Genomic DNA, 62,838 nt, shown 5'->3' on the forward strand with positions numbered 1-62,838 from the left:
ACACTATTCTTACAGCATTTCTGTAGGTTTGAAATTTTTTCAAAAAAATTAGGGGGACAAAAACCTTCTACTTCCTGAAATCATTGAACCCGTTAACTTACTAAATAACCCTTCATAACTATTTGTGCATTTTCTCCTAGACAAAGAACCTCTTGTCTTAGGACTCACAACCATTAAGTGTAAACAAGTAAAGGAAGATTAACACTGACCAGAGAACCCAGGAATCCTGACCCAAGATATGATCATCAAGTCTACCTCATTCTTTTTTTGGCACGGGAGGGAGAGGTATATTTTTTTTCCATTTTACTCTTGAATGAGTTAGATCCAGTTTAAGCTTCCTTTGCAACAAAACTTGCTTATGTCGGCTCTCCTCTTCAATGACACTGTGTGTCATAATAGGCAGCACTTGTAACTTACAAATCTAGCCATAAAAATATTTAATTAACACAGTAACATATTAAGGAAATATCAAAGTATGAATTCATATTCTTTCATTAGGGCATATATGCATACGCTCTGAGATACACATTTTTCCAGGTATTCTTTTTAGAAACTTTAAATGTGAACCACAGTAGCTAAATGTAACTTTAAATGTGAACCAAATTAACAAAAATGATTCCTTATAGAGGATGGGTGTGAATGGGGTGGAGGGATAGGGCTGAGAGTGAAATCTCTCAGTGTATCTTTTTGACCTTTAATCATAAATGTTTTGCATTAAAAAAAAATTAAATCAAAGAGAATAAATGTGTATATATATATGTAAATATATATATATGTGTGTGTATATATATGTATATATCATCATCTGACTTTTACCAAACAGGGAACCGAGCTGAGCAAGATTCCCCAGTTCCCTAGAGAGGCAAGCCATAGTGTCAGGGACACAGCCCCAGTGTGCAGAGGCCCAAGTCCAAGGTGCTCTCCAATTTGTGCCCAGTTTCCTTCCTTCTTCGAGTCCTGTGATTTGTGCAGCAGGGACTTATTCACCATAGGACTCTCTTGTCATTTGATATCTTGTGGAGAGTGTTGATTTTATGGACTATATACAGGTCTCAATTTCTTTAATTTTCCATTCCTAGGGTTATCCCAAGGTTAAGCTTGCATAATACAATCTCCCAAGGAGGAATTTGAGAGCCAAGGGAGTTAAATGACTTGCTCAGATGACCTAGGTTTCATGCCAGAATGAGGAGTCTCAGACCAAAATTAAAAGGGTAACCTCAATGAATCACTTCTCCAGTGATAGCTTTCAGAAACTACAGCCAAACATTCTTTGTCCTATATTGTCAGATAAGAACACACTGCTAAAATCCTGTTCTAGATCTACATTTTTTGTTCTTTTGGTTAATATTATACAGTTTTCTGATAGAAATTTATCTGCATCCTATTTTGTAGTGTTTCATATCTTATTTGAGCACATTACAAAAGCAGGTAAAGTATGAAAGAGAAAAAGAGAATACCAAGGTTCTTTAAAAGGAAATAAACTTGTATAAACATCAGATCAATTTTGAAAAGTTCAGACAGTTCAGGCCAAAATGATTCAGCTGTCAAAGAATTTAATTAATAGTTCCTTGGCTTAGACTGTATAACTCAATGTCACTTTACTGCTGTCAACTCTTTGAAATATAAAAGCAGAGAAATATTAGCGGTGCTACAGGCATCATGTCAACGGCTCTTATAAGATTTATTTATTCCTTTCTGTCCTCTAGGAAAGTTACAAATCTAGCCATAAAATATTTAATTAACACAGTAACATATTAAAAAAATATATCAAAGTATGAAATCATATTCTTTTATTAGGGCATATATACAGGCTCTCTGAGATGCACATTTTTCCAGGTGTTCTTTTTAGAAACTTTAAATGTGAACCAAAATGGCTATTATCATTTGATGTTCACCAAACAGGGAACTAAGGTGAGCAAGATTCCCCAGTTCCCTAGAGAGGCAAGCCACACTGTCAGGGACACAGCCCCAATGTACAGAGTCCCAAGTCTCTTTAGGAAAGGGCAGCTGTTCTATCACGAGCAGTACCCAGATCCCCACTTCACCACCAAGGAAGGTGTAATTTACTCTCACTCTGAGAAGTTCCCCACCTGGATCCTACCATTCCACCACTGAACGCTTGCTGCACTTGCCCTAGGAACCTAGCAGAACTTCACACTCCCCCCAAACGTATACCATCATATTCTTCATAGCCTACTTTGCCAACTCCATTCCCTCTTCGTCATCATTGCCATCAGCAGACTATCATGTGCTAGAATTTCTTCTCTTAGGGGGAAAATCCCTCTCTAACTACACATCTCCCATCTGTTTTCCACTCAGCCTTTCTGACACTCCTTAGATTTTTCTTTCTATACCCAACTGTGTTGTGTTAGGTTCTCCAGAGAAATAGATTTTATATATGTGTGTACGTGTATATATACTTATATGTCTAATATACACATACATATATACGGAGAGAGAGAGAAAGGGAGATTTATTACAAAGAATTGGCTTGCCTCATTATAGAGTCTGACAAGTCCCAAGATCTGTACAGTGAGTCGGCAGGTTGGAGGCCAGAGCCCCAGGAGAGCTTGACTGCAGCTACAGTCCAAAGGGCCTGCAGGCTCCAGACTCAGAGCCAAGGTTTCAATTTGAGTCCTAGCGCAGGAAAAAAACAATGTCCCATCTCAAAGATAATCAGGCAGGAGGAATTTTCTCTTCCTTGGAAGAGGTTCATCAGTTTTTTGGGTTTTTTATTCTATTCAGGCCTTCAACTAATTGGATGAGGCCCACCCATGTTAGGGACAGCAGTCTGCCTAATTTGGTCAACTGATTTAAGTGTTATTCTCAACCAAAAACACTCAGAATAATGTTTGCTGAAATATCTTGGCACCCCATGGCCCAGTCAAATTGACACATAAAGTTAACCATTACACCAACCTATACATTTCGGGGGTTTGGTGCTTCCTACTAGGATTTCTCCTCCCTCTACACTTTCTTTCTAGGTACTTCCATCAGTTTCTATGGAACTAATCTACCCAGCTCAGATATCTATTTGAGTACTTTCCAAGTGCTAACCATATATGTAAGTTTAAATTTTTTACTAAAGTTTTTTTAAGAGTGAAATTAGTCTTAATGATATATATTATGTAACCCAAAATATCCCAATATTATAATTTCAAAATGAATCAATATAATAAATCAACTGAGTGTGTCAGTTATCAATTTATTGCCTTTCAGCTCTAACTTCATGCATTACCAGCTCTGTGTTAATAAAGCTTTAAGAATTTCTTTGCAACAAACATAATGCGAAGCTTTCTTCAGTAGAGGATTATTGCAAGAGAAAGGAACTTTTTTTCCTGGTTCCAGAGTTCTGCATGTTTTTTTTTCCATTTTTATTTTTAATTTCTTTTTTTCTTTTTTTTTTTTTTTTTTTTGAGACAGAGTCCCACTCTGTCACCCTGGGTAGAGTGCCGTGGCGTCCCCCTAGCTCACAGCAACCTCAAACTCCTGGGCTCAAGCAATCCTCCTGCCTCAGCCTCCGGAGTAGCTGAGACTACAGGCTTACGCCACCATGCCCAGCTAATTTTTTGTATTTTTAGTAGACGGGGTCTCCCTCTTATTCAGGTTGGTCTCAAACTCAAGCAGTTCTCCCACCTCGGCCTACCAGAGTGCTATTACAGGTGTGAGCGACTTTGCCCCATTTTTTGTTTTCTTCTTGCTCCTGCTGGGCTGCTATCAGCAGCACATGTGCAAAAACATCGGGGGCACTCTGGTGCAGCAGCACACCCAGAGTATGCAGTCCCTTAGCAAGCCCACGACCCTGACCTCAGCCCAGTGACCACCTCATGGCCCCTTCCAAAGCAAACCACACACACTCTAGGTGTCATGCCACCCTGTTGGCAAGCAGAGGCCCAACTCCCTCTGCATGCCTGCCCACCAGCCTCAGCCTGCCTGCACCCCATAGGGTGTTTGTTTCCCACGGGCCTCCTGACATAGACACTGTGCACTCTAAGCCGTGTGTCACCCTGCCAGAGAGTCAGTTCCCAGTGCTCTGCGTCCCTCTGCACATCTGCATGCTTGCACACCAGCCCTAGCCCACCTGTCCACTGGAGCCATGTTTCCTACTTTCCTGGCCACTGTGGACCAGCTCTGGCCTGGGCAACTCCGTGAACTTCTCTGCCATCCATTGAGCTGCACCCACAACTTCTCCAATGATCTCAGCTTTGGGGAGGAGGCTGGCATCCAAGCTTGTCCTTTGTTGAAAACTTCCTTAGCCTCAGAATATTCTTTATGGTTTTCTTTTATATATTTACGCTTGCCATTATACTTAACAATTCTTCACAATAAACTTTTCCTGTTCAAATTACTGTCTGATTTCTGCCTCCTGATTGGACTTTAACTGATACAATCACATCTTTTACTTTTCTTTTCCTTATGATGTGTTCCAAATCTGGAGTGTTCTTTACTTTCATAGCACATCAGAACTCAGGCTCGCCACATGACAAGTGTTTGATGGCCACATGAAGCTAGTGGCTACTATACTGGGCAGCACAGCCCTAGATCCATGGAATTGTATCCAACTGCTTCAACCTAAGGTGTTCAAAATGCAATTATATACTTCCTCCCTGTCCCAACTTCCCTCTCCCTGTTTTCTATGTCTCATCTAATGGCACCACCATCCAGCCAGTTGCAAAAGTCAGAAACTTAATAATTATATCAATTCCTGATTTTCTCTTTTGCACCTCACCTCTAAATTTTGTATATTTTAACTCTTAAAAATCAGTTAAATTTTATAAAAAGGGGGGAACTATACTATAAACCTAAAACAAAATTTAAAATATGTTTAAAAAATCCTTATGCATTTCCTCTTAAGCAAAATTTTTCAGCTTCTAAAAAAATATTAACCATCCATGTTAATGAGGACATGACAAAATTGGTATGCTCATACACTACTAGGAGAAATGTAAAATATGTGATATTTTGGGAACAATTTGATAATTTAAATTAAGAATTGCAAATGTTCATAACTTTAAATTCTATTTTTAGATATGATTCCCAAGAAAATATTAAGAGATTCTGGCAAAGATGTGTGTACAAGAATGTTCATCAGAGGGTATTTATTACAGAAAAAAAATCTAGAAACAACAGAAATAATAATGATAAGAAATAAGAGGGTTGAAATAAGAGGGTTGAAACAACTTATATATATCAATATGATATAACTTTTGAAAGACATTAAATATCATATTTCCAAACTACTTAACATGTATGTATATTCAGATATATAGATTATAATTTTTTATCTAGAGAGAAATTCCAACTTTAATAAGCAATATATTATATATACCTAGAAAAAATACTGTAAATAAATATATCATGCCATATTGTACTGTGTTTCCCCAAAAATAAGACAGCATTTATTTTTCCTCAAGAAGACACCCTAAGGCTTATTTTCAGGGGATGGGTTATTTTTTTTAAGTATGGTACAGCAATCTACATTTATTCAAATATAGTTAAGTCATGTTCTTCTGGAACATCATCATAACTCTCCAAACCCCGAGTTCCATCCTGAATTTCTTGCTACTCTATTTCCTTTAGAACCATTGGCCCCAATCTCTCATGTCGAGCAATAGAGCTCTCATGGGGCAGATGAGAAGGGCTGCTCGTCTTCTTTACCGCTCTGCAACGAAATGCATGGGTTGCGTAGATACGCTGTGTAGCCATGCCCATCACTAGGTCTTATTTTCGGGGTAGGGTTTATATTGCGCAAATGCTTAGAAATCCTGCTAGGGCCTATTTTATGGGTAGGTCTTATTTTTGGGGAAACAAGGTAGTTGGGTCCTACTAGGAAAAAAAGAAAAATATATCAAAAAATGCTGAGTTGAGCAGAGTGAGGTAACTCAGGCCTGTAATCCTAGCACTCTGGGAGGCTGAGGCAGGTGGATCGTCTGAGCTCAGGAGTTCGAGACCAGCCTGAGCAAGAGTGAGACACCATCTCTACTAAAAAAATAAAAAGAAATTAGCTGGACAACTAAAAATATACAGAAAATATTAGCTGGGCATGGTGGCGTGTGCTTGTTGTCCCGGCTACTTGGTAGGCTGAGGCAGAAGGATTGCTTGAGCCCAGGAGTTTGAGGTTGCTGTGAGCTAGGCTGACGCCATGGCACTCTAGCCTGGGCAACAAAGTGAGACTCTGTCTCCAAGAAAAACAAATGCTGAGTGGTGGAACTTACTCATTCTAATGATTCTAATTAAATTATTTATTGAGCACCTGTTACATGGCAAGCACTGTTGAAAATGGCAGCTGCACTAGCCAGCCTCCAAGACAGTTAATGATAGTTAAGGATCCCCACCTCCTGGTATTCAACTCCTTGTGTAGTCTCCTACCTTACCGAATCAGGACTCACATGTATGATTAGTAAAACACAGTGAAAGTGATGGTGTGGGACTTCTGAGGCTAAGTTATAAAAAGCATTGATTTTCCCCTTGCCCTCTTGGATCACTCAGCCTGAGGGAAGCCAGCTGCCATGTCATGAGCCAGCTGTGTGAAGAGGTCCCCTTGGAGAGGACTTGGGGCATCATGGCCACAGCCAGCACCAGCTCGTAGCCACTTGAGTGGACCACTTTGGAAGCAGACCCCCACCCCCAGTCAAGCCTTTAGCTAACCACAGCCTCAGCTAACATCTGACTGGAAACTCAGGAAAGCCCTTGAGCCAGAACCATCCAGCCAGGCCCTCCCAAACTCCAGACCCACTGCAATCACGAGATAGTAAATGATGATTGTTGTCTTGAGCTACTAAATTTTGGGGTGATTTGTTACATGGCATTAGAAAACTAATACAGCAGCAGATGAAACCAGATAAAAAGACCTACTTTATGGAGTTTACATTCTAGCAGAAGGAAATAGATTAAAAAACAACAACAGGCCGGGCAGGCGCAGTGGCTCACGCCTGTAATCCTAGCACTCTGGAAGGCCAAGGCGGGCGGATTGCTCAAGGTCAGGAGTTCAAAACCAGCCTGAGCAAGAGCGAGACCCCCATATCTACTAAAAATAGAAACAAATTAATCGGCCAACTAAAATATATAGAAAAAATTAACCAGGCATGGTGGCGCATGCCTGTAGTCCCAGCTACTTGGGAGGCTGAGGCAGGAGGATCATTTGAGCCCAGGAGTTTGAGGTTGCTGTGAGCTAGGATGACACCACGACACTCTAGCCTGGGCAACAGAGTGAGACTCTGTCTCAAAAAAAAACACTACCAAGGCCGGGCGCGGTGGCTCACGCCTGTAATCCTAGCTCTTGGGAGGCCGAGGCGGGCGGATTGCTCAAGGTCAGGAGTTCAAAACCAGCCTGAGCAAGAGCGAGACCCCGTCTCTACTATAAATAGAAAGAAATTAATTGGCCAACTGATATATATATAAAAAAAAAAATTAGCCGGGCATGGTGGCGCATGCCTGTTGTCCCAGCTACTCGGGAGGCTGAGGCAGAAGGATTGCTGGAGCCCAGGAGTTTGAGGTTGCTGTGAGCTAGGCTGACACCATGGCACTCACTCTAGCCTGGGCAACAAAGCGAGACTCTGTCTCAAAAAAAAAAAAAAAAACACTACCAAAACTCTATATAATATGCTATAGGGTGACAATGGAGACATCAGAGAAGGGGGCAGGGATGTTGAAGGACCTGCAATTTTATGGAGGTAGTTAGGGAAGTCCTCACAGAAAAGATAACATTTGAGAGAATACCTGAAAGAGGTGAGAGAGTGAGCCTTGCACACATACCTAGTGGGAAATTGCTCCAGGCAGAAGGATTGAGAGCAGGAGTGCACCTGGCATTACCTGGTGTGAGGAATGAACAGTAAGAAAGCCACAGGGGTGAAGGAAATCACGCTGAGCTCCATAGGCCATTATAAGTACTTTGCTTTTATTCTGAGTGATGAGAGAACATTGGAGGGCTCTGAGCTAAAGAATGACATGATTTGATTAATATTTTAGCAAGAGCCCTCTGGCAGCGAGGTTAGGTAGAGATTAAAGCAGGGGACTAGTTACAAAGCAATTAAAATAACCCAAGTGAGAGAACGATGATGGTGAGTGAGATCAGAACGCAATCATTGCTGGTTATTCAGTTTCTTCTTTATGCTTTTCTGAGTTTTCCAAATTTCTACAGTGACTTGTCTAATCCAAAAGGGGGAAAAAAAGTTTTTAAGGAGCCAAATGTTTGTGAAATACCTATGGTCCTCAATATTTTTGTTGTACTTATCATAATATAGATTCCTATGCAATTCTTAGTAGGATCTCAGCACAGCAGAGTTACTATAAAATAACACAGAAAAGAGGAGCAAAAAAGCAGCAGAAAACTGTCTGCTTTAGTCTGTGTAGACTCTGAATATAACACTTTTATCTGAAAAAAAATTATTGTTGAGTTTTTGATAGCTGAGAGTTCACATTATCACATAAGCCTAATAATTACAAAGCAGTGCATTCTTTCATTTTTTGCTCTTAAATGTTGCTAAAATTCAGTGTCAAATTGCAATTTAATAGCACGCTGCCTCCTTTGCCTTTGCCAACTTTCTGAGTTCTAAACATGTACCTGCTAAATATTTCATGATTCCTGTAATTTTTAACCATTACTTGTATTTTAACCAAGCATCATAAAAACTGTGGAAGCACTTCATGTACCCTTTGGGTATTTTTATTGCTTTTGCGATATGTATTTGACCGTTCTTAACCTTCAAATATTTCATATGCAAGCCCTCCTTTATGACTGTGATTAGTTCAGGGTCTAGATCTCTAGGTGTTTGGCCAGGAGTTCACTCTCGATTAGATGTGCTAAATTAAATTAATAACATATTTGTGGAGCACCTATTGCTTTCAAAGAATGGTGCTGCAAGAAGACAAAAAGTGTTTTTCTAGATATATTTTAGTCATGCTAAAAGTGATAATGCTTTACAATCATTTTTAATGTGTTGGCTACAAACCCTTGCCTACTGTTTACATTTCAGTAAGTTTTATTTCATTCAGCAAATGCTTATGTCACCCGTCCCATGTGATGGAAATCCAAAGGTGATTGTTTTCCTGGGCTCTAAAGAGTGCATGAGAGACAAACATACATTAAAGTAATATGATATTTGAATATAGCAAATGTATAGTAAGAAGTTAAAACCTGGGACCTAACTCCTGCAGCTTCATAATAATCTGCTGAAATAAGTCACTTTTCTTTCACTACAAAAGGTTAACCATCTCTTTTCCTTGACTGATTCTTACTCTCAGATATTTCTAGGAATTTGGCCTAGATAGAAAAGTGGTGGATACTGTTTATTTTGTTCTATTTTCTTATATGGACTATGTTGTAAATGTTCAGTCATAGTCTAGAAACGAATGCTCTGTAACTGAGGGGTTACAAAAAAAGACTCCCCATTTTCACAATCAATCATGAAAACTTTTATAATCTAACTGGCTCCTCACGAGAATTAAAGATTTCATTGGCCGGGCGCGGTGGCTCACGCCTGTAATCCTAGCTCTCTGGGAGGCCGAGGCGGGCGGATTGCTCGAGGTCGGGAGTTCAAAACCAGCCTGAGCAAGAGCGAGACCCCGTCTCTACTATAAATAGAAAGAAACTAATTGGCCAACTAATATATATAGAAAAAATTAGCCGGGCATGGTGGCGCATGCCTGTAGTCCCAGCTACTTGGGAGGCTGAGACATAAGGATCGCTTGAGCCCAGGAGTCTGAGGTTGCTGTGAGCTAGGCTGACGCCACGGCACTCACTCTAGACTAGGCAACAAAGTGAGACTCTGTCTCAAAAAAAAAAAAAAAAAAAAAGATTTCATTGGAGGGGAGCTGTTAGCATTTATTTGTCCACAAAGAAACTTCATGGAAATGCAAACTGCATATAATTTTTATTGACTGTTCTTCATGAATTGGATACTCAGAAGAGTCATAGTAAGTGCACAGTCATCCAAGGATCTGCATCTCCTCATTAGGCCTCTTCACTTATTTCCTGAACAGCTGCCTCCCAAAATTATTTTCTATAAGTGATCTCGTGTGTGTACGTGTATGTCAGGGAAAGGGGGGGGGAGGGAAGAAGTCCTTCGTTGCCTATAGAATAAAATCTCAAACTCTGCTATCAGTTTCACTTCTTTCCTTCCTTCACTTCTCCCTCCTTCCCTTCCTTCCTTCCTTCCTTTCCTCCTAACTTAGTCTAAAGGACATTAGGTCATAAAAGGAGGAGGGCAGATGGCAACAGCCCAGGGATAGTCAGAGCCTGAGCAGAGTTAGGAAACCATCTATGCAGGTGGCAGCAGCCCAGGTGGATGTCAGAAGCCCAGAGGGATGACGAGGAAACCTCCATGGGGTGGGGGTGAGGGAGGTCAGTAACAACAGTGAAGCAAGATTATTTATATACAGAAAGATAAACCACATGAGTACATATATTTAGAATAAGGGACCAGGTTTCTCACTGATCAAGAAAAAAAATTACATTAATGAAAAGATAGAAAAATAAAATAAAACCTATAGTATTTAATTGGAATTGGAGATATCAACATGAACTCATGGTTTGTACACATAGAAATAAATATCATTGGTGAGGTGTGTGAATATTTATAGATAAGTAGATAGATAGACAAATAATATGTACATCCATGCACATACTGCCTAGCTCTGCCCACTAAGAAGACCTGGAAGCATCAGCATACCTTGGTTTTTAAATATCATTCTTTACTAAAAGGAACCAGGGCTCCATGAACAAATGACTGATTCTAGGACTGGTGAAACATAGGCCCAAGATGAACTTGGAATGCTTCATTGTGCCAGAAAGTAAGGAAGTAGTCAAAGAAGGGTGAGGACAGGTGAGACCTTGAAGGAACAGAGTATTTACTGGACAAATCTGGGCAATATGAACATCAAGGTAAATTGTGATAATAAAAGACTATAATTTATTTAATATGATAGCAACTCATGAGCTCATACCAACATAAATAAATAAATAGGTACAAGAGAAAGCTTTTACTTGCAATGGACTGTCAACAGATGGCTGCAGAAGTAGTGATGGAAATAAAAAAATTATAATTTGGCAATCGTCATAGTAATAATTAATTCAGCCAAGATATATCAATGTGTACCAAAACTAGTATGTGAAAGTTTGATGATTAATGGGATATTTACATAGTTTCAAATATTCCTTACAAAAGACTTATTGATTAAAAGGGAGGAAGGAATAACTTTATGGTGGAGAATCCTGGTGGTATCATCTTAATCAAGTGATCAAAGTTAATGTCACATGTAAAGGAACCAATACAATCATGTGCCACCTGATAGGATTCAATGAGAGATCACAGCATCACTTCTGTGGTATTTCTGTCCCTCCTTTCTCCCTACCCCCCAACACAGCATACCTAAATATAACAAAGAAGAAATAGAAAAATCACAGTTAAAAGACGTTCTAAAAAGTGATTCAATTGTCATTTTCAAAAGTGTCAAACTAGAAAAGTTAAGGAAAGATGGAGGCATTCCAGATAAGAGTTGACTAAAGAGACATGGCAACTAAATGCAACATTATATCCTGAATAAGATTTTTATTATTTTTTTTAAATATTTTAAAAAATTTATTACATTTAAAAAAATTTGTGTTCTATTTTTTCTTTTTTACATTGAAGCGATTGCATTAGAGCTGAATAAGATTCTTTTGCTATAAAAGACATTATCAGGACAATTGACAGAATCTGATTGATGATTGTGGATTAGATGGTAGTAATGTGTCCGTGTTCATTTCTTGCGTTTTGATGGCTGCATTGTAGTTGCAAAGGAGAATCTCCTTATGTGTAGGAAATACTAAAGTATTTGCAGATGAGTGAGCATCTTACCAGTAACTTACTCTCAAAAGGTTTAGGAAAAGAAGCTTGTATTATTATTGTAATTTTTCTGTTGGTTTGAAAATATTTCAAAGTAATAGTAAAATAAATTCTTTGTGGTTGATGAGGTCATTCACTAGCTCACCTTACCAGCCTATCTTCAATGACATCACCCCAGCCCCACTCCTGCAAGCATATATGTCCAGCTCTGGGTTTGCTCATGTTATGTTCTACCCCTAGAAGTCCTTATATTAATAGCTCCATTGTTGCCAGTTAAAATGCTGGAGTTTAAGAAACATTTAATTTTTTAAATCAAATGAAATCTGACTCCAACTTTAGCTCCTTAATTTGGCATCAATATTCAATCTCAGTCTTAAGTATATATTTAATAGGAAGTGGCTTACCCAGTGCCCCCAAAATGGGAAATTTTCTCTAGTTTTCAGTTCATCACAGTGGCTGCTGAGATGCTCAATGCCAAGACCAGATTACGTTTGAAGGTAGAAAGCTCCATTCCTTCTGTGATACTTACTGGTGTAGGGATCTTATGCAACAGTTCCTAAGGCTGTGATGGTGTGTGCCACAGAGATATGGTCTAAAGCACTTGCAGAATGCCCTTAGCCACCAGCCCCACAGTCATTCTCCCGGGCTCATCTTCTCCCCTAGAATTGAGCCATTTCCCTTTTCTACTCCCTAAGGAAGATCCAGGGAACTTCCATTTTCAGCTCATAAGCATGAAAATCATTAATAACCATTAGAGGTAAGGTGATTCAAACTCATGTCATAATGGTTTATCTAACTTCTTGCAAGGCTGGGAGGCAAAAAATGCCTTGCATTCCTTTAAGCTGTCTATATCTTTGAGTATAAAGCAGCAATACTTCAAACAACAATACCGCCAATGCTGCTCATCCTCTAAGACAGGGGTTGGTAAAGTTTTTAAAAATTTTAAAGTTGGTAAAGGGTCAGGCTTTACAGGCTTCGTGATTCCTGTCCCAACTGCTCTGCTTTACTATGGTAACATGAACGCAGCCATAGATAATATGCAACCAAGTGAGTATACCTGTGTTCCAGTGAAACTTTATTTATGGACATTGAGATACAAACTTAATAGGACATGAGTGTGCCACAACATATTGTCCTTATTTTGACTTTTTCACCACTTTGAAATGTGAAATCATTCTTAGCTATACAAAGAATGGGCTATACAAAAATAGTAGTGGGCTAGATCTGGCCTTTGGGCTGTAATCTATTTCTTTCTTCTCTAAGACAATCAGATGAGAGCTTCAACATAAATGTCTCCATAATTCAGAAGTACCTCTTTCCATAAATGAGATATATTTGTGCATTTATCATAGTTTTTACCTCTTTCTGTCAAGAATCTTTGTTCCCTGTGCATTCACAATCCAGACGATTGTGCCTTCTTTAAGAGAAAGAAATGAGTCATGAACTTCCTTTGAGCTCTCGCAGAACTTAGATGTTCAAACTATAATATTTTGATTGAGTGGTGGAGAGAAGTGGTGGAAATTGAACAGACGAAATAAGTTTCTTGGCAGAGTAATATCTGTACAAGGCTGGCTTTGTTCTGGTAGAGGGTTGTGAGTTTCGTTAGAGATCGTTTGTGATTATTTACATGTGCTCTCAATTTCTTCTTCCTAATTATCTTTGTTTACTTATTGAATCACCTCCAAAACAGTTCTCTGAAGACCAGTCCTGTGTGAACAACTCTGTATTCTCGAGTCTCAGCAGGAAAACTAAGGTTTCTGAAAGATGTGTTTATTAATTTTTTATTTCATCCATCTTGAAGATTGTTAGAAAAGCTAGAAATATGATTTTTGCATGTATTTTTAAAGACTAAAAAGCTTGAATCTATTTTCTTTTCTTTCTATATGTATAGTTCATTTGATTCATAGGTAAATATGAGTCTTAGAAAATTAGCATGAGACTGTCTTCGGCCTTAGGCGTTCATGTTTTGTATGTCATTAACTCTGCACAATAATCCTATGAAGCAGGTAGGACAGGAGTAGAGTCAAGACTCTCAGGGGCCAGGTGCGGTGGCTCATGCCTGGAATCCTAGCATTCGGGGAGGCCCAGGCTGGAGGAATGCTTGAGCTCAGGAGTTGGAGACCAGCCTGAGCAAGAGCAAGACCCCGCCTCTACTAAAACTAGAAAAAATTAGCTGAGTATGGTGGCGCAAGCCTGTAGTCCCAGCTAGTTGGGAGGCTGAGGCAAGAGGATTATTTGAGCCCAGGAGTTTGACGTTGCTGTGAGCTAGGCTTATGTTACAGCACTCTAGCCTGGCTGACACAGCAAGACTCTGTGTCTAAAAAAAAAGAAAAAGAGGCTGGGGGCAGTGGCTCATGCTTCTAATCCTAGCACTCTGGGAGGCCGAGGCTGGAGGATTGCTTGAGCTCAGGAGACCAGCCAAGACCCTGTCTCCACTAAAAACAGAAAAAAAAAAAAAAAAAAAAAATCCGGGCAACTAAAATAGAAACAAAAAATTAGCTAGGCATGGTGGCACACGCCTATAGTCCCAGCTACTTGGGAGGCTGAGGCAGGAGGATCACTTGAGCCAAATAGTTTGAGGTTACTGTGAGCTAGGCTGATGCCACGGCACTCTATTCTGGGTGACAGAGTAAGACTAGAGAAAGATTTAAAAACTCTTTTAGGTACAAGAGATTGAGCAAAAAAATAGCCCAAGGTAGTTTAAGAGCATGAGGGATGGGTCTTTCTTTCACCTCAGTGCAAGGACTCAAATGAGATCGTCAGATCCTCTTGTTCTGTTCAGCTGTTTTCTTTTGTGTGTTGCTTGCATTTTCTCCCACTATAGACAGGCTTCCTCCAATTTGCTGGAGGAGACAACCACTAGTAGCCTCAATTTTACATTATTCCAGCACAAAGACACCAAATGCAAGAGACAGCATTCTTCACTAACGTAGTCCGAAAATCCTCAGAGGAGAACTGTAATTATCAGCCCAGCCAGGATTATTTAATGGGAGAAACGTGGTTACCCAGAAAGGGGTGAGCAAATAATGAGTGTTCTCTGAAATGGGTATAATGGCCATGCATATACCCATGAGAAAGGCACAGAAAAAGGAAGTAACTTTTCTACGGTCACTCTGGTTTATTGGTGGGAGAGGTAAAACAGAATTTCATGCCTCCTCGCTTGTACCTTATACAATGCCTCTGCTCTTGCCAGTATAACCATGTTATTTCCTTAGTGTATCTCTAGCTTACCATTTCAAAAGAAAAGCTAGGCCCACAAGTTTTCATAAACACTGTAATGTCACTGCATGACATTTCCTTGTCTCCTACATATACACTAATAACTTCACATTCAAGGAACCATAATTATACCTGTCTATATGCTTCACTATTTTTCAATAATTCTGGCCTTGTAAAATAATCTAATGGTTTTCTGTAGCTTTGGTTTTGCTCCCACACATTTAGGCATTTTATACCAGCATTTTGAGGTTTTTTTTCTAAAAAGGTTTATCTTTAGAAAAAATACAAAGGTTTGAATAAACATGTTGACAGGTAATTATTCTTTTCTTTAATATATTTCTTAATTTTTTGTGATGAACATAAACCTAGTAAAACGATCTATTGTTCAAATGGCTCATCTTTCTATAAGTAGGCAAGTGGCTGATTTGTTGGAAAGTGGACCAAGTGCCAGCAAACATGTATCTGTGAAATTGCTAGTTTACAAAAACTAAACACCTAGTTTTAAAAAACATCTGCTTTGTCAATTACTACTTGTATGGGTGCCCGCAAATGGTTTAAACTCTTGAGCCTTAGTATTATTCTCACTTGCAAAAGAGGAGTGGTACGATTGCCTCATTTTGGTAGTAACTTTTTTGTAAGTTACAAAATGGCATATTAATGTCAGTACTACATTTGTTTGAAATCCGGCTTTTCCTATGACCTCAACAAATGGAGACACATGTGAAAACTGTTAGCTTTAGTGAGAATATTCTTTTGGAATAATTGAGTCAATTTTCTAAATTATTCAACCCAGAATGTCCTAATCAGAAAACATATACACTGATACACACAACTGGAAGGCAAAAATGTTTCTCCCAGGTTTTTCTAAGTTCCCTGGTACTTGTTTTATTTTTATGTTTTATTGTGCCCCTAGTTTCATGTGCCTTTGCCGCGCTGTCAGAAATTCTCTTTCTGAAACAAAGAAGCTGCAATAAGAACAGCATTTCTAATTTCTCACTTAGTGAGAAGTGCATCACTAATTTCCCTTTCAGAGATTATAGCTCAGGATCTTTCCAATGGCGTGCCAGAAACCACCCAGAGGTGCGCAGCGCCTCCTCCCGGGAGCGTGGGCAAAGCCAGCCAGGAGTCAGTGGCTGAGAGCTGACTACCGGCCTGACGGTCCCCACGGCTCAGTGTCTTAGGAGCACCTCAGGTGTTTTCCGCACATGTACCCACCCGGGGAAGTCGAGACTTGGCTCCCTAACGCTTCTAGCTCGCTTGACCCGAGAACATGCCCACTACCCAGCCTTAGAGTTCCCGCGGTGGGGGAAAACCGCGCCCTGTGGGAGGGGCTCCGCTCTGCTTAAGCCACCTTCCTCGGTGGAACGGCGTCGGCTCTGTGGGCGGGACTACACCAGCGGGGTGGGAACCCGCTCTGTGGGCGGGGCTTCGTTCTGTTTATGGACTGCGCTCTGTAGGAGGGACTACGCCAGCGTGCTGGGAACCCCGCTCTGTGGGCGGGACTTCGCTCTGTTTATGGACTGGGCTCTGTGGGCGGGGCTACACTAGATGGGCGGAACTGCGGCTCGTGAGCGGAATTTTGACTGGCTATCTCCTCCCGGAACTTCCGGGACCCTGTGCGTGCAGATGACGTCACCTGGGGCTTCTGAAGGTGCACGCGGATATCCAAGGTCTGGTGAGTGGGTAATAAAGAAGTTTTCCTGGGGGTTGTTGTTAAGTTTACCGGGGTTGGGGCGGGATTGGGCCGGCCTTGTGCCGCGGTAGCCGGAGGCTGGATTCTGTCGGGCTCTGCCTCACGCAGCCCTATTGGGCAGCAAGCCGAGACCCTGGTAGCTGTTGGTCCTTCCTCTCTCGGCAGGGTTCTCAGTTTTGGGCTTTCTGATCGCAGTTTCCACGTGGTTATCAGAGAATTTCCATACTCCACCAAGGGTATTACCTTCTCCGCGAACCTTGCTCATGTCCCCAACTCTAGTAGACCACTTCCTCTTGCGTCCCCACTTGTATGTATCTGTAACAACACCTATGTTCCATATGTATGTTATATATAGTATCATATGTAATACATGTTATACCTATCGTGTCTATTTGTGTATGTTCTGTATATATCACTTAACATTAGATGTTTCTGTTCTATATATTTCTAATCTCTATACACACATTTTTATCAGTTCTGTACCATACCTGAATACAATAATTCACTAATAAATACTAGATGAGTGATTGGGTTTTGGTTACTATTAGGAGGGTTTTAGATTACTTAATTTGAGGAGTTTTATTGTGTGTTTTCTGCTGCTTCTGTGATGATAATGTTTTTAAGTAGGAGTATTATTGGGTTTCAGAAGCGTTGCTGCCTCTGAGGCTACATTGAAGGAGGAGAAAAATTTTGGTCAAGAGATACTAATTAAGCAAAGGAAAGAAAGAATGTGCAAGGCGTCTTCAGAGAACAATCAGTAGTCTAGACTGGCTAGTGCAGTGTGTATACAGAAGTAGCAGATGTGTTTGACAAATTTAGGTTAGATTCAGGGTAGCTGTAATATTCTAGGCCAAGGCATATTGCCCCTTATGCAATAGGAGAGCCATTAAAGGTTCTTAACGTTGGGAAGGTTCATCACATAACACTGTGCCAGACAGCCACTTGTGCAGATGGCTTAAGCCAGGGGTTGGCAAACTTTCTATAAAAGGCGAGACAGTAAATATCTTAGGCTTTGTGGGTCATAGTTGTACTATGTATTGTCTACAGCTGCTTTCCTACAAAATAGGAAAGCAGCTGTAGACAATACATAATTGAGTGGACGAAGCTGTGTTCCGATTAAATTTTAGTTACAAAGAAAGACAAGCTTCCTGGTATGATTGGTCCATGGGCATAGTTTGACAACCTAGGGTCTAACCTAATGGACCTTGGGACTACAGCAGTAACTCTGTCCAGAACCAGGCAATACCACACCATGTTTTTGTATTGCTTTTTTTATTTATACATGAGAGGCACTATTACATGATGTTAGCTCTGCTCTAGTTCCCTGACTTTAAGTCCTGGCATCCCCTGGTTACTAAAAGTGTGGTGTGAGATAATAGTACCTTCCACAAGCGGTTGTTGTGAGGTATAAATTAGTTAAAACATAAAATGTTAGCATAGTGCTTGTACATATAGTAAAAGCTCAATAAATGTTAACTATTAATATTTTTAAAATTGTTTTCACATGCATTATTAAAGACAGACTTGAGAGAGGTTTCTAAAGTAGAATTTACCAGCCTAATGCATATCCAAGGTTTCAAGGCAAGAGCCATTCACCTAGAGTTGATATGGAAGTCATAAAAGTAATTTGGGCTGGGCACACGCCTGTAATCCTAGCACTCTGGGAGGCTGAGGCGGGAGGATCGCTCAAGGTCAGGAGTTCTAAACCAGCCTGAACAAGAGCTGTCTCTACTATAAATAAAAAAAGAAATTAATTGGCCAACTAATATATATAGAAAAATTTAGCTGGGCATGGTGGCCCATGCCTGTAGTCCCAGCTACTCGGGAGGCTGAGGCAGTAGGATTGCTCGAGCCCAGGAGTTTGAGGTTGCTGTGAGCTAGGCTGATGCCAGGGCACTCACTCTAGCCTGGGCAACAAAGCCAAACTCTGTCTCAAAAAAAAAAAAAAAAGGTAATTTAAGTGGCCGAGCATGGTGGCTCACACCTGTAATCCTTGCACTCTGGGTGGCGGAGGTGGGAGGATTGCTTGAGGTCAGGAGTTCGAGACCAGCTTGAGTAAGAGTGTGACCCTGCCTCTACTAAAAATAGAAAAATTAGCTGGGTGTGGTGGTGCCTGCCTGTAGTCCCAGATACTTGGGAGGCTGAGCCAGGAAGATTGCTTGATCCCAGGAATTTGAGATTGCTGTGAGCTATGATGACTACACTGCATTCTAGCTGGGACAACAAAGTGAGACTCTATCTCCAAAAAAAAAAAAAAGTAAGGGAAAAAGGGGGGTAGGGAATTGAGGATTAAGGACTGATTTTGATGGGATGCATAGGAGAGAAAGAACAAGGGTGAAAAGGAATGAAAAAGAAGTCAAGAAGGAGACAGAGTCAGTCCCTAAAGTATGACAGGAACCAGAATAATGTAGTTTGTAGACGAGTAGAGGGATATATGGTAATGGTTAACCTCGTCAGAGATGCTGCTGACAAAAAGTAGTTGTGCTGATAATATTAATGAATTCAACCAGCAGAAATTGGGTGCCCCCTGTGGGCCAGGTGCTGGGGATGCAGAAAAAAATTAGTACAATAGTAGGAGTAGACATGGAAGTAATTTAATACATGCAGCAACTTTTAAAATAATCAGGAGTAAGAAGCAATTTTTTAGACTCAATTGGTACCTTTACTTTAAAACTTAAAATGATTTAGTTCATAAATGTAGGGAATTTAATTGAACTTATTTTCTTTCTTTCCTAGACAATGGCCAAGAACAAATTAAGAGGGCAGAAGTCCAGGAATGTATTTCACATAGCCAGCCAAAAAAACTTTAAGGCTAAAAACAAAGCAAAACCAGTTACCACTAATCTTAAGAAGGTGAGTATTAATAAAGTACTCTTGACTTAAAGCAAAGCACAGTTATAAGCTACTGAACTGGATATGTTATTTTTAAAAAATGTTTTTAGATTTTCCTACAAAGGCAAAATGATTTTAAACATTTGCTTTAAAAAAATGAAGGATAACCACCTTTCCTTGAATCCAAATGTAAGAAAAGAAAAAAGCATTTTAACTACAAATATGTGAAGCTCCAAAGAACAGTTTAATAGCTTTATTAGAGCATAAAAATCACTAAAAACCACAGAATGGGTAACAGCTCTTATCTCTGCACTCATACATTCAAGAACCTATTAATAGAGACAAGACATGGGGTGTCAGTGAGCACCCATTCTATTTTCTGCTTAGTAATTCTTACCTGTCTGAAGATATCCAAAACTCAAAATGCTGTTAAGATAAAATACTTTATTTTGTGACATGCAAAATTTAACAAGGGGTTTCTTTGTTTATATTTCAAAATACTTGAGAAATCTCTTCATCAAGATTAAGTAGATTCAAGAAAATTCCTTAAGAAAATGTTTTCAAGTGTTGGTAGTATGTGGAGTCAGCTCTTTAAGACTCAGTAATTATAATAGACCATAGGAATGTAACATTTTATCTTGCAACTTTCATGAGCTAGCTCAGTTATGCTTTTTGGTTGAGCAGTTCTATGATTTTGTAAATGCTAAAAATGAAATAAAGCTGGATGATGTGATAGGGGTTTGGGCATGATAATTTTACATAGGATTTTTGCTCACAGGTGACACTGAAACCAAGACCAGAATGATAAAGAACTGGGAAGTGTTGGGAGCAGTGTGTGCTAGGCAGAGATTATAGCAAATGTAGACGCTCTGAGCTATGGAAAAGCTTGGTATACTTGAGGAGGATTATTTTGTTTGGATAAGGGGTACTAGAACCTTTACATGTGCTGATAGGTAGGATCTTGGAGAGTTCCATAGCAGGGGGCAGCATAAGGTGGAAAGGAGCTGAAGGTTTTGAGGGAGTTGTTTGCTAGCAGCAGTGAAGAACAAGACCACCACCCTAACCTCATAATCAAAAGAGAAGGACTGCAAGGGAAGCTGTCCTCAGGGAACTTCCATTAAGACAAAAAGGTCAAGGAAGGATTCAGAGACATACTGTTAGAAGACATTAAAAGTATCTGATCTAGGTTTCTTTTTGCATAGATAAGGGATGACAGCACCATAGCCCAGAAAAATCATGGTCACTGTAAGAATATAGGAAAAACCAAACTCAGTTCAGTTTCTCCTGTTCTTTCACTCACACAGACACTCAACACTTCTGATAGATTTGTGGAGGTTTTCCAATCTCCAGCAGGCACCAGCTGGGTGTCCTCTAATGTAATTCAGATCTAACACTGTCTACTTGGAGATGGCATCAGACCTCACAGGTTGAGGATTCAGTCCTCACAAGACTGCCCCCTACTTGGGATGCCAGTTGCATGCCCCAGGTTGTTTTACCTGAACTTCTAACCCCTATAACCTCCTCTTTGGGTTTGATTAATTTGCTGGAGCAGCTCACATGACCCAGGAAAATGCTACTTACTTTTATTCGTTTATTATGTTATGTTATAAAGGATTTTATTAAGGTTGGTGCAAAAGTAATTGCAGTTTTAGCATTGTTGAAATTTGCTCTTTGATACTGGAATACATTCTTAAATAAATGTTATGTTATACATCTTTTTTTTTTTTTTTTTTTTGAGACAGAGTCTCACTCTGTTGCCCAGGCTAGAGTGAGTGCTGTGGCGTCAGCCTAGCTCACAGCACCCTCAATATCCTGGGCTCAGGCGATCCTACTGCCTCAGCCTCCCAAGAGGTTGGGACTACAGGCATGTGCCACCATGCCCGGCTAATTTTTTTTTTGTATATATATTTTTAGTTGGTCAATTAATTTCTATTTTTAGTAGAGATGGAGTCTCGCTCAGGCTGGTTTTGAACTCCTGGCCTTGAGCAATCTGCCCACCTCGGTCTCCCAGAGTGCTAGGATTACAGGCGTGCGCCACCATGCCCGGCCTATACATCATTTTAATGCACATTTCTTGCTTTATGGTTTTTTTGCTATTGACTTATTGCTTGCCACTTATATTTATTTTAGACTGTGGAAATGATGTTAGACAAAAAGCAAATCTGAGCAATTTTCTTATACAAGTTCAAAATGGGTCGTAAAGCAGCGGAGACAACTCACAACATCACTAACGAACGTACAGTGCAGTGGTTGGTGGTTCAGGAAGTTTGGCAAAGATGAAAGCCTTGAGGATGAGGAGTGCAGTGGCTGGCCATTAGAAGTTGACAACGATCAGTTGAGAGCAATCACTGAAACTGATACTCTTAAAGTTACACAAGAAGCTGCTGAAGAACTCAATGTCAACCATTCTACAGTCATTCGGCATTTGAAGCAAATTAGAAAGGTGAAAAAGCTAGAAAAGTCAGTGCCTCATGAGCTGACCGAAAATCAAAAAAATCGTATCAGATTCTTACGTGCAGACAAAAAGTGGATTTTATGCGACCACCGGCAAGGACCAGCTCAGTGGTTGGATCAAGAAGCTCTAAAGCACTTACCAAAGCCAAACTTGCACCAAAAAAAAAAGTCATGGTCATTGTTTGGTGGTCTGCTGCCGGTCTGATCCACTACAGCAGTCTGAATCCTAGGGAAATCATTACATCTGAGAAGTATGCAAAGCAAATCAATGAGATGCACCAAAAACTATAACACCTGCAGCCTGCATTGGTCAACAGAAAGGGCCCAATTCTTCTCCACGACAACACCTGAGCACAGGTCACACAACCAACGCTTCAAAAGTTGAACGAATTGGGCTATGAAGTTTTGCCTCATCCGCCATATTCACCTGACCTTTCACCAACCGACTACCATTTCTTCAAGCATCTCAACAACTTTTTGCAGGGAAAACACTTCCACAAACAACAGGATGCAGAAAATGCTTTCCAAGAGTTTGTGGAATCCCACAGTACGGATTTTTACACTATAGGAATAAACAAAGTTATTTCTTGTTGGCAAAAATGTCTTGATTGGAATGGTTCCTATTTTGATTAAGCCTAGTTATAATTTGCTTGAGCCTAGTTATAATTTAAAATTCAGTCAGAAACCACAATTACTTTTGCACTAACCTAAGAAATGCCTAGGATGAGGGGTGTATGCAGGAAGGGGCATGGAGCTTCCCTGCTTTTTCTGGGCATGCTACTCCCCAGGGACTTCTGTGTTTAGCTATCCAGATGCTCTCCAAACCCTATTCTTTTGGTGTTTTATGGAGGTTTCATTACATAGGCATGATTGATTAAATCTTATTGGTCATTAGTGATTAACCCTCATTGCCCCTTCCACTCCCCTCCCCAAGCTAAAAGTCCCAATCCTTTAATCCTGGGAGAGTTCTTCAGGTGACCCGGGCGCTATCCTGAAGCAATGGAATGAGGCCCTAGCCATAAGCCATCTCATTAGCATTCAAAAGACACGTTTATCCCTCTGGAGATTCCAAGGATTTTAGAAGTTCTATGACAGGAAATGGGGATAAAGACCAAATATATATATCTAATTATATGTTGTCAAGTTATCACAGTCACATATATTGGCCTTCCTATATCAGTAAAGTCTAAGTGTGAGGCACATCCACATATCTTACTTTTGAAAAACCAAAACCTTTTGTCTGAAATTTCCCAATAAGAGTAAAAATTTCAGTGTGAATTATCCCCAATTGGTTGATAAGAGTTTTTAGATTTTTAGGTTTAACAAGGTTAAGATTGAATATATTTTATCTTTAATGGTTATGAGAGCATAGATTAATGCTTTTTTTCTTTCTTAAAAGATAAACATTATGAATGATGAAAAAGTTAACAGAGTGAATAAAGCTTTTGTAAATATACAAAAGGAACTTGCACACTTCTCAAAACGCCTTTCTCTTGAACCTGCGCAGAAAGAATTAGTAAGTAGAAATCATTTGCTTTTTTTTTATGTCTTATAAATTGAGGGCTAATAAATTAAACTCCAAATATTCCAAGCCTGTAAGTTGGATGTAATTTTTAGTACTCTGCTCTCTAATGTACTTGGCTCTCTAGTATATATAACATGTTTAGTCATATTCAGACTCTAACACAATGAGTCTGAATATAATAATTTGTTGTACTTCAAAGGTATGACTGAAAGAAATTAAATTGGATAACAGATTATATACAAGTCATTTTTGTTTTCTGTTGTTATCTAAGTTTTTAAATATAACACTTTTTCCCTTCAGATTCCTCAGCCACGTCATGAAAATGAACCAGCTAATGTTGATGAAGCTACAAGATTAATGGCTCAGTTGTAATACAGTGGTGATATATCTAATTCCCCCAAAAGACCAATAAATTAAATGTTTTATACAATTTTATTTTTAAAAATCTTGTTAATGTACAGGCATTGGCACATTTCAAAAACAAACTACATAAACAGATCTTTCCTATAATCTAGGAAAGTGGAATGTCAGAAGTCAACAAAATGTGATAAACTTAAAGTGCTAAAACAGAAGGCACTTCACAAAATCTGTTCACTGAAACAGTTACATATCCTCATTTACATCCTTCACTTTACAAGTGGCAGTGAATGTCTGTTTGGATTGAAGGACATACAATCCAAGAAATACAATTTCATGGCAGTAAAAATATAAGACAAGTGATGAGCCCTTGACCAACTTATTTTGTTTTTGCTGACCTGTAGTCTACTTTAACTTTCCTCTCATAAGAGGAAAAAAAAAAAACAGAAAAATTTAGAACTGGAAGAAAAGTTGAAATCCCAGAATGGAATTACTTGGGGTTCTGGGAGATAGGGAAGTTGGTGGATATTAAATCACTTTTCCCATGAAGCAATAAGAGCCCTATGTTTTTATGGTTGAAGTTTTGTGAAGTAAAAAAGAAAGTATTAGGGAAAAACACTTCAGTGTCAGTGAACTAAAAAGATGTTACATTCATTATTGTAAATACTTAGGTTATTAAGAAGTCTAAAATGTTACACAGTTAGAGGTAGATAACAGTCCCAAGTTTCCATGGAATCTAATAATTTAGTATCTGAACATCAAACAGATCACAGACTCCTTCGTTATCATCTAAATTAAAGTTGTAGTCATCTGCTGGGGTAGGAGAAAGCCTTAAGAGAGGAAACACTGCAAACAAAAAGTAAATTCAATGTTAAAGATGGTTTCTATATTTGGCAAATGATACTTAACATAAAATATGCTTAAATACATCAATCCAAATTAAATTGTTAGCTGTGTGACACATGAATTTTTTTAAGTATAAGAAGTGATCAAATTAATGACTTAATATATATTTTAAGAGATTTTCATTTAATTACAATTTATACATTGATTTTTGGTATTAACTTGAGAAACAGAGGTTAAAATTTTTATTGACCTTATCACTAAGATATATGATTAAAAACATTGATCAAAGTTTACTTTGTTTGCCGCTTTGAAAACAACTATGAACTACACTTACTAAATTTGCTGACATTGCCTGCTTCTACATACGTGTTTAGTATATCTGTAAGTAGAACCATTTGCTAGGTCTCTGTTATATTTGTTAGGAACTAGAACTCTGAATCCAAGAACTTATAAAATAATTAGCACATTGTGGCTAACTGAATTTTAAGAATTTTTCAGATTAGATGACAACATGGCTAATGCTACTACTAACAGTTAAATGACTCACATTAGCACCTTGAAATTGGCCACGGTAAGATTATTTACAAAAGTGGGTGTTCTGATCACCTGTTGATTTAGACATGCTGTTTTACTGTTCTTGGGCCTGATTCTTCAGGAGTGGAATGGGCTGGTGTGCCAACAGTTGAGAAATTTATTCAATGAAGGTGAGAAGTATCCCCAAATGGATTCCTTTCCATCGATATGCAGGCAAAGAAAAATAAATTCTGAAGGATGCCTGTCATTTACTCTAAAGTATTATTAAGGGAGGATTTTCATGAATCATCATAGTAAAGCAGTTAGAAAATGTAAGTTCTTCATTTCTTTTAAATCATGTGTCATTTATAAAATTGTAGAAAAGCATTATTGATGTATAAGGTAGTAAAATTTTAACCTACTTACCATCAGAAGACATTAACTCATCAATGATATCACCACTAATAGATCCTGCTGGAAACAGAAATGTAATAAAGTTTTGTTACAGTTCTGTTTACATATTTCAACAGTAAAAGACACTTATATTTAAACACAGGTAGCTATAGCAGCAGATTAAGTGACATTGCAAAGTTAAAGTCCTGGTACTTTGTGGAAAGATCAAATGATCATGACACCTACTCTGTGTCTGGCATTACTTTTATACTTCCAAACCCAAGATGAAAACCAGAAGACTCATCATCCTATTCCCAAAACTAACTCAGTTTAACAGAGTCAGTGGTACTGTAATTCTCCCAGTCACCCAACCTTAAAACTTTAACATCACTTTCCATTCTTCCTGTTAGCTTTATCTCCAGATCTCATACACATCAGATGCTGCTTATTTTTCTTAAATAATATTCCTCAAATCTGTTATTTCTTTTCCCACTCCCACTCTCATCACTATTTCAGCCTTAATGTTCTGTTACATAGGTGCAATTATCTAATCTTCAATCTCCGTAGCCTCTGATCTCTTTTGCCTCCCAAGGCCAAAAGCATCTTCTTTCCCAACCATGTTATCCTGTGCTCAGCACTGTATAGCTCTAATTATGCTACTTCCTTGGTCACAAATCATCACTGGCTTACTGGCTAAAAGTCCTGAGTCTGATATTCGTGGCCCTCTCTAATCTGGCCCAAAGTTACTTTTCCTAGTATTTCTAAATATAAAGCCATATGGAAGCCAATGTACAATGTCTACACTGAACCATGTAAAGCTTGCCTGCTTTATCCCAATTATAAACTTTTTAAGAACTATGCCTTCTATTGTGCATCTAAGTGGCAAATAGTATAGAAATATTTATAGGGGCAAAAAGATACTTAAAAACATTCCATGTCCAGTTAGACCTTTTTAGCTTCAATTTTAACTACTGTAAATTCTCACAAAAGTAATGAGACACATCTCAGAGGTAAAAATAAATAATTTGGATTATGCACAATATAGTTTTTAATTATCTGCAATATGACATCTATATTGGTACAACTAATCCATTCATCACTCATTGAGAAAATGCCTACCATGAACCCCCTGTATTTGGAATCAGTAAGGAGTTGCTAAATACCTAGCCATGTAACCAGCGGAAAAGACTGAGTGACAAGGAAATTTTTATATAAATTATATATAACATATATAAATTTATAATTTATATATAATTATATATGTATATTATATAACATGTAAATTATAAATTACTTATAACTAATTATATTTATAATATAAATAATATAATGTGCTTATATTACTATTATAATTATAAATTATAAAATTATATATAATATATAATTTATATACAATTTATAATTTATATATAAATTTAGGAGTTGTGCTTCCTACTCCTGATACCCAGTCTTTAATGTTTTAGCTATTTATCTTTTCATAGATGAAATGCAAGGAATTTAGGAAGGCAAGATTTCCCAAATAATTGGAATTGAGACCATTTATCAACTTTATAAAACTATGCTTCCCAAATAAAAAGTACAACAAATAGTATGGAGAAACAGGAGGCATAAGTTACTATGTTCTATACAAGTTTGATTTTTCTTAAAGGTAGATAGAATATATTTCATTTATACTAGACATACTCAGAGATAAAAGAACCTTAACAAGTAAACTTCAAATAAAAGCTGACACATGTAAATAGTAAAAGGGAAAAGAATAGTTTTGGCTTAATTGATCACCAAAATGGAATCCTAAGGAAAATAGCAAACCTTGGCCCATAAATTCTTCCATTTCTCAGTATTCATAGTTCTATATACATTCTTAACAAGGTTAATATTGTACTTGATTGAGTATTTCTGAGTGTGTGTACAAGACACACATCTAGTAATATAAACACAGGATTTGTTTTTAAACTTTTCGCATAACTACCTATCCCAGTGCTGGGCAAACAGGAAACACTAAATGATGAATACTTGTTGATTAAGCTTACTATTTTGCTTTCTGTATTAGATAACAGAATTAACATCACAACTAACAAATTCAGAAAAGCTTTCCAACTTGTTTAATATACAGTCATGTGTTGATTAATGACGCATGTTTTCAGAGAAATGCATCACACAAACTGTACTTACACAAACCAGACGCCATGGCCTACTCCATTACATAGCTCCCTTATGGGACCGCTGTAACCATGGTCCATCATTGACCAAAACATTATGTGGTGTGTGACTACAGTACAGGTTGAGCATCCCTAATCTCAGAATCCCAAATCTGAAACTTTGAGCATAAACATGATGTCACAGTGGAAAATTCCACACCTGACCTCATGTGATGGATCAGTCAATACACAGTCAAAACTTTGTTTTGTGCACATAAAATTATTAAAAATATTGTTATAATAGTACCTTCAGACTATGTGTATAAAGTGTGTATAAAACATAAATGGGTTTTGTGTTTAGATTTGGGCCTCATCCCCAAGATATCTCATTATGTATATGTAAATATTCCAAAATTTAAAAAAAATTCAAAACGCCTCTGGTCCGAAGCACTTTGGATTAGGGATACTCAATCTGTATTCATATTTTCCCCTCTCTAATTTATAAAACAAAGGCTAGGAACGCACCGGAAGATATATCTGTAGCTGGTGTCTGCTGGAGATTCTGGCTTCTTTCAGAAACATGTTGCTCAGGCTGATTCTGAGTTGCTGTGTTGGATTTCTGTGGAGTCACTGGAGTTGAGGACTGAGAGGAAGATTGTGTGAGGTCATCGGGTGGGGGAACAGGAAAAACCACAGGCTTAGATGAACTGGACTCTTTATTTATAAGCAGCACGTGGATAGGTCCTGAATGACTCTTTAGATTGATCTGGTATTTCTTTTGTCCATTCTGCCCCTTTGAAGTTATTGGATATAAACAAATGAATAATTATTAACAATTCTAGCTACCTTGAAACATTAAAAATAAGACAGGCAAAGCTATTGGGGACTTATTAATAATTAAATTCATATAACAAAGTCATTAAGTCAAAACACAAGAGTAGAATGGGATATTGAGGGATGTAACCCACTTGCTTCTCTTTTTTTTTTTTTTTGAGACAGAATCTTGCTTTGTTGCTCAGGCTAGAGTGAGTGCCGTGGCGTTAGCCTAGCTCACAGCAACCTCAAACTGCTGGGCTCAAGCAATCCTTCTGCCTCAGCTTCCAGAGTAGCTGGGACTACAGGCATGCGCCACCATGCCCAGCTAATTTTTTCTATATATATGTTAGTTGGCCAATTAATTTCTTTCTATTTATAGTAGAGATGGGGTCTCGCTCTTGCTCAGGCTGGTTTCGAACTCTGGGCCTCGAGCAATCTGCCCGCCTCGGCCTCCCAGAGTGCTAAGATTACAGGCGTGAGCCACCGCGCCTGGCCCCCACTTGCTTCTAAAAAGTAAACTTTTCTCAAACACTGATCATCAAAAACTCTCAGTTGTAGAATTCTGGCAAGCATCCATTTTTACTGTGTGTATTATACATGTCAGTGCTCAGCAGTGCTTCAAGCATCCTCCATATGCATGAACTCCATCCACTGGAGTGAGCTGGCCACCAGGGATATCATCATCTCAACATTCTCTCTTAGTTTACAACTATTTCACAAATCTTTTTTCCCATTTTGTAAGCACAAAGACAACTGATTTTTCCTACAGAGAAATAAATATAAAATCCCTGCAGTTCAGAAAATTAATTTGTACCCTCAGACTCTACTATAAATGCCTGAATAAAAATTTCTAGAATGGGGTAGGGGTTGGTAGATAATAAATCTTTTTCTACTCCCTTTTTTGGCTGTTAAAGCTTTCAAATCAGTTTGTTTTGGAAAATCTGAACCTGAATACTAAAATCATGAAATTAATTTATGGCATAGAGTCAATAAAGGTCTCTGACTCAGGAAGCCAAAAAATGTTTTTTAAAAGACCTAATTTAGAGCAATTCACTTTTTCCTCAGTTGGGATTTTTTTATTAGTTATAGATGTCATTATTTTAACTGATTTTTAAAGATTATTAACCACATCATTCATCACTTCTTGATATCCTGTAGCTCAAATAAAATTTTAAAAAAGTAATCAAAATGATTTAGCAAAATGACTTAACATTTTAATTACATTTTTTAAATATTTTATTTGCGCTACTGAATGTCAAGAAATGTCTAATGATATGGCCAGTCTTAAAAATCATTTATGATTCATTCAGTTACTTCTATAATTTTACAAAAGTATTAAAGACAGATTCAGATACCAACATTTTCAGATATAAAACTTTAAAGTGGTAACTCAAAAATGTTTACATAACAACTATTATAGCTCATGTTCAGCTAAGGAAAATATATTTGTCCCTCTTGAGACAGCAGATCCATTTTTTCCACTTATATAAAAGTTATTCTACATACCATTTCTGGAATAGGTACCTCCAACTGTGTACCAGAAGGTGCCTGAATGGCCAAAAGTGTATCACCTGGTCAAAAAAATAAACATAAAAAGCTGTAGAAAATATTATTGATCATGGAATACAGTGGCAAGAGTGTGGGCTCTGGAGTCAAAATGTTTGGTTCAATCCCAGGCTTGGTGACCTTTAGCTTTGGTTTTTAATTCTATAAAATGGGGGACATATAACCTATTACATAGGTTTATTCTAAGGATTAAATGAGATGATACTTGTATTAGCTCTGAGAACAGGATATAAATGCTCAGTGTTAACTCTATTCTCATGAACAAGAGAACGGTATAAATGCTCAGTGTTAACTCTGTTCTCATGAACAAATTCAGCTCAAATTAATTTTGCTTTCACTCAAGCCTCCTATAAAGTCTGCAATTCTTAAAACCCTTTAGCTTTAAGTTTGTTTGATTTATTTTAAATGACTGAGGATACTAGAGATTAAGTATGATACAGTGAAATCTTGACCTTAAATGAATTTATTTTTGAAATCAAATTCTACAACAGATTTCTGTTGAGTTGCAGATTAATAAAGCTTTCCCCAAACTTTCTTAGAAAGCTCAAGAAATATGGTGGCGAAATACAGCAATAAACCCACACGTATTTCCAATATACCTTTTTTTTTTTTTTTTTTGAGACAGAGTCTTGCTTTGTTGCCCAGGCTAGAGTGAGTGCCGTGGCATCAGCCTAGCTCACAGCAACCTCAAACACTTGGGCTCAAGCAATCCTGCTGCCTCAGCCTCCCAAGTTGCTGGGACTTCAGACAGGCATGTGCCACCATGCCCGGCTAATTTTTTCTATATATATTAGTTGGTCAATTAATTTCTTTCTATTTTTAGTAGAGACGGGGTCTTGCTCTTGCTCAGGCTGGTTTCGAACTCCTGACCTCAAGCAATCCGCCTGCCTCGGCCTCCCAGAGTGCTAGGATTACAGGCGTGAGGCACCGCACCCAGCCTCCGATATACTTTTACATGGAAAGTCAGATTCCACTTGACAAGGTTCTTGGGAGAATTTTTTTTAATATATGGACAATACACAAGGCTGTCCTTTAATAGAACATGCATAAGTATAAATGTATATGCAAATTTTCATTTTACTTGTGTTATAATCATGAGAACACAAGTCCCCCCACCATTTTAGTTACATTAATTAACTTAATTATTAACATGATATTATGATTTCAAGGGGAAAACATGGAGGCAGAGAATTGGAGTAGGTTTAATGGTTATAAAATGAATTCATCTAATTCTTTCCTCGTGCTTTCTTCAGGTTTCATTTGTGATCACCACACCTGCTGCCTATAGTTTCATAAACAGTGCTGATGAGAACTACGTTCTAATTCAAGTTTGGTCATTGAGTCTGCGACTCTGTGACTTTGAAACTGTTGCTTTACTCTACTGTGATTTAGCTTCTCCTCCATCCCCTGCCCCCCGCCACACAGAGTTTATGACTACCAAGGGAGCTAATGAAGTGAAAGCTATGCAAAGCAACTCTCATAAAAACAGAAACAAAGCAGGCTATCAATACTAGCACTGCAGAGTGAAACAATGTCTACAACTCCTGAGAATAATGAGTATACGGGGAATTCTGAATCACTCTACACTGACTGGATTATCAGAGGAAAAATGTAAAAAAAAAATCTAACAGTACTTACCATTAAAGCAATTACAGATGTCTTCATGAGTTACATAGGAAAATGTACTGTCGTAAGAGTTAAGGAACATTTATATAAAGGTCTAGGCATTTAAATTAAGATCATCTAATGGCCAAAATAACTAAATGGCCAAATGTACACATGGTCATATAAAAAAGAGCAGAAGTCTAGTCTGGAAAGGCAAACACAATCAAGTAAGGGGCTGTAAGAGGAGTTCTCATCCCTTGCTCTTAGGAGAAGCCATTCTGATTTTTGTGACATCTTAGGATCCTTGTGAGAGAGATGGTAAACAATGTATATTCCTCATGGAGGCAGAGTCTATCAAGGAGAAGGGAGTAGATGGGCAAAAGGAGGCCATCAGCAGGAGTGGAGAGCAACCATATAAACCTCCACATGGAGAATTTCTGGGGTCATTGTTTTGTGTTCTTTATAAGATGGTCTGTCAGAGTATCTCCATAAGAGGAGATGGGAAAGGCTCAGGAAGACTAAATTTATTTAATATACTCACAAGTCGTACAGACAGGAGGCAAGGCAGCCATGCAGACCCACATGGGAAAGACACTAGGGTAGTCGGGGCAGAAGACAGAAGCAAGGAGAAAGCACTGGACCAGACCTTTACTGGAATTTCCTTGGGAAAAGCAAGGTAGAGTAGGGTGAACACTTTAGGATGGGCTAGTTTGAATAATTTTGGCAGGCTAAGCTATAAGGGTGGTCCCTAGCTGTCTGATACCTGGTCCTGGGATGATTAAGGCAGAGAAGTATAGTCACATGGGGTATACAGGCCAGAGAGAGTCATCTGGCTCTGGACTGGTTAATTTGTATATGAAAGGCATGATCCTGGCTGAGACCTTGCTATTTCTAAGAATCAGCTAGTCCCAGGATGGGCAGTCTTTACTCAGCCAGAAAGGTTTTTCTTAGGTTGTCAAACTATCGGAACATACTTTGACATAGTTTATATATATATAAAATATAAAACATAATCATGGTTTGGGGAATTTGGAGTGGCCAGAATCTTACAAACCAGGGCAGCAAAATCTAAAGTCAAACAAATCAATGGCTTTTGAATCTTGGGGCTCCATAGGGCACAGCTTAAAAACTCCCATTGTTCTCAAATTGTTAAGGAGCTCTGACCTATAGAAAGGAAATAACATGAGATTATGGACTTGTTCACCAAATACAACATGAAAAATAAATTACATTGCATACATAAGTCAAAATTTCATGAGAGGTGGCACAAGATAAAATGTGGTTAGTTTCCATAAGAGTACACATAAGCTCATAAACCAAGAGAATCACATATATCTAAGAGAAGACGGGTTTATGAGAAACACATGGAGAACATATCACTCATGTTTTTCCCCCAAGTTAATATAGATACACAAAGCCTTGGACTCTTCTCCACCAGTAGGAACTACTAATATCTTTGGGTCAATATTATAAAGTATCATGGATTGATTGTGTGCCCATGATCTCTCATCTTCCAAATTTCATAAAACATTGAGAGTTGCTGAATTTTTACCACTTAAAACACTGAACATAATTATTTAAAAATACCTATACACTTAACAATGGCTTCTAATATTCACAGACCACCTAAGCACACTTTGGCTAGCATATTGTATCCTATCAATACGTAGACTAAAAGTAGACTAATCTTTCTGTTTTTCTTCAGTGCAACACAGGAATAATGTCAATGGATGTACTATGTAACTTAAAAAGGTAAAATTTTTAAAATATTTATATTATTAGAAGATTATAAAATTAAACGTTTTATTCACTAATAAAACTTAACTCTCTAAAACACTGAGCGTCACACTAAAAAAATCTTATATATGCACATATTCCATTGCTATATGTATACATAACTTATTTAAAAGGATATCTATTATTAATGGAGTCATCCATCACATTTTTGATGCTCTGCTGTAGCCACAGCTTCTGCTGATCAAGTTCTCTTTCCTTCAGGTCTAGATCTTCAATTTCAGCTTTAAGATATCTTAATTTATCTATGACTTCTTTAGTATTACAGCCAGCGCCGACACCTCTTAAAAACATATGAGAATTAGCATCCCCAGTATCAGACCTAGGTTAACATCACTTAATTTTTGTTGTAGTAAAACTGATTTATTTAGTAATATATTTAAAACAAAAACCTATATGCTGTTCCAAAAATCAAGCACTAAAATCCTTAGAAATTTTATTTATTTATTTATTTTTAACTCGATGCATTTAGCTGGATCCTTAGAAATTTTAAACACCATACTACTGAACATATTTGCTTAGAAAATTTACTGATAAGAACCACCAGGTTATAAAAATTCTCAATCTGCTCTACAGTGTTTTTTGGCATCTGTAAGGTCAGGCTGGTGACTGAGGTGCCACAAGTATGTCAATGCTCAACAGTCACACCTAGCAGTCTCATAATGTAGACTGACTGAAGAGCTAGAGAAAGAAATTGCAACATTTTAGAATTTTGATAAAATTTAAAAAAAACAAAAAACCCTCACATTTGCAGAACAGAAAGTATTTGTTACATTCAAACATACAACCAGGCAACAGTCAATAAATAACAACATGCACTTCAATCATTATTTACAAGGTATATATTCCTAAGCATAAGACATAGTTCCTGTTTCAAGGAGTTTATATTTTTGGGTAGATAAAGGCTTAGGCAGAAAGGGACTAATAACACAAAGCAGTAGCTATGTATGCCAAATGAGTAGCTTGAGAGAGAAAGTAAGATTTGAACTTTAAGAGTGAAAATTCAACAACCAAGAAAGCGAGGGAACATCCCAACACAAGGGTGACATAGATAAAGGCCCAGAGGAGTGTGTCCAGGGGAACCTAATGAACCTAGTGGGACTAGAACAGAATGCTGAAATAGAGGATTTAGAAGAGAGAAATACTGGAAAAGTCTGATTTTTACAGAGCAAAGGGAAGAAAAATAAAGGTTTTAGAATAGGGTGCTGGTTTGTAACTTACTTCCACTGGATACTATTTTTCGACTTTTTTTCAATCAGGTCAATTCCTTCTAAGACATTGGTAATATCATAAATTCTTCTTTTCTGCCTCACAGCCAAAGTATCTGCAGCCTGTTTAGGAGAAACAAACAAGGAAAGCAATGAAATAAAAAGGCAATTCATATTTTAGAGCCAAAAAGGGTTGATTATTAAGTGCACAGCATGAGAGTCCAATCCCAAATTTGACCCAGTCAGTTGCTTGGGGACAAAGGCTGGGTATGTTCAAAGCATCTCCCAAACACTGCAAATACCAAAGAAATTATTCTCTTTAAAAGCTAGCAGATGTTGGAACAGAAAAAGAAAAAATCAAGGTCATGACACAAAGCCCACAAAAATAAAAGAACACAGTAAGAATCCTTCAAGTCACCTTATGGACTAATCCTGTGGAGGAGCTACTAATTGTCTCTCCGTGTCACCTCCTATCTTATTTCTCTGTTCATAAACAGTATCATCTAAAGATGGCCTTACTTATTTTTTGAAACTTTTAAAAATTATATCTCAGCAATTTACTTTGGTAATGAAGACACTTGGAAAATTCTGAATTATACACATAACTTTTAATACCTTGCATTATAACTATCTGCATTTTTAAAACTCACAATGAAAATAGAGGAATGAATCATGCCACTATAAGGCATAAATCAACAAGAAATCAAAATCAGTAGCACAAGGTTGTTGTATATGAGCAACTATTATATAAAAGCTTGGTAGTTTCATTCACAATAAGAGCAACAAAAATATTACATCTTATCAGGTTATGAATGAATTCAAGAATACTGTACAGTTCCTCTAATTAGTTCCCACTCACATTTTTGACATTTATTCCCAGTAGAACAAAGAGAACTTCAAAGAAAAGGTTACCCTACAGCTCTTTTTCAGAGTAGATTAAACAACAACCTGCCTTGAAGAGCCACATTTAAGATTCATGAAAAAACTTACTTATGCCCCTACTGGTAATTTTCAGCACATCATCTAAATTAAGAAACAAGATTTAGCCTCACATAATTGGTTACCAGCTCTCCCAGGGCATCACCACTTTCTTATGTAAAAAATTAGCTCCTACAAAAACCCAGCACGATATATAGTGTTTGCAGCCCTGGACCTGCCTTCCACAGGGAGCAAGTGCCACCAACAGCTATGGCTCACTTCACAGCCATTTGGAACGTTAAGTGAAATGTCAGTACTCTCAGTTTTTTGTTTTGTTTGTTTGTTTTGTTTTTTTACTAATAACAGAGATGATGGTGATGATTTTTGTTTTTAAGCAACGGATCCTTGCTATGTTGCCCAGCCTGGATTCGAACTCCTGGACTCAAGGGATCATCCCATCTTAGCTTCCTGAGTAGCTGGGATCACCAGCATGTGCCACTGTGGCTGGCTTAGTCCATTTTTTTGTGCTACTAAAAATCTCGGGTTACTACTGCCTAATGATTCAAGTCTTCTTCAAGAAGGGGATTCGCAGAAAGAAGGAAGAACTAGAAAATGGGGCTCTTTGGGACCCCCAACTCTGATGTGGAATCATCTTTTCTAAAGAACCAGAAAATAAAGAGTAGGACGAGGCATGCTTTCACGGATACCTTCTTCCCTTGCATTTAGCAGTTCCCTCTGTTTTATAGACCTTCATTGAATTTCTGTTCTGGACTGTGAGGCTGTTTTTCTGAAGAGCCATAGACTACTACTGCATAGTTAACTGTACAAATCTAAAGCCGAGGATTCATGTCTCACTGTCCTCTGAAGAGGCTTTCTAGAGAAGTAACCCAGAGCACTTCAAGCCACAGCTCTGTGTTATGGGTATCTATGTACTCACAGACAACAGCATTTAAACCATAGCAACAGCTTACCGGTTTGCGTATTGGAACATGTTTGTATGAACCAGACCACAAGAGCTATTCTAGGCCTTTAGGCAAAGTGCCATGAGACCTAACTTTTAGCTCAAAATTTTAAAAAGGTATCTCATTTACACTTTATTACTTAACCATCACATTTAACCCTTGATTTCTAAAACTAAACATTATTTTCTCAGTAGTTTTCTATTTAAATATATAAGCATATGAATGGCCAACACTCAAAAGGATCTCCAGGAGGCTTTTATTTTAGCATTTGCAAGAACACTGAAATCCGATTCTAGCACTTCTTCCTATCTCCAGCTGGTCTCTTAAATTCACTAAGCCTCATTTCCTTTTTTTTGTAAAGTGAGATATGAACCTATATTGAGTAGAGGTATTGTGGGGATTAAACTAGGTAATCTTATACAATGTCTGCTGCATAGTGGAATGTTGGTTAGTAACAGTCTCATCATCAAATACAGGTTGAAACAGATCATGCATAAGATTTAGAGTTTGTATGTATACAGACCTACCTTGTTTTATATAATGTTTTAAAAACATGTTGCATGTGAATTCTTAAAAACTTTTATTAAGTAATTTGAGACTTTCATATTTAACAGAATCATACCATGAATCCCCATCACTACTACATTCTTCCATTCATTTAACACCTGCCATATTCTGGGCTTGGTTCTGGGTCTTAAGGATACAGCAGTGACAGAACAAAGCCCCTGCCCCCAAAGTGGGGAGGGGTATTAATAATATACCAATAATTGTATTTGGAAGGAATGCAGTAGGAGAAAGGTGCTATATTAAATAGGATTTTCAGAGAGGAGCTCTCTGATAGGGTGACAATAGAATGGAATGGAGCAAGTGACCCCTGCAAATATCTGGTGGAAGAGCATCTGGGCAGAGCAAGCAGCAAGCGCAAAGGCTCTGAAGTACAAAGGCTCTGGAGTTGGAGGTGTAGTTCCTTCAGAGTAAGGCAGGCAGGCAGGTATGGCCTAAATGACCAGAGGGAAAATGGTGAGGGGACAGGGTGGGAGGGAGGGAAAGGGGGAGAGGAGATAAAGACAATAAGGCCACAGAGACAGCAAGAGGCCAGATCAGTGGAGCTTTGCAAGCCATTGTAAAAGCTTCAGCTTTTACTCCCAGTGAAATGGAAAGCCACTGGAGAGCTTCAAACACATAATTTGACTTCATATTTTAAAAGGTTCTTTTCGGCCAGCAGCATGGAGAATCTTCTATAGGGGGTGGCGGTAGAAGAAAGGTCAATGAGAAGCTATGACAATAGTCCCCTTGAGATGGTAGTGGCTTGGATAGAGGGGGCAGCTGCAGAGGTGGTAAGAACTGGTGAGAGTCTGGATGTATTCTGAAGGTATTAGCTAGCAGCAGCAGATCCTGAGAGAGAGAAGTCAAGGATGACTCCATAGTTTTTGACTTGAGTAATTACAGATGAAGAACACTAAAGGAGGAAATGATTTGGGACATTAAAAATCAAGAACTTATTTTGGACATTCTGACATCCAAGGGGAAAAACCAAGGAGACCAGTGAACATGAGTATGTGGCTTAGGGGACTGGTGTAAGCTGCATAGAGAAATTTGGCAGTCATCGGTGAGTACACATTTTAGGCAACAAGATGAAATATCCTAGATTCATACAGGAGGTGAATATAGAAAGATAAGGGGCTCAAAGACTGACTCTGGGGCAGTTTAAGGTCTGGGAAAGGAAAATGAACCTGCCATTGAGGTCAGAGAAGTAGAAAGAGTGGGGTCTTGGAATCCAAGGGAACAGAGTGTAAGAAAGAGCGACCACATCGAGTACTGCTGTCAGGGCAAGTCACCAAGAACTGATCAGTGACTTGTCTTTGGAAAGATCACTCACTGGTGACCTTGATCAGAGCTGTTTTGGTAGAGTGGTGGGGCCAAAAGCATTAATGGAGAAATTTCAAGAAAGAGGAGAAGGAAAGCTAGAGTAGACAACTCTTAAAGTTCTGCTGCGAAGAGGCACAGAGAAAAAGGGGCAATATCTGTAGGGAACTGTGAAGTCTCCAGGAAGTGTTTTCATTCCTTTCTCTTTTTCTTTTAACAATGGGAGCTATTTCAACATGTGAATATGCTGATAGGAATGATGTGGTAAAAGCAGAAGGATCATTTACAATGGGAAAGGGAAAAGGGGCAATTGCTAAAAATATGGTAGGCAAGGGGAGATGTGAATCAGAAAAGCTGAGGATTGGCTTTAATAACAGGACATATTAATAACTGAAGTTCAGCAGAGTACCTGGGTGCAGATATAGGTACATTAGTAGATAAAGTCAAGAGAGAGGTTAGACATTCCTTCTGGTACTTTTTATTTTTTCATCAGCATTGGAGTGGGGGTGGGAGTGGGGGTAGGGAGGGGACAACTAATGATGGAGAGGAGAAAGTATGAAATACTAATATAAGAAAGCAAGAGAATAGGTAGCCTAAAAGGAATGCTGGACAGCACCACTGGCCCTTTTGAAGTTAGTGGTCATGAATTTAAAGTGAGACTTTCCTGCATCATTGTGCATTTTTCTCCAGCCCTGGAGAACTGCCTGGGTATAGACAAGAGGTAGGAGGAGAACAAAGTGAGCCACCATGTTTGCCACTGCAGCTGTTGAATAAATGCACACATGCATGCAGCAAATCTACTCTAAAAGGCTACATTTACTCTAACAGGGTTTGACCTATACAACCATAAAGGAAGTATCTCATTTTATCACACCAACCCAGTTTATAAGAAAAATAAACAAATAAAAATATCCCTCTGAAAGAACTAGATCTCCCTTTCAAATACTAAATTATTTTCTAAAAATATAGTATCTCACCAATGATGAACAAACCAATGTCTTTAGGTGGAACAAAATTAAAGCTTATGATGTTTTTAAGAAGTGGGCACGACAAAGCAGGATAAGCTGAGAGAGGTGGTAAATAAGTGCTAAAAAGAGCTTTAAGAACCATTAAGCCACACCCCTTCACTTAAATGATTCCACTAAGACCCAATGTTAACTCTGGGTAGGGAGAGAGTGGTAGCTTTATTTGTGTTAGGATTAGTTGTGGCTCATTTGCTTGGGGAATTTCTTCTGATGGAGCATGGTGTTGCATTCAAAAAGGCTAACATCAAAACAATAACTATAGGAAATAGCCTGTCTTTCAGGTTCTCAAAGCAGGTAATTTACTCTCTTTCAGGACCACAAGAGTCAATACCTGTACTAAATGTTTTAGTAATAGCTACTAAGCTTCAGAAATTAACAGGACACAGAGGACCAGAATGCAAAAGTAAAAAATGTGCAACAGAAATGCTATATAAAACCAATTAGTTCTACTTGAAAATAAGATGGAAAGATCCCAAGTGATGCACAAGATTGCCTTTAATGAGAACTTAAGAAAAACCTGAATGAACTCATTTCCAACTGTGCCATATGGTATTTTATGTTGATCTATTCCATGATAAGGTTTGGAATGATTATTACCTAATTTCAAACACTGCTAAAGATAATTAATATTTAGGATGTTTGATTTTAATCCACAATTAAGAGGAACCTTTTATAAGCCAGTAATTGGATAATTGTGTAATAGGATCTAACACAGATGTTATCTAATTTAATGCTCACAGCAGCTTTGTAAAGTAAGTGTTCACCTTATTATACAGGAAGCAAGACTCAGAAAGCTAATGAATAATCAAGGTGAAATTTGGCCTTAATTATATATTCCTGAAATAAATTTGTAGCAAAACATTTTCAAATGGTCTTATATAATTTCAAAAGACTTTAAATAAATTTGATGCACAGTCAAAAGTTCCCAACTTACATAACTGCACTGAGTTGAGTAAGCAATTTAAGTACCACTGGTCTACAGGTTTTATAGAGAGTGTATAAAAAGCAGAAAGATCTTAATTTCCACTTATTAAAAAATAATAAACAGTAAGAAAAAATTACATAGGTATCTATTACATAGCTTTGGGACTATAACTGACACCTTACAGAATAAGGTTTAAAAAATAGAACAGTTCCATAAAGTAGAGATAAAAGGTTATAATAGGTAGAAAAAAGATTACTTAAGATGGGGGCAAAAAGTAAAGAGTTCCTGGAGGAGGCTGCCGTGTTTTCAATGGTTCTGCCTGGGCCATTAAATCAATAAGGAAATTAAATGCCAAAGAATAAACAACTTCCTGTAAGGACACAAAGGGCTCCCTCTAGAAACAGCACTAAGTGCATAAGTGTTTCAATTCCCAACCACAAAGGAATCTCTCCTGAAAAACTCTTCAGTGGTTTTGTTACCCTAAACTAACTGCTACTGTACTCAATATTTTTGAAATGCATAAGCTTTAAATATTTTCTAGTTTTTATATTTACTAAACTTTGCATAAGCTTCTAAAAAGAAACTTCAATTTTACTGTCTTACTCAAGTTACCAGAGATTACTCAAAAGAAAAAAGATCTTTGATAAAGTATCTATTTAGCTAGGAAAATCATGCTGAACCTCTGCATAAATTGCAAGATCTAAAGATTGTTTGCCTACGTCCTCAACTGCATACTTTGAAAATTCTCTTAAGTATTAACTTTCTAAAACAGGAGCAAGATAAGATGTGAAGCCCCACTATTCTACCACGGAGATCTACACCTATACATTTTATATCACCTCTGCAAGCAGTATAGTATAAAAGTTAGGAACATGGGCCCTAGGATAGGCCCCACTCACCAGCTTCATGGCCCAGGGCAAGCCACTTACCCTCTCTGTGCCTCAATTTCCTCATCTGTAAGATAACTGAAGATATTACTGTTGCAGTGAGGATTATATGAGAATAATATTTGAAACACTTAGACGAGCACCTGACACATGGTAAGCATTACATTTGGGTTATTTATTATCACTATTTTGGATCCAATTTCTCACCTGAGTAAGAAAATATCATTCTATGAAAGCTATATCATGTTACAGAATGCAATAGAGCATCTCTTATCTATCTGGTGTAACTCACTAACTTTTACAATTCAGAACACCATCAAGCACAAAGAGGTAGGAAAAAAGGCTTCTGAAGAAGAAATACAGATATAAAAAGGTGTATTTATTTTACTCAAAGAGTTCATTCCATTTTGAACCTATTTACTCTTTTATTTCTTAACGATTCTTAACATTAGGGCTATTTAATTGCAAAGTCCATAAGAGAATCAGGAGGTACATTAGGGAGGCACCTGGGCAGTAATCAAGGTACAAGAGGAAAACTATAGAAAGAACAAAAAACCCCACAAAAACGAACAAACTTGAGGCCATTGAACACGGCAGTAGTCCAACATACTTTACAAGTTTTGAGGCTGTTACTTCCAAAGAATACAAAAAACAATATTCATCATGACTATCTTTACCAAAAAGTAAAATGTACAGCAATTTCAGTTTAAGATGACAAAGACATGTATAATGCATTCTGAAAAATTTTCAAACCAAAAGGGCTAAATTGTTTTATAAGAAATATTATTAATAGAGACAAATCCTCAGCTAACCAGAAAAACTCAGCTATGGACAAAATCTCATGACCTGAAGAAAAAAATGGTTTCAGGATACCTGGACTTGTCATAGTCAAGATGAATATACTAGTCAGAATGTACTAGAATGTACGTGGATTTTTAAATAATCTAAAAATCTCAAAGGGACTCTAGTGAATGTGAGCTATGACTCAAGTTCAACCCAACTTTCATGTTAGCTTCCTTCATAACTGACCAACAGCCTTATTTTGGTAACATTAAATCCTCCCCAAGTCACACATACACACATGCATATACAACAAAATGTCAAAAATTTCCTTTACTGAGAACTTATTTATAGAAGAAAAAAATAGATTTGACTATCTCAATAATTAAAACATAAAACATGAAGACCACAAATTTAAAAAGACGAAAGAATTCACAAAGAGAAAATTAATAACACTTGAAAAACTTTTCAAACTTTTAATATGTTAATAAAAGAATAATCAAAGCAATGCAAATTAAAACAATATAAATTATGTCTATACAAAAGGTTGTACTTCAATATTCATAGCAGTATTATAACTACAAAAAAATTAGAAGCAGCAGGTAAACAGATAAGCAAAGTGTGGTACATCCATAAAACAAAATACCACTCAGGGATAGAAAGGAATGAACTATTGGTACACACAACAATAAATGCATCTCAAAAAAGTGGCAAGTGAAAAGCTAAGCACAGAGTATATATTGTATGATTCCACTGACATGAAACTCTAGAAAAGAGCACTGTAATTCAGGGGAAAGAAAGCAAAGCAATGGTTGTTTAGAGTTGAGGATGAGGTTGAGGGTTGACTGGGAGGAGGCAAAAGAGAACTGTGTGGGGTGATGGGAACGTTCCACATCTGGTGGTACTGATGGTCATACAGGTATAAGCATTTGTTGAAACTCATTGAACCATTCACTGAAAAATGGGAGCATTTTAATGTCTGTAAGTTATACCTCTATAAAACTGACTAAAAAAAGAGACACCATTATTCATCACCTTTCAAATCTATAAATATGAAAAAATTAGAATACTCAATATTGATTGTATCTATCATTTATCTAACAACCACTTCAATTTAGCACCTGCTATATGCCAGACACCGTTTAAGTGCTATAAAAGTAAATTTTAGCAACTTCTATAAAAACCAATATGAGATAGGTTCTATTATTGTCCCATTTTTGCAAATGAGGAAACTAAATAGGGTTTGGTAACTTGCCCAAGGACACTGAACATGGTACGGTTGGGATATAAACTCAGAGTGCATGCTTTAACCCCTATGCCATGCTACTTCTGATGTGGTGAGGTGGCTGGTCACAGTCATATGCTGCTATTAGAGTGGAAGCTAATGTCATCTTTTGACAATTTGGCAACATTCATCAAAGGCCTTAAAAATGTTTATTATCCCTTGACTAATGATTCTTTAGTATGGATTGTCAGAAGTGAAATAATTCAAAATGTTTAAATGCTCAAAATGTTTTCTGGAATATATTTTAATAACCTCTGTTAATAAACCCAATGGACTCTATAAAGTCATATTGTATCCTCTGTGGCACCTAACACTGGCTGGCTATTCCCTCCTTCCTAAAACACTGGTCCCTGATCTTGGTCCCACCATAATCCTCAGGTTTTTCTCTTAAATCACATGTTCTTTTTCCTCTGCTTTCTGCTCCTGAACTATCAGTTTCCCAGAGTTCTATTCTTGTTTATCTTTTCACTAGAAACCACGTTCCTTACATAGACTTCATAAACCAATCACATTGCAATCAAACTGGTAGCTTTCATCTTTACCTTGGGTTCCAAACCCATAATTCCCACAGGCTGCCAGACATCTACTCTAGGTTATCCCACAGACATCTCATACATATCCAGAATTAGATTTACATTTCTTCTAAAATCTTTTCCTCTTTTGATAACTTCTGAATAAAAATCATAACTATTTACTCAGTTGACTAAGCCAGCCACTTAGCAGTCATCCATGATTTTTACTATTCCCATATACGCAGCATCCAAGTTCGGTCACTTCTGCAGTATAAAATCTCCTGAATCTGGGGTTTCTTATTTCCACTGCCTCTTCCCTAGTTCAGGCCTGCAAGCCTGCCTACAATACAATATTCTCTTCATGCAACAGTCACCTGATTTATGGCTTCTCAAATGTACCCACTTCTAAAATGTACCCACTTCTTTCTCTGGCCTCTTGGCTCTGACATATATATTGCCTTGCTGACTGGGAATAAATATCCTTTCACCTAACTCAAACTAATAGAAATCTGTTCACTCAATTACATGTTGTAAGCTTATGGTGAACTGGTCAACATGCCAAAATCAGTAGTATTTCTATACACTAAAAGAGAACAATCTGAAAAAGAAATCAAGAGAATAATCCCATTTAAAATACCTATAATTAAAACAAGAATTTAACCAAGTAGCTGAAAGATCTGTACACTAAAATCTATAAAAGCTTGATGAAAGAAACTGAAGACACAAACAAATAAAAAGATACCCTGCGTTCATGGATTGGCAGAATTAATATTAATTTGTAACAGAACCACAGAAAACCCCAAATAGCCAAAGCAATCTTCAGCAAAATAAAGCTGAAAGCATCACACTACCTGACTTCAAAATATACTACAAAGCTGTAGTAACCAAAACAGACACACAAAGCAGTGGAAGAGAACAGAGAACCCAGAAATAAATCCATGGATTTATAGCCAACTGATTTTCAACAAAGGGATCAAGAACACACAATGGGAAAGCACAGTCTCTCCAATAAAGGGGGCTGAGAAAACTAGATATCCACATGCAAAAGAATAAAACCAGACCCTTATCTCTCACTATATACAAAAATCAACTCAAAATGGATTAAAGGTGTAAATGTAAGACCCAAAACTATTAAACTATAAAAATAAAGCATAGGGAAAAAGCTCACGACACTGGTCTAGGCAATGATTTTTTTAGATATTACCCCAAAAGCACAAGCAACAAAAGCAAAAATTGACAGATGAGATTACATCAAACTAAAAAGCTTCTGCACAGCAATAGGAAACAGGAGTAAAGAGACTACCTATAGAATGGGAGAAAATATTTGCAAACTATATATCTGATAAGGGGTTAATATCAAAATATGCAAGGAACTCAACTCTGTAGCAAGAAAACAAATAACCCTATTAAATAGTGGGCAAAAGCAGGGCGTGCCTGTAGTCCCAGCTACTTGGGAGGCTGAGGCAGAGGTGGAAGGATCACTTGAGCCCAAGTTTGAAGTCAGCCTGTTTAACATAGCAAGACCCCAATCTCTAAAAATAAATAAATAAATTTTAAAAATGGACGAAGAACCTGAATACACATGTCTCAAAAGACATCTAACAGGCCAACAGGTACTTGAAAATGCTTAATATCACTAATAATTAGGAAAATCCAAATTAAAATCATAATGAAATGACACCTCACGCTTGTCAGAATGGCTATTATCAAAAAGACAAAAGATAAATATTGGCAAGAATGTGGAGAAAAAGGAATCCTGGCAGGTGGGAAGGTAAATTAGCAGAGCCATTATAGAAAACAGTAGGGAGCTTCCTCAAAAAACTAAAAGTAGAAATACTTTTGATCCAGCAATCCGAATACTGGTTTATATCAAAAGGAAATGAAATTAGTATTTTAAAGAGGTATCCGCACTCCCCTATTCATTGCAGCATTATTCACAATAGCCAAGATAAGGGATCAACCTAAATGTTCATTGATGAGTGAATGGATGAAGAAAATGTGGCATATATAGACATACCGCATTTTATTGCACTTTGCTTGGCTGCACTAACAGATGTGTTTTACAAATTGAAGCTTTATGGCAACCCTGTGCTCACTTCATGTCTGTGTCACATTTTGATAATTCTCATAGTAGTTCGAACTTTTTCACTATTATACTTGTTATGGTGATCTGTGATCAGTGATCTTTGATGTTATTAATATTATTGTAATTGTGTTCAGGCACTACAAACTATCCTCATTTAAGACAGCCAACTGAATCAATAAATGTTGTACGTGTTCTGACTGTTCTACCAACTGGCTCTCCTCCATCTTTCTCCCTCTCCTTAGGCCTCCCTATCCTGAGACACCACATTGAAATTAGGCCAATCAATAACCTCACAATGGCATCTTAAGGGATCAAGTGAAAGGAAAAGTCACAAGTCTCTCACTTTAAATCAAAAGTTAGAAATGATTAAGCTTAGTGAGAAAGGCATGTTTAAAGCTGAGAAAGGCCAAAAGGTAGGCCTCTTGCACCAAAGTTGGCCAAGCTGTGAATACAAAGGAAAAGTTCTTGAAGAAAATTAAAAGCACTATTCCAGTGAACACACAAATAATAAATAAAAACAGCCTTATTGTTGATATGGAGAAAGTTTTAGTGGTCTGGATAAACCAAAACCTAGTCCAGTGCAAGGCCCTAATCTCTTCAATTCTATGAAGGTTGAGAAGGGTGAGGAAGTTGCAGAAGCAAAGTTTGAAGCTAGGTTTGTTCATGAGGTTTAAGGAAAGAAGCCATCTTCATAACATAAAAGTGCAAGGTGAGGTAGTCATCAAGCGTGCTGATGTAGAAGCTAGAACAAGTTATCCAGAAGATCTAGCTAAGATAACTGATGAAGTGGCTACGCTACAACAGATTTTCAATATAGATGAAACAGCCTTACACTAGAAAAAGATGCCATCTAGGACTTTCATAGCCAGAGAGAAGTCAATGCCTGGCTTCAAAGCTTAAAAGACCAGCTGACTCTTGTTGGGGGATAATGCAGCTGGTGACTTTAAGTTGAAGACAATGCTCATTTACTATTCTGAAAATCCTAGGGCCTTTAAGAATGATGCTAAATCCCCTCTGCCTGAGCTCTATTAATGGAACAAAGTCTGTATGACAGCACATCTGTTTATAGCAGGGTTTCCTGAATAATTAAAGCTCACTGTTGAGACCCACCACTCTGTTACTGCTCATTGACAATGCACCTAATTACTCAAGAGTTCTGATGGAGATGTACAAGGAGATGAATCTTGTTTTCATGCCTGTTAACACAACATCCATTCTGTAGCCCATTGATCAAGGAGTAATTTTGACTTTCAATTTTTATTATTTAAGAAATACATTCGGTAAGTCTATAGCAGCCATAGATATTGAATCCTCTGATGGACCTGAGCAAAGTAAATTGAAAACCTTCTAGAAAGGATTCACCTTCCTAGGTGCAATTACGATCACCCATGATTCAAGGGAGGAGGTCAAATTATTAATAGTAACAGAAGTTTGGAAGAAGTTGATTCCAGGCCGCATGGAGGACTTTGAGGTGTTCAAGACTTCAATAGAGGGAGCAATTACTGCAGATGTGGTGAAACTAGCAAGAGAATTAGAATTACAAGTGAAGCCTGGTGCAATCTGACAATAAAACTTGAACAAATGAGAAGTTGCTTTTTATAGATGACAAAAAAAGTGGTTTTGTGAGATGGAATCTACTTCTGCCAAAAGTGCTATGAACATTGTTGAAATGAAAACAAAGGATTTAGAATATTATTTAAGTTTAGTTGATAAAGCAGCAATAGGGTTTGAGAGGATTGCTTACAATTTTTAAAAAAGTTCTACTGTGGGTAAAATACTATCAAGCATCACATGCTAAGGAGAAATCTTTCATGAAAGCAAAAGTCAGCTGATATGGCAAACTTCACTGTTGTCTTATTTTAAGAAATTGCCACAGCCACCCCAATCTTCAGCAACCACTACCCTGATCAACACTGAGAAGCCATCAACATGAGGCAAGACCCTCTACCAGCAAAAAAAAAAAATTACAACTCAATGAAGGCTCAGATGATTGTTAGCATTTTTTTTAGCAATACAGTATTTCTAATTAAGGTCTGTACGCTATTTTTTTAGACACAGTGCTACTGCACATTTAATAAACTATAGTATAAACAACTTTTATATGCACTGGGAAACCAAAAAATGTGTATAATTCATTTTACTGTGATATTCACTTTATTGCAGTGGGTTGGAACTGAGCCCACAGTATCTCCTAAGTATGTCTGTATACATAAGCAGATACTATCAAGCCATAAAAAAAAAAAAAAAAAAGATGGAAATGCTGTCATTTGCGACAGCATAGATGAACCCAGAGGACAAGATGTTAAATGAAATAAGCCAGGCACAGAAAGATGAATACTGCCTGATCTCCCTCTAATGTGGAATGTAAAAAAGTTGATCTCATGGAATTAGAGTTATTAGGGGATAGGAGTTATTAGAGAATGGGTTATTAGGGGATAGGATAGTTTTGTCCGGGTAGCTGGGCAGATGTTGGCTAAATACAAAATTTCAGTTAGACAAGAAGAAGAAGTTAGATTGAAGAAAGAAGAAATATACTGCACAATAGGGTAACTGTAGTTAATCATATATTGTATTGCTGAAAATGCTAAGAAAAATGCTGGATGTGAAGTGTTCTCACAATAAAAATCTTAACTATGTGAAGTAATATATATGTTAATTAACTAGATTTAGTCATTCCGCCATGTATATATACTTCAAATCCTATTGTAAACAGTAAATACACACAATTTTATTTATCAATTTAAAAAATACATAAATATAAAACAATATATTTATAAGAAATATTTTTTACAATACCAATACTTATACTAAAGAAATGGCATAATACATTATACACACCCTGACAAATATACGTGTAACCACACTGATAGGCACTTCATTCACATATTTCATGGCTTTTTTTCACTGATAAGAAGTGGCAGAATCAAGATCAAAAACTCAGAACCAGTGTCTTAAGCTTTAAGTTAATCTTATCCAGAACTAGAAAAAATGAGACAGCTGACTTCCTTTTTTCTTTTCTCTATTGTTTTTTCAAATGATGCCAAAACTTTTTCCACGTAGTAATATACATTTAAGTTTCCTCCATATTTTTTCATAGCTTGGTAGCTTTTTTCCTTTTAGCAGTGAATAATATTTCATTGGATGTTCCACAGTTTCTTCATTCACTGACTGAAGATCATCTTGGTTCTAAGTTTTAGCAATTATGAATTCAGCTCCTATAAATATCATGTGCAGGTTTTTGCGTGGTCTTAAGTTTTCAACTCCTGTGGGTAAATACCAAGTAGCACAAATACTGGATTGTACAGTAAGAGTATATTTAGTTTTGTAAGAAACTTCCAAATTGTATTCTAAAATGGCTATACTTTTTGCATCCTCACCATCAATGAATGAGAGTTCCTGTTGCTCCACATCCCTGTCAGCTTTTGGTGCTGTCAGTCCTTTGAATTTTCACCATTCTAAGAGGTGTAGAGTGCTATCTCATTGTTGGTACATATACATATAAAATTGTGGTAAAGTACACATGACATAAAATTTATCTTCTTAAATCATTTTTAAGCATACACTTCAGTAGTATTAAGTACATGTCATTATTGTAAAACCAATCTTCAGAATACTTCATCTTGTGAAACTGAAATTCTATACCCATTTTATTAGTTTGCTAGTGCTGTCAAAACCAAATGGCACAGGCCGGGCGCGGTGGCTCACGCCTGTAATCCTAGCACTCTGGGAGGCCGAGGCGGGCGGATTGCTCGAGGTCTGGAGTTCGAAACCATCCTGAGCGAGACCCCGTCTCTACTAAAAATAGAAAGAAATTAATTGACCAACTAAAAATATATATACAAAAAATTAGCCGGGCATGGTGGCGCATGCCTGTAGTCCCAGCTACTTGGGAGGCTGAGGCAGGAGGATCGCTTGAGCCCAGGAGTTTGAGGTTGCTGTGAGCTAGGCTGACGCCACGGCACTCACTCTAGCCTGGGCAACAAAAGTGAGACTCTGTCTCAAAAAAAAAAAAAAAACCAAATGGCACAGACTGAGTGTCTTGAAACAACAGATATTTATTTTCTCACAATTCTGGAGGCTCTAAGTCCAAGATAAGGCGTTGGTCCATTTGGTTTCTTCTGAAGCCTCTCTCCTTGACTTACAGGTGGTCATCTTCTTGCTGTGTCCTCACATGGTCTTTCCTCTGTGTGGGAACATCCCTGGTATCTCTTTGTATGTCCAAGTTTTCCCCTTCTTATAAGGACACCAGTCAGATTGGATTAGGGCCCATCTTCACAGCTTCAGTTTAACTCAATCATACTTTTTTAAGGTCCCATATAAATACAGTCACATTCTGAGGTATTGGGGGTTAAGACTTTAACATATGATTTCTGGGTGGCCACATTTCAGCCTATAACACCCACTGAATAATAAATTCCATTTTCTCTCCCCCACCCCTAGCCTCTGGCAACCACCACCCTTCTACTTTCTGTCTCTATAAATTTGACTATTCTGGGTACCTCATATAAGTGGAACCATACAGTATTTACCTTTGTGTGACTGGCTTACTTCACCTAGCATAACGTCCTCAAAGTTCATCTATGTTGTAGCATATGTCAAATTTTCCTTCCTTTCTAAAAGCTAAAGAATCTTCCATTGTATATATATTACATACCACATTTTATTTACCCTTTCATCCACTGATGGACACAGATTCTCCCACCTTTTGGCTATTATGAATAATGATGCTATGAACATGGGTGTACAAATATCTTCTTGAGACCCTGCTTTCAATTATTTCAGTATATACCCATGAGTGGAAATGTCTTGAGCATTTTTAAGCATGCCCGAAAGTTCTGGCTACACTACCCATATATCTCTCTTTAAGCTAATTCTACCTAAAAATCTTCACCTGGTGTTAGAAACTAGGGCCTTAGGTTAAATTATTTATATATTCTAGGAAGTATATTAGTCAGGTTATCATAAATGGGTATGCATGAGGGACATGTCAGTTAAGAAATACCATAAATACGTTATCACATTAACCCAGGTATCATTCAGGTAATGTGTAACTTTAAAAAGTTACAGTAAAAGAGATAAGCAATCTTGATTCAGCTTTAAAAAGTTTCAAGGTGGCACCAAAATGGCAAATAAAATATAGAAACTCAGTTAGTTATAAATTATATTTAAGAAGAATTTTCAAAACAACATATAGATAAAGTCATGACTATCTTAAGAGTTCTTCAAATTCTTAGCTGGAATTTAAAATTAAACTAGGATTCCTACTTTAATTTCTACAATAACATGGAATTTGTGATCAATATCCTCATTTCCAATGCAGGAGCTCGCTCAGTACCTCCTTCTCTTCTACCATGGGTAGAGGAGTAAGAATAATCATGCATTTTCCTTTACCAGATAGAATCTATGCCCTCACACAAATGAAAACCTAAGTTTATTTTTTAGGCACACTGAAAGGCAGACTGCATACAGAAAAAAAATAAATGGTCCATTTTCAAATGTTAGCTTTTACTTTCTACTGTATGACCCTGGGCAAGTTACTTAACCTATCTTGGCCTACTTAACCTATCAGTTTCCTCAGCTGTGAAATGGGCTATTGGGCTCAAATGTCCACTGCTGTTAAGAGGATAAAATTAGTTAAACATATTTAATGTTAGCTACTAATAGCATAAATTGGCAAACCACAGAGCTTGAAAGGATTGTGATATAACTTTTTATCTCACTAAAGAAATAATAACTACAGTATTGTAAATGAGACTACATGGTAGGGGGAAACTGGGAGATAATGAACAAAATCTTCTTAAACCACTTGGAATGTGTTTCTATTCCCTCCCAATTGTTAAATTATAGCAGAACAACTTTATTAAAATTGATATGCTTCATTAAGTTATATTTCCAATTAGTTATGTTAATATAAGAAGAAATATATCACTAAGATACAGCATTATGTTCTTATTCTCCAGCAGTATATATTCTAAGTTAGAAAAGAAATAACATCTATGAGATCTTGGGATATTTTATGCATATGTAGAATATTGGAATATTTTATGTGAAGATTCATATAATTTTTTATATTTGTGATATTCACAAAATGCTTAACTGTTTCTTAAAAAAAAGTTAAGTGTGTAAGTTAAGAGTATCAAAAAGTTACGCTAAAATACAGCCCCCCACCCCAAATGAGACTGTAAGAAAAACAAATGTGTCTTTATAATTCTAACAACTGGAGAAAATTTATAACTGTCAGTGTTAGGACATATTCAACATGTATTATCAAAAATGTCTTAATGATCTTTTACTATGGTATACAAAAAGAGACCCTATTGGAAAAATTTCAATGTAAGATTTTTACATATAAGTTACATGTATACATAAAAATAAATGAAAAATATATGTAAATAAATAAAATGTATGGCTTTTCATATATAGATGAAAAAGAACAATACTCAAACTATTTTCTGAGAGTATAAAGTCATTAATATAATGAAACAATGCTATTGCAAAAACCTCTCAATTTTTAGGAGAGTTCTAGAATGAATTAAATGATGTTATGAAACATCAAACTCTACATCTTGCTATCTCTGACTTCTGTAGAGCAATTATTAATATGTGGCTACAGATGAAACAGAAAAGTTCCATCATATTCCAGGCAAGTTGAAGAAGCCCTCAAAGTTCAGCTCTCAGAGTTCAGTTTTATCTTGGAAAACCCCAATGTTCCCTGATTTCTTATACGGAAGTCACAAGCTACAGTTGAATTTCTAGATTTTGAACAGCAGTTTGCAACCTACATTTTGTAACATCCCTGGCTTTCTCTGACGACTTCATGTGAAATCCTTCAAACAGAATCCATTTCAATTCACTAGAATTTAAATACTATATATGCCACAAACTATTTTTAGGGAGGGAAAAGGAAGAAGGGGATGTGGGGCAAAAAAAACAGGGAATTTCCAAAGGTGAGGGAAAATTCTATGAATAACATTTCAAAAAGAAGACAGTGGAAACTATTTCCCCAAAAATGCAAACTATGTACAGTATGCCTCATTTGTAAATAATAGAACAATTTGGATAATTCAATTCAACAGCCACTTAGTAGAGCCACAGTACAATACCTACCATTATCCAGGGAAAGGAGAGTTCATTCAAAGACATACTCCCTGCTGGGCTACACTGGCGGGGCCCCTAGCAGAAGAGGAGTTGGCCTCCTCAAGTCTTGGTCCTTACACTCATGACATACTAGAGGACACCTCTGCTCAGATTCTGCTGCCATTGCTTTATGCAGAGCCTTAAGGCTATAGCGACACACCCTCAAACCAGCTAAGGTGGTCCAGGCACTCCCCTGGGTGCTGGAACCAAGCCTGGAAGCTAAGGTCACACGTGGGGAGGTCAGAGAGAGGATTCTGCAGTGATTACCGGCTCAATTATCTTTTGTTTGTTTTCAAAACTTTGGTTCTTACTTAAACTTGGTGCACTGGTTGAATTTTAATTCAAGTAACCACATTCCCTTTTTCCTCAGCGCTTGTGGAATCCTTCCAAATCTTGCCTGGAAGGAACGGTTAAGTCATTCTGTATGACTGAACAGCTTTGGATGCTTGTTGCTGTTTGAAAAATCTGCACTGTAGTAAACGAGGAAGCATTTGTTCTCATGCAAACAAGAGAGTTTAATGAGCGCTTCCACTTCTTTTGAGTGAAAGTTTTCAAATCTCTCATTTTCGTGTGATGGCAAATCTCACTTTTAGAAATCTCTAATAGACGCCAAATTAGTCACAAATCAAACGTCTCTTAGTCAGCAGATTGATGAAAAGAAGCGTACAAGGAAGAGCTCCTATTACTACAATTATTTTATCGGGGAGGGGTGTGGAAAAATGTTCAGTTTTTTTCTTTCACCCAGAAGAGAGAGTACGCCGGGTTCCTTTTTTCTTTCTTTTTAACAAATAGAACATAGTTCCAACTAGAATTGCCTATTAAAACCACCAATTCGCAACTGAAAAATCAATCCCCAGGGTGTCCCCAGGCAAAACGCCCGGTACCCGGTGAGCCTCTGCCACAGGTGGACGCGGAGCTGCAAAGACACTCGGTGGCCCTGGTGGCCCCGCGCCCGAAGACAGAAGCCACGCGGGCGCGCTCGAGGTCCCGGCCTGGGCCCTTTGTCGCCAGCCCTGCGCGGCGCCGGGCCCCATTGGTTACGCGGCGGGTCGGGGCCATCCCGGTCCCTCGTCCCTCCCCCATCCCGGCGTCCAGGGCCGGGCGCGAGCCACATGGCCCGAGCTCTGGCGTCGCCCAGTCCCCCGCAGAGCGCGTCCTCACCGCGCCGCCCGACCCACGCGGCGAGGGGCTGGGCTTCTCCGGGGGCCCAGGGCTCCGAAGTCCGCCCCCATCCCCGCCTCCCAAGCTCACCGCTTTGAGATCCAGGACGCCGTCTTTGGCCTCCTGCAGCAGCGACACGAACTTGGTGGTGAGCAGCCCCAGGCTCTTCTCATGCCTGCTGCTGCCGCCCCCCGCGCCCCCGAGCTGCGGCGGCGGCGGCGGCTGCGGAGGCTGCGCCGGGGCGGGCTGAGGCTGCGGCCGCTGGCCCTGGCCCTGCCCTTGCGGCGCCGGCTGGCCCGAGCCCGCGGGCTCCGCCGCCGCCATCGCGTCCGGACGCCGCGGTGGTCGGGCCCCGCCCGCAGCCACCTGCCGGCTCCGCTCCGCCGCGGCCGCTCCCCGCGCCCGCCGGGAGCCGCACGGGCGGTCCCGGGCTGCTGCAAACAACAGGTGCGCCGCGCCCACGGGAGTCGCGGCCGCTCGGCGCGCCGGGCCTCCGCCCCCTTCCCAAGCCGGGGGAAGCGTGAATGGAGCCCACGACCGAGGGGAGGGGGTGTGCAAGCGAGGAGAAGGGGCTGCGAGGGGCGGGGACCTGAGTTTAAATGGCAGGAAGTGACGCGGCGGACCGCCGTTGCCTGGAAACGCATTTTTCTGTGGGAAGGAGGAGCGCACGAGGAGGAGGGGGAGCGCCGGTGACTGCGTTTCACACTCGCCTCCTCGGGGGTCGGAGCAATGGTGTCCTCACTCGGCGACTCTGAGAGGAAGAAAAAAAAGAAAGGCTTCTATCTGCGCTGTAGAAAGTCACCATGCCCAACGGCTAAAAATTTCCTAGCGGTGAAGTTGGTTGGCTTCTCAGTTTGTAGAGCTGCACGGGATTAGCCGTTGGTCACCTACTTTCCCCTGGACGGTTTCTGCCGTCTTCGCTCTTTTCCAGCTTTAGCATCGTTTGCAAACGTTTCACTGACTGGGACCAAGTTGCACTTGGTTTTCTTTCGTAGTCCATCTTTTTAGATTCTGAAGACAGGAAAAGCGGAATCGTGGAGTTTTAGGGTTGGTTTTATCCTCACCACCAGTCTTTTTCCAAGACCTTTGTTTCCTAGAGGAGGAACTGACTTGGAGAGGGAGAGGTTGCGAATTGCCCAGACAAGCCACTAGATCCCAGATCGCCTACATTTGAACAGTGTTCTTAATATCTTATTGGAATCAATCATATTGAATTTGGAATATTAGGCACCCACAGATCTTTGTGCTTCAGTGATCGCTCAAACCACTGATGGCACATGACATCACACAGACATGAATAAAAGAGGGATTTTTTTTCTCATATTGCACTCTTGAAAATCAGGAATAAATTTTAAATGACTTGGTGTCACAACACTTTGCATATAGTGGACGATAAATATGAGGTGAATGAAAATTCCATGTGGCAACAAGAAAGTTTCGTGCAAGAATGATTTTGCTTAATTTAAAATAACAAAAACTAACAAAAAAAAGGGCGAAGTGAAATATTCAAATTCAATATCGAAGTGAAATTTCACTTCGATATTGAAGTGAAATATTCAAACAGCAGCGTTAAATAGTAAAGCTAAACACACCATTTATAACAAAAATTTTGTTTGCCATTCATAGGCACAGAATTTTATTAAAAACCATGTAGCCTTTATTTTTATTTCTTTTTTGTTTTGTAGCCTTTATTTTAATCAAAGAACTCTATAAACAAAACTTGAAATTGAAAACCTAAAGTAAAACGTGAAAAATTCAGTTAATACAACTACTTTTGAACAATTTATCAGAGAATGGTTATACCTATGTGATTTGACATGAGAAATTATCAAGTTTTGCAAATCAATTTTATTGATATGCAATAGTGTTTCTTAAGAAGATTTTAAGTAGTTTTAACTTGAGTAGGGAACATCTTGTTATATATGCAAGGTCAGGAATTGATAAAAATAAATTAGTGTTTGGGGGATGGTCACACAAAAATTTATTTTAAATTATTGTTTGGGGGATAGTCACAATAATTTATTTTAAATTATTGTTTGGGGGATAGTCACAATAATTTATTTTAAATTATTGTTTGGGGGATGGTCACACAATAATTTATTTTTATCAATTCCTGATCTTGCATACATAACAAAATGTTCCCTATTCAAGTTAAAACTAATTAAAATCTCCTTAAGAAACACTATTGCATATCAGTAAAATTGATTTGCAAAACTTGATAATTTCTCATGTCAAATCACATAGGTATAACCATTCTCTGATAAATTGTTCCTATGCTGAAATAAAAAAATAAAATAAAATAAAAATAAATAAATTATTGTTATTCTAAAAAAATTACATGTATGTGGTGTCTTAGCTCCTGCTGCTATAACAAAATACCTTAAACTTTAGCCGGGCATGGTGGCGCATGCCTGTAGTTCCAGCTACTCAGGAGGCTGAGGCAGGAGGATCGCTTGAGCCCAGGAGTTTGAGGTTGCTGTGAGCTAGGCTGACGCCATGACACTCACTCTAGCCTGGGCAACAAAGTGAGACTCTGTCTCAAAAAAAGAAAAAAAAAAAAAAATACCTTAAACTGGGTAGCTTAAACCAATAGAAATTTATTTTTTCACAGTGCTGGAGTCTGCAAGTCTAAGATCTTGACAGATAGATGTGGCTTTTTCATTGTGTCCTCATGTAGCAGAGAGAGAGTTCGAGAGCTCTTGAGCGCTAGCTCTCAGATTTCTTATAAGGGCACTAATTCCATCATGAGGGCCCTGTCTTCAAGACTTCATCTAAACATTCCCTAAGGCCCCATTCCCAGATACCATCACAATGGGGATTAGGGTTTCAACATATGAATTTTGGGGAGATAAGAATCAGTCCATAGGCCGGGCGCTGTGGCTCACGCCTGTAATCCTAGCTCTTGGGAGGCCGAGGCGGGCGGATTGCTCAAGGTCAGGAGTTCAAAACCAGCCTGAGCAAGAGCGAGACCCCGTCTCTACTATAAATAGAAAGAAATTAATTGGCCAACTGATATATATATAAAAAATTAGCCGGGCATAGTGGCGCATGCCTGTAGTCCCAGCTACTTGGGAGGCTGAGGCAGAAGGATCACTCAAGCCCAGGAGTTTGAGGTTGCTGTGAGCTAGGCTGACGCCAAGGCACTCACTCTAGCCTTGACAACAAAGCGAGACTCTGTCTCAAAAAAAAAAAAAAAAAAAAGAATCAGTCCATAGCACATAATATTACTTCATTATAACTATCTTGGTAATTGTGAATATATATATTTATTTATTTATTTCAGCATATTACAGAGGTGCAAATGTTTAGGTTACATATATTGCCTTTGCCCCACCTGAGTCAGAGCTTCAAGTGCGTCCATTCCCCAGACAGTGTGCACTGCACCCATTAGATGTGAATATACCCATCCCCTCCTCCCCCCTCCCACCTGCCCAACACCCAATGAATCTTACTACTATATGTGCACTTAAGTGTTGGTCAGTTAAGTCAGTTAATACCAATTTGATGATGACTACATACGGTGCTTGTTTTTCCATTCTTGTGATACTTCACTTAGTAGAATGGGCTCTAGCTCTATCCAGGATAATACAAGAGGTGCTAGATCACCATTACTTTTTGTGGCTGAGTAGAATACTATGGTATACACATACCACATTTTATTAACCCACTTATGTATTGATGGGCACTTGGATTGTTTCCACATCTTTGCAGTTGTGAGTTGTACTACTGTAAACATTCTAGTGCAGGTGTCTGTTTTATAGAATGTCTTTTGTTCCTTTAGGTAGATGCCCAGTAATAAGATTGCTGGATCAAATGGTAGTTCTATTTGTAGTTCTTTGAGGTAGTTCCATATTGCTTTCCACAGAGGTTGTACTAGTTTGCAGTCCCACCAGCAGTGTATGAGTGTTCCTGTGTCTCTGCATCCACGCCAACATTTGTTGTTTGGGGGCTTTTTGATAAAGGCCATCTTGCTGGAGATAAGTGATATCTCATTGTGGTTTTTATTTGCATTTTCCTGATGATTAGAGATGTTGAACATTTTTTCATATGTTTCTTGGCCATTAGTCTGTCTTCTTTTGAAAAGTTTCTCTTTATGCCCTTTGCCTTTTGCTAGGGTTGTTTGATTTTTTCTTGGTGATTTTCCTGAGTTCTATATTGATTCTGGTTATCAGCCCTTTATTGGATGTGTAAAATGCAAATATTTTCTCCCATTCTGTAGATTGTCTGTTTGCTCTCCTGATAGTTTACTTTGCTCTGCAGAAGCTTTTTAATTTAATTAGGTCCCATTTATTTATATTTTTAAAATTTCACTTTTTAAAGACTTTCTATAAGAGTTATCATAGTATTAAGGATACTAATAAGTCACTTAAAAATTTACTTTGCACTGTTATTTGTTTTTTTCACAATGAATTTTTCATTTGTTTAAAGTAGCTGACATTTGAATAGAAAATATTTATAATTACCAGCAATTTTAAAGATCCAAAACTTATGTCTGTCTAAAGAGCTAAAAATCACTGATACCTGTGGTTCCCAGACTTTAGGGAGAAAAATCATTTACTGTTTGTTAAAAATGCAGATTTGTGGGTTCAAACCCCAGAGCTCAAATCAGCATTTGATATGAGAATACAATCTGGGATTCTGAATTTTTTACATTTTCAGGTAATTCCCATGCACATAGCCACTCTTTGAGAAACACTGAATAGCACGATGAAAAATAATGAAATATATCTTTTTCCTAAAAACTGCTAAAGGTCAGAGATTGATAATGCAAACTATTTTTTTAATATTGCTGAATTTTTTTCAAAATTCTGCTAATAAAATTATTTAAGAAACATGATTTAAAAATCAGAACACAAATAACCTGTAAGAAGATGATCATGGTCACTGTTTTATACTATGTTAATCTGACTTTAATTTCTGTATCCTTTTGACAATGAAAGAGACAACTCTCAAAAAGCTACCAATCGTCAGACCAGTTATTTATGCCATTTTTGACAAAGGCGTAAGAATTATTTCCATCAAAAGTCAGGGCTCGCCGGACGCGGTGGCTCACGCCTGTAATCCTAACTCTCTGGGAGGCCGAGGCGGGCGGATTGCTCGAGGTCAGGAGTTCGAAACCAGCCTGAGCAACAGCGAGACCCCGTCTCTACTATAAATAGAAAGAAATTAATTGGCCAACTAATATATACAAAAAATTAGCCGGGCATGGTGGCGAATGCCTGTAGTCCCAGCTACTTGGGAGGCTGAGGCAGGAGGATCGCTTGAGCCAGGAGTTTGAGGTTGCTATGAGCTAGGCTGACGCCACGGCATTCATTCTAGCCTGGGCAACAGAGTGAGACTCTGTCTCAAAAAAAAAAAAAAAAAAAGTCAGGGCTCAAACCATGTCAGCAAGATGTAGGTCAGAGTTTTGTACACTATAATAATGTAATGGCATTATATATATATAAATATATATCCAATCCAATATGTAATAAACTATATTTGATTCATCTATGGGATAATAAATACATGACAATAATCCTTCATTAAATTCAGATTAATTACACTAGATTAGTTGGGCAGATACTATGATCTATTATAATATTGTTTATATGCTCCTGATTAGGTTTTCTTTATTTTTATGCATTTTGGGGTTTTTTGTTTTGACTTGTTTAATTTTTTGTAGAGACAAAGTCTTACTATTTTACTCAGGCTGGTTTCAAACTCCTGGCTTCAAGTGATCCTCTCTTTTTTTTGTGCGTTTTGCAAGTGCAGCTCCTTGCTAGTTCAGGACTTGGGGAGAGGACTTAAATATTTTGGAATCCACAGAATGATTTATTAGTCCAGAGCTCACTGGACTTAGAGTATCTAACATTTATGAAATTTCACAAATGCCATTTTTGTAGAGGTTCAGAATCAATTTATAATATGTACAGTTTTGCCATAATATGGTAGTTAAATATTTAAGAAAATCCAAAAATGTATTTGTTTGCTGATGGTGGCAGACCGATTTTTAAATGTTTTTAGCCTGTTCAGTGGTCTTGATCAGTGGAACTTTCAACTGGCGGATGTCCTTTGAGCTTTAACAAACCTCCATGAAAAGGCTGCTTACATCAGCCTTATTACCCCGTTGTAATCTAAGTTAGTAAAACCGACCCTGAATTCCTGACCTGGCCCTAGAATGCTTCAGCGATGAGAAAGATACACAGAGATGGCAGGCTTTGGGCTTAGAGGCTCGGGGAGCAAGAACAACTGACTTCAATAACTTCAACAGTGAAAATGAAAGGATATTTTTACAGGACTCTCTTCCTGTAACTGATGCTGGTTTTCCATGTATAGTGGCAAAATAGTGTACTTTTGAAATAAACATTTATTTATGTAAAAAGAATAAATAAAATGAAAATTTGGCTTTCTATTTTTTCTTTCAAAACCTTACAACATACAAACATCTATTTTCTGCATGTTTTAGGTTAAAAAAACAACTTACTCAAAAAGATACTTTTCAAGGATTGTTATTCCTTTTTTTATGACAAACGTTATTCTTTGCCCATTCATGACATGCATGGTGCCAACAATGTGATAGATAATTCAAAGACTTTGTCTTCAGAAGTTTGTACTCTATAAATAGAAACAGGAAATGCAGACTACATTCAAACATACATAGAAATGTAACACACACATTAGAGAGATTTTACATTTTATTCAGCGACTTGTACTCTACCTTATTGCAAAAGTTTATTATGTGGATTCTATCAGTAAAGGCAGCAAACATACATGCAAATTTTCTAAGTTCAATAATGTTTGCAAAATAATAAAAATAATGTTTGCCAGCACTATTAACACTGAGATTAAGAAATGCTTTCCAGGATTTAAAACTCAAATCAGTGTTCTCTTTACCACTGTTCAGAAAAAAAGGTGCCAATCAAGGAACCCCACCACCACCACCATGATCAAAGTTTTAAAAAACAATGGAAAAATGTGGTATAGATAGGTCCTCAAAGTCTTCCCCCATGTCCTATTCTCAACAAGACATATCCTGAGAAAACAGAATCTAAAAGCAAGACAGGTACATTACCGACAAATACAGTAGTATGTAGAGGAAAATAGAAAACTGGCTAACAAAAATAAGATAATCCCATGAAAGCCATGGCAGTTGCAAGAGCAGACTACAGCAAAGTGGGACTCGGGTATGGGAGGAATAACCCTGAAGTGTATTGAAAGAATCTACTAGCAATTTTCCAAGGCAATATTTCTAGGCTGTTACAGCCTAGAAGTCCTAGAAAGATTTCAAAGATTATGATATTGAATCTAGTTTCCAAATTCTCAAGGTTGTAGAAACGACTAATTATTTAGGTTTAAATAAAAGGATATTCTAAGAGTTTGATGAAATAGAAAAAAAAAATCCAACTTCATTTATCAGTCACATGCTTACTTAGACCTATGTGTATATGAGCAGACTACATTTTGTACATTTCTTGAAGGAAGATAAGGCAAAATTCAGTCTAATTACAGATGTAACAACTTTTCTTCCAAATTTAACCTTTCTGAAGCGTGGTAGAGATCACGGTGGAAAACTACGCAGCTGGCCCTTGGAAAGAACTACTGATGTGGTGTATTGCAGTGGGAAAAGAAGGTTTTGATTTGGTGAACCTTGGAGAAGACACTGCAGACTAATTTCCCTATAATTCATTCTCTCTCTCTCTCTCTCTCTAAATATATATATATAAACACCAAAGATGGGGGGCCGCTATAAGGATTCTTATTATCTCTTCAAAGCCTGAGCATATCCTCAACAAGACCCTGAGGTAATGATCAGGGAGGTTTTATTTGCTCTGAGCTTTTGTTTCCTAAATTCTAATAGATAGACTTGTTTATTTGTTTCATTTGTTTGTTTTTCTTTGTCGGTGGGCGTTTGTATGTCTGAACCAACAGCTCTTTCAGGGAGTGAGAATGAGGTGAAAGGTTTGGTAGGGGGCTCTAGGAAGGACAAGGTATGAACTATCTGCTGGGATGCAAGTAGATCAGACTGTGATTTATACCCGCAGCTGTGGCAATAAATGTTGGGCATACCAGCACGACTGAGGCATAAAGAAAGAACACAATCAGACTTTGGGGTGTTGAAACAACTGTCTTAGATTTACGTACTCCAGACCAGGCACTTGGACAAAAACGATGGTTATATCCGCTAACTAGAATGTATAATTGGGCCAATTATGTCGGTGGTCCCCAACCTTTTTGGCACCACGGACAGGTTTTATGAAAGACATTTTTTCCACAGACAGGGCAGTGTGCGGTAGAGCTCAGAGAACAGGGGATTGGGGACCACAGAATTATATTCATAAAATGTGTTCAGCTGCTCACATCTCCTTTGATTATTGCGATTCAAGCTGTAATATTAGGCATGCTAAGTGAGACCCCTGTTCTCTCTCCCCACCAATATTATTAATGAGTAGCATTACTCCAAATGAAGTAAAGAAATAGAGAAAATAATTAAGGCTCACCATTAGTATTCTTCATTCTATTAGTCTATT

At 38.1% G+C, this 62,838-nt stretch overlaps 2 protein-coding genes across 3 annotated transcripts; one reads left to right on the forward strand and one right to left on the reverse strand.

The window, feature by feature from the left end:
• The first annotated feature begins 16,608 nt into the window (after positions 1-16,608).
• RBIS (ribosomal biogenesis factor) lies at positions 16,609-23,993 on the forward strand. 2 transcript variants are annotated; one of them, XM_020288907.2, is made up of 4 exons: positions 16,609-16,714; positions 19,474-19,590; positions 23,423-23,539; positions 23,849-23,993. In XM_020288907.2, the coding sequence occupies exons 2-4, from the start codon at positions 19,477-19,479 to the stop codon at positions 23,918-23,920; spliced, it is 303 nt and encodes a 100-aa protein (XP_020144496.1). In that variant the 5' UTR covers positions 16,609-16,714; positions 19,474-19,476; the 3' UTR covers positions 23,921-23,993. The 2 variants fall into 2 exon arrangements, with proteins under 2 accessions (XP_020144496.1, XP_012629690.1); XM_012774236.3 differs by having other exon boundaries at positions 16,626-16,719.
• A 117-nt stretch (positions 23,994-24,110) lies between these two features.
• E2F5 (E2F transcription factor 5) lies at positions 24,111-54,886 on the reverse strand. The gene is made up of 8 exons (XM_076005185.1): positions 54,419-54,886; positions 34,798-34,907; positions 33,698-33,859; positions 31,816-31,859; positions 30,118-30,182; positions 28,321-28,588; positions 25,691-25,738; positions 24,111-24,751 (listed from the first exon to the last, which is right to left on the reverse strand). Exons 1-8 carry the CDS (start codon positions 54,650-54,652, stop codon positions 24,642-24,644), a joined length of 1,041 nt encoding a protein of 346 aa, XP_075861300.1. The 5' UTR covers positions 54,653-54,886; the 3' UTR covers positions 24,111-24,641.
• Between the last annotated feature and the right edge of the window lie 7,952 nt (positions 54,887-62,838).

The sequence above is a fragment of the Microcebus murinus genome, chromosome 7, assembly GCF_040939455.1.
Source record: "Microcebus murinus isolate Inina chromosome 7, M.murinus_Inina_mat1.0, whole genome shotgun sequence".
In the NCBI taxonomy this organism is placed as follows: domain Eukaryota; kingdom Metazoa; phylum Chordata; class Mammalia; order Primates; family Cheirogaleidae; genus Microcebus; species Microcebus murinus.

Coding starts and splice junctions, on each gene's coding strand:
- RBIS (XM_020288907.2), top strand. CDS start 19,477: ATGGCCAAGAACAAATTAAGAGGGCAGAAGTCCAGGAATGTATTTCAC. Junction 19,591..23,422: donor TTACCACTAATCTTAAGAAG/GTGAGTATTAAT, acceptor CTTTCTTAAAAG/ATAAACATTATGAATGATGA. Junction 23,540..23,848: donor AACCTGCGCAGAAAGAATTA/GTAAGTAGAAAT, acceptor TTTTCCCTTCAG/ATTCCTCAGCCACGTCATGA.
- E2F5 (XM_076005185.1), bottom strand. CDS start 54,652: ATGGCGGCGGCGGAGCCCGCGGGCTCGGGCCAGCCGGCGCCGCAAGGG. Junction 31,860..33,697: donor GATGACTCCATTAATAATAG/ATATCCTTTTAA, acceptor TTACGACAGTAC/ATTTTCCTATGTAACTCATG. Junction 25,739..28,320: donor AGCTACAGATATATCTTCCG/GTGCGTTCCTAG, acceptor TTCTGTTTCCAG/CAGGATCTATTAGTGGTGAT.